A 70,557-nucleotide genomic window follows, 5' to 3' on the forward strand; every position below is an offset into this window, starting at 1 on the left:
GTGATTCGATTGTTCCTTTTGGTTAAACCTAGGGTTACTATAAGAAAATTAAATATTAAATTTCGTTGAAAGGTTTTGTCTATGAAGTGGTGGATGCTCCTATACCCAAGAAGGCCTAGTGTCTCGTCATGTTTAACCTGGAAATCAATCTTTGAAATTAATATTTAATTGAATTTGTAACATGGGTGGATTTGGATCAATAATGTTAAGTATCGTTTGCGATCCAAGTCTAAACCTCTAAGAATAGATAAGTTAAATTTGGAATCAATAATGTTAAGTTCCGTTTGCGATTCCTAATTTAATTTTTAAAGAACACAATAGGTTGTTAGGAATGGTTCAAGACTTGTACAAATTTTTTGTACAAGGGAACCAGTACGATATTCCGAGTATCAACCAACACCCTTCCTTGGCTCGGCACTGACGTAGTCTGTGTTGCAGGTCCGCGCGGAGTCCACAGGAGGTCAGCGTGAGCGCCACATCCCAGCTTTCCGTCTCTTTGACTTTCGGACAGGATCAGTAAGAATTTGTTTATCTTCATTCAATATATATATAATTAATTAAATAAACAATCTTGAACAACTTGTTAAAGTAAACAAACAAGCTTGAACATATATGTATTCAACTTATTAATGTTAGTGAACAATGTTCGTGAATAATATTTGTGAACAACGTTTGTGAATAATGTTCACGAACTATATTCTTTAATAAAACTTATATCAACATGCTAAATAAATAATAAAATAAATAAATAAGTTTGAATTATTAAGCTCAATAATCAATCAAACAAGTAAAATTTTCAAACAATTAAATTAGTTTGAATTGAGATCTCGATAATATCTAAACGAACTAAGTTCGAACCAAGTTTAAGCCAAGTTTAAATTGAGAACCCGATAACATCTAAATGAATCAAGTTCAAGTCAAAATTTAAATAAATTCAAGCTTATAAAAAATAAATCAAGTCAAACATAAATAATCATTTTAAAAATTTAATTCATTTGAAGTTGAACTCAATTACCTTATCAAATAAATTTAAGTATTCTAAATCTTAACTCACTCAGGTTATCTACAGCCTTATACGTAACCTTCAAGTCACACAACGCGCGCTTTGCAGGTGCTACCAAGGCTTCCCTACAGCTTGGAACAACTTTCCCTCTACAATAATTTTGATATTTCTTCATTGAGAAGCGAGATCATAGAACTACTTGGATCGTGGCAATACACAATATTGATTTCATCATAATTAAAAATAAAAAATTAAAAATTAAAAATCACAATTTTTACTAACATACGCGATAATAGAGGAAATTTAGATGTTCAGCACTTTTTATTTGTTTTGTTTATTTCTTGATGCTTGTTAAATCCAAATTTAATTAAGTAATTTTTATTCAAAAAATATATATAACCTATTAATTCAAATGAATTATTAGATAAAATTTCAATTTCGAATTAAATAAATGATAGATATGTAAATTCAATTAATTTAATAAATTCATTTATTTGGTTTTAGGAATTTTTCCCAAAATATCAAAATTAGTGAGTGCAGGGACCGGACCGGACCGGACACTCTCGAACCATTCCGCCTTAACTCCACGTCCATCGGCTTGCTACCCATTTAATTCCGCTTCTCCCATGGCCAAACCCCTAGATCTTCCATCCGCACTTCCCTGCCGGTTCCTTCTGCTCGCTCCCATCGCATTCTCCTCAACGAGATCTCTCGATTGATCCCCGTTTCTTCGCTTCTCGACGAGTTTTTTTTTCTGCAGATCCGATCGGTTCCTGGGGCACCCGACCATGGTCGACACCTTCTCCTCGTCATGGAGGCCGCAGCTCCACCAGCGCCCCCGTTGGCTGATGTCGTTTCTCACTGCCTACCGGACGCAGCTTTTGGTCCTCTGGGTTGTGGGTTTCGTGATGGTGTTCGGGTTGCAGGTCAACTCCATCGATGGGGTGGGGTTGTTCAGTATGAAAGCAGCGGCGCGACCGATTCCCAGGCTCCGACCCGTGGCGTTCAATCTGACGGATTTCGGCGGGGTCGGGGACGGGAAGACTCTCAACACGGCGGCGTTCGAGCGTGCCGTGGAGGCCATTTCGAAGGCTGGGGCGCGAGGAGGCGGGCAGCTGAATGTTCCGGCTGGGCGCTGGCTCACCGCCCCCTTCAATCTTACCAATCATATGACTCTCTTCCTCGCTGAAGGCGCAGTGATTCTTGGGATTGAGGTAGAGTACTTTGCAAGGTTTTGCTTTTCCTATCTAGTTACATGAGTTTAAATACTCAAGCTCGTTTCTAAATTGACTTGCTTAAGGACAAATGTTGGTCAATATCAATGATTTGAAATACCAATTTTTTCCTATTAGAATTACTTTCAACTACTCAATTAATCTACAATATTTCTTGCTGTTTTATATCAAGCAGAAACATCATAACATCAAGGAATAGGACTTTTTTTTTTTTTTTTGCATGTGTGTGTGTAAGATTCTTGTTTCTAGTAATTCTCCAATCTTCTCTCCCCTGCCTTCTCTATTTCTCCGTATTTAAAAATACTGTTTATTTGAGATATGTTGAGTTATACTTGATTCATTTATTGAATGAAGCCGACCCACCTAATGGAATAAGGTTTGGTTGCTGTTGTTATATTTAATTCATTTATTGTTACCTCTTAATAAGGATGAAAATCATTGGCCGTTGATGCCTCCTTTACCTTCATATGGATACGGACGGGAACACAAGGGGCCTCGATATGGAAGTCTAATACATGGTCAAAACCTGAGAGATATTGTCATCACCGGTTAGTAATTTGTTTTTTTTTATATATGTTCCTCATCATCTTCACTTCTGTTTCATAGCTATAATGATAAAAAACGAATTTCTCACTTGGACATTACAACCTTAGCAAGTGTGATAATGGTATATTATAAATCAATTTATACAGTATAGATATATTTTTTTTATCTATAATGAATTGCCAAGACAATGCTATATATACCATCTGAGAGGCATGAGAAGATAAATAGTTTTGTATCCTCATAAGATGTTCAGTGTGCAAACTATAGAGATTGGTGTCATGCCCCATAGGGAAGTGTTCCGACAACCAAGGGAGTTTAATTTGACAATCACAAGACTCCTAGTTTTTTATTTGAGAGGTGCTTTCATATGCATAGCTATAAGTTTACTATGGTAAAAGCATCAAATCCAACACTGAACTAGGGGAAGGAGTTCCAGTACTCATCCTGTTTCATTACCTTTAGCAGTTTCTCTCATATATTGTTCCTTTTACTATATATGAAAATATACAATGTTTTTGCTTTCTCAATCCCACTCGATCTACTGCTGCTGCTGAAATTACCATTTATAATAAGATTGAAGGAAAACTACTGGTTTGGGTGGTTTAATATAATTTTAGTGTTTATAGAAAGCCAGCTTTTAACTTTAGTTAGTAAACTGTGGACATATTTCACAGCTCATGAACAGCTATCCATAAGAACTTTTGCTAGTTTTTGGCAGTTTCACTGTACTTTTATTAAATTAAAATAGTACATGGATGCATGATTTTTTTTTTATTACATCATTGTTGAACTACTTGTTATCTTTCAATTTTTTAAAAGTACTTTTGGTGTATCATGGCGCACTTCCTTTTCTTAAAAACATTTTGTATTTATGAAACAGGCTATAATGGCACAATTGATGGTCAAGGTCAAGCATGGTGGACTAAATACAAGAAGAAAATCCTCACCAACACAAGAGGGCCTCTTGTGCAACTTATGTGGTCCAAGGATGTTGTCATCTCCAACATAACTCTCCGTAATTCTCCATTTTGGACACTTCATCCTTATGATTGCAAGAATGTCACTATCTCTGGAATCACTATCTTAGCTCCTGTTTTTGGAGCTCCAAACACAGACGGTATTGACCCAGGTACGAATGTCTTATGGCACTCTTTTCCCGTATCATTAGTTATGTCATAGATTCAAGCAGAATTGAACAATAGGTTCTTTTTCTATTATTCAAGCATTATTGGTGTGACATGTGTTGAAGTAAATCGTAACTTAAAGTTAAAACAACCCCCTACACACCCTTATTGAACTCTATTTATTCTCAAGAAAATTTAAAAAACACTTGATTCCTTGTAAATAATTATTGTTTTTGCAGCTACAATATACTTTTTTCTTAGTAATGTCTCCCAAATGTTGATCACTCTGCATTTTCTCTACAGATTCATGCCAGGATGTCTTGATAGAAAATTCTTATATATGTGTGGGTGATGATGCAATAGCCATAAAAAGTGGCTGGGATCAGTATGGAATAGCATATGGACGGCCATCTACTAACATTATAATTCGTAATCTCATTGTTCGGTCTGTGGTTAGGTAAGAATTTTTTGTTCTATGGATTATGTATACAGTTACATATTTACAGATACTTGTATTGCAAATTAAGGATAGAAATAAGGCTGTCTGAAATGAATATCTATCAAGTTATGGCACATGATCATTCAACCCACTCGGTTAATTGATCTTCATCTTTCTGTCCTGTTGGTCATTCAATGAAACTAGTTTCAGTACACTAGTTTAGTCCATGCAGTAAGAAAGTTTAGATTGATTGTGTTCTTATGGTATTTTTATATGGGCAGCTTGCTTAACGATTCAACTACTTCAGTCTTTTGAGATTTCTGATATGTTTTTTGGTATACAATTGTTCACAGTGCTGGAATATCCATTGGCAGCGAGATGTCTGGTGGGGTCTCAAATGTCACAGTGGAAAATCTTTTCGTTTGGGAGACGAGGCGAGGGGTAAGAATAAAGACAGCCCCTGGAAGAGGTGGCTACGTTCGGAACATTGCCTACCGGAATGTAATCTTTGAAAATGTTCGTGTTGGAATCGTAATAAAGACTGATTACAATGAACATCCTGATGAAGGCTTCGATCCTAAAGCTCTGCCTATCATCACCAATATATCCTTCAGCAGTATCCATGGCCAGGGTGTGAGGGTTCCAGTTCGGATCCATGGCAGCGAAGACATTCCAATCAAGGATGTCAGTTTCCGAGACATGTCAGTGGGCTTAACCTACAAGAAGAAGCATATCTTCCAGTGTTCCTTTGTCGATGGCCATGTGATTGGATCCATTTTCCCTTCACCTTGTCAGAATCTTGACTTATACGATGAGCAAGGGAACCTAGTGAAGCGATCAGTGTCACAAAATATCACTGACATTGATTACGACATTTAAATCATTGTTATTTAGGCAGGGGTATTGATTACAACATTTAAATCATGGGTATTTAGGCAGGAACTTTTCCGTGTGGATAATTGGAGCTATCGAGTCCCTCGAATGACATGTATATATATATGGAAGGTGGTTGTTATTTTGTTATATTTGAAATTTACAGCTCTTTGCTTGATCATACAGTGAGTTCACTGCTGTTTCTCTTAGTTGTTGCCATCAATTTTGTAATTATCCCTTAGCTATTTCCAATTTGTTAACAACGCAAACAAACTCATGCACCCCAAACAATAATTTTTGGCATCAACGAATCAAATTAAATAGCATAAAAATGATGAATTTTCAGAGTGGTGAAGAATTCTTCATCAGAGTATATGGGAATTGTTACAAAGTATGCTTAATTTTCGCTTTCTACGCAGCAAAGAATCAAACTTATGACGAGTTCCGGTGATCGGCGACCCGCCAGTGCAACTCGGAGCTCGAGCTAAGCTTTCGATCTCCGGCAGCGTTATTGCTTCGCGGCTGGAGTCTGGGGCAGCGGAGCGCTTCCCTCGGCGAGTCCTTGCTCGACGTCGAGGAACTCAGTCGAAGAGGGGCCGGCCCTCCTCCCCTGGCTCCAGAGCCGTCTTAGCGACTGGAACCTCACCGACAACAGCGACCTCGACTCCTCTGCGGCCGAAGCCGTCGTCGACGGCGAGACTTGCGACCCGGATCCGCCGACGGCTCTCCTTGGGATCTCGATCACCAGAGAGCCTTCCTGGCCTCGGCCGCCCCAAATCAACACGTTCGTCGGAAACGCCAGCGGTTCCCGGGCAGAAGCCTCCAGAGGCGGAGGAAGAGGACTCGGAGGCTCTGTTTTTGGGGAGGAGGGCTCGCCGACGACGACTCGCCGGCGACAGAGCGGGCAGGTGGCGCGGGAGTGGAACCACATGTCGATGCACTCGAGGTGGAAACCGTGGCCGCAGGCGGGGAGCACCCGGGCCGCCTCGCCGTCGGCGAGCTCAGTGAGGCAGACCGCGCACTCGAGCCCGCCGCGGTCCTTGAAGTCTGCCGAGCTGTACACGGTGGCGGGCAGGGCTGCGAGCGCGGCAGCGTCAAGGCCGCGTCTGCCGATGTCGGGAGCAGTGTTGGAAAAGACAAATCGGCCACTTCCGGAACGCAGGCGGCGGCGAGCGTAGAGGTAGAAGAAGAAGACGAAGACGACGACCATGAAGAGGAACGCAACGACGGCGACCATGGCCTCTGTGCCGATCCTTACGGCGGCGACGGAGGCGTCGTCAGTGCCGTCCATTGCCGGTTCTAACGACGACATGGAGAAGAATCGATGCCATGACTCGATCGGAAGCAGATATTAAAGGAACCATCGAAGGGTTGAATCGATCAAAGATTGAGACCGCAATGGCTGCAGTCCACGAACCGCGATTGACTGAAAAAAAAGAAGTAAACTTCCATATGAACTCCCTTTTCGCTTTGACCTCGAAGGCATCGTTTGACTCTGCCGACTCATCTCAAACGTGGCTCTGACTTTTCGTGACAGTTAGTTCCCGTTGTGAAAGATTGCGGGAGTTAGATTGCGTGAGGATCTTTCTAGGAAATCGAAATTGCGGCGTCCAGTGGATTAAGATCCATTAGTAAACAAGGTTGCTAATTTCCGTAAAATTTTAGTTAATAATTAAAAAAATTCTAAAGATCTAATAAATTATGTTGAGATCTAAATTAAACTGCCAAACGTTGGGACACTAAACATGGCATGGGACCAGATAAAAATTAGACATTTTCTAAAAATATCCGCTAAAAATAAATTCAAATAGCATTCATACGATGCTAAAAAAAAGTATTCAATAACTAAATATCGAGAAAGGGCGAAGATAAGGCCACCATCTACCTCTCATCCTTTCCTCCAGGAAGGGAGGTAGTTGGCCGAATCCTCGCCCTAAGAAATTCAATTTGTATCCTCTTTATTCATATATTTCATCGGTTCTTGTTGTATTGAATTCTTAGCTCTTGTTGATGATATTTTAACATTTTGGTTGATGGGTTACTCCATTGGTTATTTGAAAATTTCAATTTCCTTTTCGTGTAAAAGGAAGAGGGAAGCAATCGAGGAGGAGCTCAAAGAGTCTTTGTTGATCGACAACATGAAGTCATTCGTGGTCCCCAAAGGGTGCTTGCCGGTGTATGTCGGTGACAACATGCGACCTTTTGTGATCCCCATAAGTTACCTTGGCCTCCCGACTTTCCGAACTCTGATGGAGAGGGTAGCCGAGGAGTTTGGGTTCGATCAAAATGGTGCACTTAGGATTCCATGCGAAGAGGACTACTTTGTGGGTTTGCTTAAGATGCTAGAGAAATCAAAAAACAAGAAAAAACTTCTAAATATATTGTAACATCATTGAATTAGAAAACAATATGAAAAAGATTAGTAGTTTAATCATAGATAATTATAATTAATGTAAAGGAATGAAAGGTGATTAATGTTACCTGTATTATAATCATAATTATAATAATAATAATAATATCTTGGTCAACTTTCTCTACCCTCATTTTTTTTTTCCTATTTTGTTGAGTTTCTTAAGGTGAATAGTAAACACTGTCTTTTATCTTCTTCCATTTTTTTTTACTAATTTATAATAAAAATTTAACCCGCACAATTTATATAACAAAAAAGTAAATTTTTTTGTTCTTATTTCGGTTGCTGATTTCCTCTCCATCGGCGAGATCCGCATTGGGCCTTCTCCGATCTTTGCAAGATGGAATCCGCCGGAGAGAATCTCGGAGGGCTGAGCATCGCCGGTGGCTGGATCTCGTCATCCCCGAATCTCGACAAGAATCTCGGAATTCTCTCCGCCGAGGAGGTCGTCCGAAGTCCAACCTTTTATTTTCGTGTCTTGACCTAAACAACATCAGGAAAGATGGGATTTTTATTCTTGTCCCCTTTATTTTTCCCCATTAAGACGTCGTACTATAGTTAGATTTTAAGGTATGTTCTTGAGGAGCTATTTGAATTTCACGGCTTGTAGATAGTAATGTTCTTCTACGGACAAAAGACTCCACTTGTTGATTGTCTTAATGACTGTAGTGGTCGGTGAGGATTCTTTTTTGCTTCTCAAAGGAAATTTACATCAATGAGAAATGAGAATGGTCCTTATTAGTTGGTTAGTTTTTGCTATATTATTGGTGAGACCTGGGAAGGAGATGTATGGACGAGCACATGCTCCATTAAGCTTGTATCCCTTGCGCATTGTTGACTTGGCTTATCTCTGTACAAATGTTCACTTTACGTGGATGTTAAATTTTTAAGTCCAGTATTCTATACCGTAATTTATAGCACCTAATAAGTGAAGTAGATGAAAACTCGGCTGTGCATTGTTTACTAAAAATAATAGTTGGCATCGCCTATATAAAATGATTGATTGGAACTCTAGTCATGGTTCAATTTTTTTTTTCTGTTCTTAGTGCATGACTTGTAAAGTTTTATTTCTTGGTTTAAAGCGGGCCATTTTTTATCAGATTGCACTTGCAAAGATGCTATTAGATAAGGGGCAAAAGCATTTGTTTGATCATTGGCCAGAGCCAGGTGTGGATGATACAAGGAAAAAGAATTTTTTACATCAGGTTAGCATATTCTTCTTGTATTCTTTTGATCTTTCGGGCACAGATAAATCTGGTTTCTTTAGAATGTATCTTATCCAACAAATTTTTTATGTTTTTAACATTTGAAGAAACACTATCATTTTGTCTAGGATCATATGTTTTAGAGTTCTTTGTAGTGCTTAGAAACACATTCCTTGCATCATTAAAGAAATTCAGTTCCTTTTTCCCTTTTTCTTATTTTGTAAATGTCATGGTTCAAAAAATAAATATTGGCACTGAGACCAATTGAAATCATCCAACTATGTATGGGCCAATAACAATGAGAAATGAGGTTCTAACCTGAGTTATTGTTCAGATAACGCACAATATCAGGAATAGTTTGAGACGTGTTTTGGTTGGTTGAGTGATCCCATTTCTTTGCCATTATTTAGCTTCCTATGATACTTCAGATGCAGTGGTTCATGTAGATATAACGATGATCTGGTGGAACTCATTTGATGATCATTTGTGTAAATGTAATTCTAGATATACAAAACAACTCACTAAGATGCTATTTTGAAGAAAACAAAACACATAGAAAATCAAGAGGAAGAAAGTGATAATTGCTTTTACTATGAGGAAGTCAGATAGGTGTTCTGGTGTTTTAGTATTGGCTGAAATGTTGGTATAAGGGCTGATGGTGAAAGATTTTTTTAATTTGCCGATAAAGTTCATATTTTTTTATGTTGAATTTTATCTCAGTATATGCCTTTTTAGTATTGAAATCATTTTATTTATTCACATATTTGAAGCAGTTGTTCTACACTCCTGTTAAATATTGCATCTTCTCACTAATATCTGGTTTCTTTTTTGTATTATTTCCCAGTTGAAACACAGGAGCATAACAGATGAATAAACATGAATAGTTAATGTTGAAAATTAATTTTAAACTTTCAAGCTGTCTTTTTCAGGATAACATTTTTTGATATGCCTTTATCTTTTAGGTTGCTCGACTTAATTCAAGCTATCCTGGTGGTTTGGTATCATATATTCAAAATGCGAGAAAACTTTTGGCTGATTCAAAAGCTGGGAAAAATCCATATGATGGGTTCACTCCTTCCGTGAGTACTATATTATTTCCTTCTTGTTATGACAGATAGCTCAATTTTCAAAAGGATTTTCAACAGTTATGAAGTACTACGTTAAACTGTAAACTCAATTTTCTTTTTTGTATGCGTGCATTTGTGCTATATCAGTTATTTAATGTTCGAAGGTGATTAATAAATTTTATAATTATAAGGATTAAAGATCAGAGTGGAATTAAGGGGGTGTCAAAAGTAGATTTTACTTCAGGTACTACAAAAATTATATAATTGATTTTAATATTGCTATTAATGTGAGCTTAATGAAGGGACAAGATCCCTGTCGCCAACCGCAAATAATTGAGATAAACACAGCTTGATGAATGATGGTGAAGAGGACCGCTTGAGCTATTTTAAAGTTGACTATGCAGCTGATGATCTCCATTGATTGTTTTGCTACAAAATAATTAGCAGGGTCAAGGTTGTGGGATGAAGTTAAATATTTGAAATTTTCAGTCATAAGAAATTTTGCCTTGGTTGCTATGATGCAATAACGACACAATTATTTTGATCTAATTCCCATTACATCTGATGGAGCAATGCCCCATCTAACATCTTGTCATCAAATGTCAAACTATGAATTCTGTTGTGCTTGACGTGACATGCCAAAATTCATCTTAAGTATCTTCCTTAGAACAAACATGTTGTTACGTGGTATGCAAATTGTCATCCGATGTTCAGTGGTTGTTACCCAAATAGCAGATAGTGCAACAACAAAAAACTTAATAGAATTGCTTATATCAATCAATGATAGGTTCACTTTTCTGTCTCTCAACATAATTCTTGGGTAAATCTTTTGTTTTAAGTAAATAGTTCAAAGCACCAGATACTCTTAGCATCTTTATGTCAGTTAACTTTATAGAAATCCTACATTGGTCTTTATGTCAGTTAACTTTATAGAAATCCTACGTTGGTTTTAAATTTTTTTATCAACAAAGTCATAACTGATAATATCAGATTCAGACTGTTATGTTACAGTTTCACTTCCTGCAGTGGTTTTAATTTTTTTTTTATCAACTAGTCATAGGAGATATCATCAGATATCAGATTGTTATCTCACTGTTTCACTTGAAATGGAAATTCAAGATTTGAACCTAATGTTTAGTAGTTCTGCAGGTTCCATCAGGAGAAATTCTGACATTTGGTGATGAGAAATTTACCTTGTTGGAAGAGACTGGTGTGCGAGAATCTAGGAAAGCTGCCTTTGTACTTGTGGCTGGTGGGCTCGGGGAACGACTTGGCTACAAAGGAATTAAAGTTAGTAACATGCTTTTGTGAATATTATAGTTTTCTCTATATGGAAGACGATCGCACCATGGATATCAAATTATACACGTATAATACAAATTATTCACACAATTGAAACAATTACTAAAACCCCAGAAGTATGAGTTACTTTGCCATCCTTAACATTTATGTATCTCTTAGAAGCTTGCAGCTGCTGATATAAATTGTTTATGCCTACTATTCAAGTTAATGCTTGAAGTATTAGTTGCTAGTGCACATAGTTTAGCTGATTATGGCTACTTTTTGTTATTTTCACATAATTCTACCCAACTTTATGTTGCAGTTGGCCCTTCCTTCTGAAACTACAACAAACAGATGTTTCCTTCAATACTACATTGAGTCTATTCTGGCATTGCAAGAGGCTAGCTGTAGAACAGTACAAGGTTGTTATGCATATTGGCTTATTTGAGAAGGATTTCACTGCCAATACATACATCATAGATCATTGCAGTTGTTAAGTATAATTTGATAGAAGAAAATGCTTATAATTGTTTTCTGGAGTAATGGTCATAAATTGAATAACTTGACTTGCTAATCATAACTTACTTGATTTACTATGGATTAGTAGAATTTTGTTATGTTGCACGTTCTATACTTATCAGTCAATTTGTTATCCTATCCTCATACTGCTTGATCATTTTGTTGGAATTTTAGGTTTTTCCCTTATCTCCCCGAGGATTAAAGAAATAGAGTGATAATATTCTATGGCTCTTTTCTAACAAATTTGAAGGAACAACAAATCAGCGAACTTTAAAACTGTAAAAAATTTATAAAGGCTAATACTTGTGAGTTTGGAGAAACTTGAGTCAAATTGATATTTACTCTATGTTTTGCCTAAGTAAGGCTTATATTTAACCTTGATATCCTAGTAGTTAACTTGATTGAGAATTCAAGGTTCAGGTAGGAATTTTTTGTACTATGATGGGAACATTTTATTTTGATTAATTTTTAATTGTGTGCAGTATCATTTAGAACCGTTCGCAGTCTCCAATGACTTCAAATTACAAGGATGCTTTTTTGGTATTCTAATCTATAAGGAATGATTGGGATTAAAAGAAAAAAGAGATTTGTAACTCTCTAGCAATTTGAGTTTTATCACCCTGCACCTTGACTGCCCGAGAGGTTCCTGTTACCTTTTTTTCTTGCCTTACAGATCCATAAATAATGGGCACATCTTAAGACTTTCAAAGCATCAATAGAACAATGTAATAAATGCACCATTGATACAACAACGTCAACAACCAAGCTTTATCCTACTAGGTAGAGTTGGCTCTATGGATCCTTTTACGTCATTGAGCTCTATCTTCTACTATATTATCATCTATACATAAATAAATTTTATCTTATTTTATTGTTGCTAACCAAGTCTTTTTTTGATCTTCCTCTTCCTCGTTTGATATGTGTGTTTGTTATAGTTTCACATCACGTAACTGGAGCATTTATTGGTCGTTTAAGTGCACACCCGTACTATTTTAAACATGTATCTCAAAGTTTTTCCTAAATAGATGCAACTTCGATGACTTTCTCTCTAATCCTCTCATTTCTTATTCTATCCATCGTCATATGTCCACACATCCACGTTAACATCCTCATCTAACTCTCATCTTTCTACTCATGTGCTTGAGTTATAGCCTAACATTCAGCTTCATATAATATAGCAGATCTAACTGTGAATTTATAGAACTTTCCTTGACGCTTTTCTCCATTTCAACCGCCCTGATGGTATTCTATGTAAGATATCTCTCCAATACCTCCATCGTTTTGCAAAAATGATTCTAAATATTTAAAACTCTCAGTTCCGATCAACTCGTCATCTCCTATCTTAACAATTGTCTCATTATATCTAATATTGCTAAACTTAAATTCCATATATTCTATCTTTATTCTACTAAGCCTAAAATTTTTTCCTTTTAGTGTTTCCCGCTAAGATTCTAGTATAGCATTTACTCCTTCACGTGTTTCAGCTACCAAAACAATATCATTTGCAAACAATATGCACCACGGTATTGTGTCTTAAATGTATGTAGTGAATTCATCCATAATTAAGATAAAAAGATAGGAATTTAGAGTTGATCTTTGATGTAACCCTATCTTTATTGGAAATGCTTCAATTACTCTGCTTGAAGTCTTTATTCTGGTCGTTAGATCTTCGTACATATCCTTAATTAGTTCAATATATGTTACGCTAACACTTATCTTTTCTAGAATTCTCCATATAATTTCTCTTTTGACTCTATCATAAGTTTTTTCTAAGTCAATGAATACCATATGTAGATCTTGTTTTTACTCCCAATATTTTTTAATTAATTGTCTAAGAAGATATATAACTTCTATTGTCGACCTTGCAAGCATGAACTTAAATTAATTTTCAGTCATCGTGGTCTCCTTAATCTTTTTTCTATTACTTTTTTCCAAAGTTTCATGGTATGACTTATTAGTTTAATACCCATATAACTTGCACAATAGTACTTACCATCTATTGATCAGATATTTTTTTCATTTTCAATATCATGTTAAATAATTTTGTATGTCAGTCAATACCTTGTTTCCCTAGGCACTTCTATATCTCTATCAGAATACGATTTGGTCCAACAGTTTTTCCATTGTGCATCCCATTTAAAGCTTGTTTTACTTCTAAAGTTTGAATTCTACGATAAAAATTTAAATTTCTATACTCATTTGACCTACTTAAATTACCTAAGTTAAGTTGATCACCTAAACTTTTATTAAAAAGTTGATGGAAATACCTCTTCCACCGCTCTTTTATTTTTCCATCGTTTACTAGTACCCTGTTACATTCATCTTTAATATATTTTATTTGGATAAAATCTCTTGTCTTCCTTTCTCTCACTTTAACTATTCTATAAATGTCTCTTTCCCCTTCTTTTGTATCTAATTTTTGATATATTCGCTCAAAAGTTTTATTCTTTGCTTCATTCACTACTTTCTTAGTCTCTTTCTTGGCTATTGTATATTTTTTTAAATTTTCCTCGTTCTTACAAATATATAATTCCTTATAAACTGTTCGTTTTTTCTTCACTTTCTCTTGTACTTTCTCATTCCACCACTAAGATTCCTTACTTAGTGGTGTATGTCCCTTTGACTCATCGAGTACACTCTTAGCTACTATTTTCAACTTTGATATCATCTTATCCCATATCGTATTAGAGTCACCATATATTTCACCTAATACTTGTACTCTTACCTTCTCCTTAAATATATTTTGCTTCCTATGCTTCATTTCCACCACTTAATTCTAGGAGTCGTATATATTTTCTTTCTATTGATACTATGCTTAAGGCGTATATCCAACACTACTAATCTATGTTGGGTAGTTAAGCTTTTTTTAAGGATGACCTTGTAATTTTTACAAATTTTTTGTATCTTTCTTCCTAACCATAAGAAAGTCAATTTGCGATTTATTATTCTCACTTTTGAACATGGCTAAATGTTTTTCTCTTTTCTTACTAACCGCACCATTGATGAATAAAAAAAATAGATTTAAGTACAAAACTATTGTTGATCCATTTTTCATATCTACGTCATGAAGGAGAAGAAATGTGGTAGCTGTGACAGGCTGCTATTGATCATTCTGCTATTAACTTTCTAGGTCATGGTGAAGCTGAAATTCCTCTGGTGATAATGACATCTGATGACACTCATGCGCCAACATTATCACTTTTAGAAGCAAATTATTATTTTGGAATGAAAAGCTCTCAAGTGAAACTTCTTAAACAGGTTTCGTCAGTCGTCTAATATGCTCCCTTTTAATAATTTCACATGGCAAAGGATTTACCTTGTTTTTCAACAATCACTTTGCAGGAAAAAGTAGCATGCTTAAATGATAATGACGCAAGACTTGCATTGGACCCAAATGACAGCTACAAAATTCAGGTGACTTCCTCTTCTATCATTTATTTCTCACATGGATCTATAATATTGATATAATTAGCTAAACTCTTTCATTTTACTATTACCAAGAACTTACTTACTCGTGGCATAATATTTCAATGTGATTTTAATCAGACAAAACCACATGGTCATGGTGATGTGCACACACTTCTTTTCTCGAGTGGTCTACTTAACCTCTGGTGTGTTTTTATCAGTCGATTCTTTTTATTCTGTATTCTTTGGTCTTAGTAACTGAATCTACTAGAGTCTGTTTCTCTCTCAGGCATAGAGCAGATATTAGATGGGTTCTGTTTTTTCAAGATACCAATGGATTACTATTTAAGGTTGATATCTCAAATACTTTCTCTTTGTTTGTATTCTGTATTATGCTGAAATTTAATAAAAATGAATTGCTAACTTTCTTCATTTGTTTATTTAGGGTATTCCTGCTTCATTGGGTGTCAGCGCAACCCGAGGATATCAAGTCAATTCTCTTGCAGTCCCCAGAAAGGCAAAAGAAGCTATGGGAGGGATAGCCCAACTTACTCATACGGATGGTAATACACTTTTTGTACTCTGATGCTTATAGTGTTTGATCTTTGCGTAATTATTAAAATGAGTTTCTATTTAGATGTTTATACTTCTCTCTCTATATATATCTAATATGTAAAAATAGGTCCACCTTTTAGCACTTTGACAGTCGGCTATAAGTTGACTCCGTGATTTACCTCCCTTTACATAACCGGGATGGGTTGTGAGGGCCGCCCGGGATGAGCGTAATCACCTTCATGCTACAATATGTCAAAATAGGATTCTAGTTATCTTTTGCATAATCATATATTCATATCCATTTTCCTCAACAAAGTTGACATTTGTTTCCTTTTTCTTGATCTATAATGTTTCTTATTTTCATGGGTACCCTTTGAAAGTAATTACTTGATTGTCTACTCCTATTTTTCTTTTTTTTTTCAATAATATATATATATTGGTGTTGGTCAATTATTATATGCATAGAAAAAACTAATGCCAAAATTGATATGGCTGATTTATGTATCCTATTCTTACACACAAACTAGTTATATTTTAAATAATTATTCACTATCAAGAAACCTGTCTTATTTCCTTGATTGATATCTATATTAAATAGATGATATTTAGGTACAAAAATGGTAATTAATGTGGAGTATAATCAGTTGGGCCCCTTACTAAGAGCGACTGGGCATGCTGATGGAGATGTAAACTGTGAGACTGGATTTTCTCCTTTCCCTGGAAACATAAACCAGGTGAGCATCTTTTCTGATAATTGTTTAGATGTCAAAAAGGTTATATCAAATTGAACACGATTTCAATCAAGCTCAAAGATTATGTTTTCTGCTTGTTCATCAAAAAGCTTACTCTGAGTTCAAACTTGTTTGCCTTGCGCAGTTAGAGCCAAATGGGGGTGTTCATGATTAAGCTTAATTTTAATCATCGGTGCTAAGTTGCATTATTTACATATTCTAAGATAATGAAGAAAATTTTATTGAGATTTAGCCAACTTCAAGTTATAAATAAACATCTTTTAGAACCATCTAAAAATTGTTTCAAATTCCATACTCTCATATATCTGGATACTGAATGTTGTAATTAGATCAAATCTCTCTTTTTTTGTAGCTTATTTTGGAGCTTGAACCATACATACAGGAGCTTAGCAAAACGCGAGGTGCTATTGCTGAATTTGTTAATCCCAAGTATTGTCACTCTTCTGTACCCTTTTAGATCAACTTGCCTTTCTTTTTATGATGGAAAATAAGTGTAGCTTTCCGAAGTGAATGTCCATGTTAATAAATCTATCCCTTAATAACGTGAAATTCCAATTGGAGAGATTACCAGAAAATTCGCATTTTTTGAGAAATCACTCAGCTTAATTTTAACGTTCAGTTGATAATGAAAATTCTAGTAAGTAGAGTTGGAACCTCCCAACTTAAACCATGTCTTTACTCAAAATTCTCTTTTAAAATCTAGACATTTACTATGAATGAAAATAAGCTATGTGGTTGTTGAATCCTAAGTTTTTCACATTCTCAAAAGAAATAAAAATATGACAAACTATTAATAGTTTAATCAACAATCAAAATCATAAATATACTATCTCACAATTGAGGAATTATTGCGATTGCATTGGCTTTCAAGTTTGAGGAATAAAGAAGATAAAAATCGTTGAAATTTGCATATGCATTTTTTTTCCGTATGAAGTAAGGTAATTGGCATATGTTCCAAGCACATTGAATGCTGAAGTCAATAAAGTGATGAGCATTGAGTTGTTTGTTGTTTCTTTGAGAGGAAAAATGAGGCATTGATTACTTTGATTATGTTCTACTACAAGATAACTTCATTTCATGTGAAGAGAAAGCATGACGCACAATTATAACAACTGCCCTTTCGTAGATATTAAGCTTTAATACGATAAACTGCCTTCTTTCATCCTTATTTCAGATACAAAGATTCAAGCAAGACATCCTTTAAGTCCTCAACGCGTTTGGAATGTATGATGCAAGATTATCCAAAATCTCTTCCTGCATCAGCGAAGATTGGATTCACTGTGAGAGTTCAACTTTCAATCATGATTACTTTTTCGTTCTATGTTTGAGTTATGTTCAAGCTCAACTATTAGGACTTGTCTGGAAATCCCTAACTTTTACTTGTCATTATTTTATTTGCATTTAGCCTGCGATACTATTGAGGATCATTCAATCTCCATTATATTGAACTTAACTATCATTTTTCTAGGTCAGCAAAAGTATCTTCACATTATATCCTTGTTTTCTTATAGACGTGTTGATATATCATGCTATATAACCCATAACTACACTTCGAAGTCTGAGTTATTTGCCAAAGCACTATGATATTGTTACATGAGGTAACGAAGCATTTGAATGATTTGAACTGAAGAACGGCCTAAACATTATTAGAGCAACCAGCCTTGGTCTTGCTCAAAGGATCACATCTAGAACATTAGCCTTTTAGCTTGGATTGTGCCCAGTGATCTTTTGCGATATTCCTTTCTTAGCTTTATGATATACGTGTTATGCATGTTGCTGACTGTGGATCGTAATAACTTATAGGTTTATTTTTTAGTGTAGCTTTACTTATTCATACTAGATTTTTTTGTGTTGTTACTTAAACTCATAAAGTGACTGGACTTTTTTACGTGGTATTATTATTATTATTTTTTTTTGCATTTACACGCCAAACTTAACTGTTTATTTTCCTCTTACCTTTTTTAGGTAGTGGATAAATGGCTTGCTTATGCACCAGTAAAAAATAACCCCGAAGATGCTTCCAAGGTATTTATCTGCCTTCCCTATATCAATTTTTGATCTTGCATATGGATCAAACTTCATATAATGTATTAGTTTCCAATTGATTATCGTCATACACCAAAGTCATCTTTTGTGAACATATTCCTAAACGCTCGTTAGGTTTGTTAAAATCGGTTGAAGAAAAAAAACGTCCAAGTTATCTATTGATTATCATCTCCTTTCATCTTTGTTTGAATGATTCTTTATTTGGGAAGGTTCTATAGAGAGGATTATGGGTCTATCCTCTCTTGTTCCTTTTCGTTTCTACTGATGGAAATTGCGCTGATTCAAGTAATTGATTGAATACAGGTGCCGAAAGGAAACCCATACCATAGTGCGACAAGTGGAGAGATGGCTGTTTATAGAGCGAATTGTCTCATGCTAAAAAAGGTAATGTTCGAGAAGGACTATTTACAAGGCTATGCATATTTGGTTATAAAGGGTAAAATGAAATCTGATAACAACTTGATTCCTTTGTTCGAACAAATATATAAAAAGGTTACCGAGTTGGATCTTATAGTGTGTTTATTAGCCACAGTTCGACAGGGAATAATAACTGATTGAAACAAAGTGATTCCAGTGATCTTTTAATTTGTTGAGCAAATGCTCACTCTTCTAAGCAGATGTTAGAAATTTTTGCAGGCTGGAGTCCTTGTAGCTGATCCCATTATTGACATCTTCAATGGTCAGGAGGTGGAAGTGTGGCCCCGCGTCACATGGAGTCCGAAGTGGGCCTCAACATTCACAGATGTAATATGGAAAGTCGGCAAAGGATGCTCCATTTCCCAGAGATCTACCTTGGTCATCAATGGCCAGAACATAGTCCTTGATGGCCTCCGCTTGGACGGAACTCTTGTCATCACTGCTAACGATCAAGCTGATGTATTTTTTTCAGGCCCTTTATTGAACATAATTAGAAAAGAGATGCTTCTTCCATTGCTAGCTCGCTTTGAAGATTTTAACTACAATCTCACTGTATCTGATCCATGTTTATTTGCAATCTCTCTCAGGTCAAAGTGACAGGACATGTTCAAAACAAAGGATGGACTATTGAGCATGTTGATTACAAAGACAACTCAATTCCTCAGGAAATCCGGATAAGAGGCTTTAAGATTTACAAAATCGAGCAGTTGGAGTTGAACTACATGGAATCAGGGAAATTTCAATTCAAACCCTGAACAAGATTTTGAAGGAGCTGAACGAGGCAAGTTTATCAGTTAACCGAGAGATTTTTTTCTCTTGAAATTGTTAATTTTTTAGTTGCACCGGAATAGAAATGATTTCAATTGCAAAGTGTGGATGGACTAATTTAAGATGAAATTATCATTTGAGTAGAATGATGTTTCCATTCCAAGATTTGAACCAAGCAGTTCATTCTGAACTTTTCAATTTTAGAGACCAAGACTGCTAGATAGGATGGATCAACCAAAACCAGATCTATCGAAAGGCTACAAGTGAGTTGACAAAGCAAGACGAGTGGATATGTCGGTTGAACTAGGTTACGTGTAAGGGCTAGATAAGTTAAGCATGGTTGGATGAGGTGATTGAATCTTCATCTTAATTATTGTTAGGCCTCTCAATCACTAATTGCAATTATGATGCCTTTGGTTGCATATCTGTAAGATTAATTTCAAGTCACACAATAGGACATATATTTTGCAAAGACGATAATATTGGACACAATTCGATAACATGACCTAGTTGTTTTCATTCAATTTGGTTTGATATACATACAAATAGATATTTATATACACAGACAAACCTCGTATATATCCAAACATTCTCATAAACCAAAATTTTAATTTAATTTATTTTATTATCTGATGGAATTTGATTTTGGAAGCACTCTCATATTTATTGGAAATATCTAACTTTAGTTGCCTCATAGCTGGACCTATTTGTTCATGTTGGGTAGTTGGAGAGTCAATTTAATCACGAGATAGGAAGAAGAAACCAAAATGAACTAAATGCCAAAGGTAGATCCTGTTTATCAATGCTACAATTCTCTTCCAAATCTATTTTTAATTATCTTTCTTCACAATTTCATATTAGTTGAAAAGATTAAACGAAGTTAATGAATAGTTGTTAGTGTTCCTGCATGTTCCTCTTCTTATTATCCTTGCAATTATCTATTGCTTTCTTCAATATGATTTTGGAGTCTAAAATCCTACCATTAATTGTTCTATTATCAAGGTCTCAAAAAGGATTCTAGATTCTTTTAGTTCAGAAAGTAAATGTGGAACACAAGTAGAACAGGCCAATCTCCATTCCAATCATATCTTCTCTATCCTCCAACAAATCAATTTTTTCCTTCTTTTTTTTTTTTTAAAAAAATAAATAAATAGATGATTTGTCTGGTTGTATAGCAGCCCATGTTAGTAGCCAAACATGCAATGAATCAGCTAGATTTTGCAGTTAAAGAAGAAGAGGACCAGAATAATAGTCAGAGAAAGGAAGGCAGAAGAAGAAGACATTTGGCAGTGCCTCATTCACTTGGACCTTTCTGCAACAAGCCAACAAACAACAATGGAGTTCTGGACCAGACAGAGAGAGATGGCTGCTCACCATTAAACTAATCCCTGTAAAACCTTGGAGCATTGCACAATACTGGACAGTGATGTCTATCTGCTTTCTCCTCATGTTCATCTGCACATTATTCCTCCTCTTCTTTTTGGGGGAGTTTGACTTTGGTCAGAAAGTTCTTTGTTTCCATCATTTGTGATGAACTCAGAGTTGACATAAAGAGATAAGATAAGGCTATTAGTTCTTTTTTCATAATGTAATGATCACCTCTTTCAATCATGTTCTCTTTGTTCATCCTTTTGTTAGATTGATATCCATTGAACCACTTATACTTTCTTTTTTGTTTTTTCTAATGATCTTAAGTAGTTCTACTGATTGATATATAAATCATGAAAGGTAACTTACTTTCGATAGTTATAGTTTGATAGGTGAAGTCCCACTCTATTGGACTACTTGATTGTCAAAGAGCTGGCCTAGATGCATTCCCTCTTTGGATGAGTATCACACCGGTTCACTCAACCAATCTACTCTTATCATCTAGTCGTCGAGGCCCACTCAACCAGATCTTTAGAGATCACCTCAAACCACCTAATTCTATAACAGTGCAATAAGGGACAAAGACTTTTTATATCTGTTTTGAAGAGGGAGGGAGGGATGGTATCATTCTACTCGACTAAAGTCCCCACCTTTGTCGATCGGATAAATTCGGAGCACAACTTAAAACCGTGCCATATTTTGATTTCGATATAGGATTCCTCACCATTCCCTTTGGCCCAATCTCAATGAAGTGAAATGAAAGAGAAGACTCAGGTGTTCATCTTGACTTGGGGAAGATGAGCAGTGGATTGCAGGCTTCAAGGTGAGCAGGGATGAAAGGAATTAACTTTGTGTTTTTCATTCATGTATTTTATTTGAAAAGCTTTGTGCTGTTGATTCTTCTTGACAGCTTCATGAGATTTACATACTTCGATGGAATTGCAACAACATGATGGAACCCGAGAAGTATGCAAATCTACCTTTTCTTTTTTGTTTAAATCAACTGTCTTTTCTTTGCTTTTCTTCAACATTCTCTCTTTTTTTTTTCATATTTTCTTTAAAAAAATCCTTCTTTCGAGTTCATGATGCATTCAGCATTCGTTCTTGCTGTTTCAGAAATGCGGTAGCAGGTCGAGGATGGAGGAGGGATTCCGCAAACACTAATCATTTGAGGAACACGATGATGAAGCAGGAAGAGGTCTTCAGGTTTCAGGTGCGCGAGCTTCATCGCCTGTACAGAGTGCAGAGGACGCTAATGGTCGAGACCAGGAGCAGCAACAAGGCAGCACTGCACCAACTCGACATGAACTTGAATTCAGGAACGTCGAATTCCACGCTGAATTTCGCAGACTGGATCAGTTTGGCGGCCTCGGAAGCTTGCAATACTTCATCGGAAGACCAAAGTCTCTTCTCGTTCGGGAAACAGATGAAGGAGAAGATCGAGGCTCAGTGCCCGCAGCTATCCTGGCCTGAGGCAGAGAGTGATCTGCAATTGACATTGAGCATAGCGTGTGGAACGCATGAGAAGAGATAAGACAGACAGGTTTCCGAGCACGTACACAAATTGATCTGCTGAAACAGAAATGCCTTCGTTTTGTGTTTCTCGTTAATTCGGGTACTCAAATCTGACGGACCTAACCAGGTAGGTGGCCTTCCCTCTTAATTGACGCATCCAACAACCTACCTCTGTCGGCGAAAATCTACGATAAAGCAATTCGTCCAACTGCCTACCTCTATCGGCGAAAATCCATAACTATGGCACGACTCTAAGAATCTATCATCGTGCTCAGGAGCCACAGTATATATATCAATCCAATTAATTTTTGAGATGGGCGGCCCGGCTACTAGGCAAATTTGGAAGAACAAATTATTTCTTACCTAGCAGCCAACCTTTTAGATGTTTTCATCCTAACCTGTAATATATCGTGGCTAGAGTTTGAATCATGAGTACTTGAAAAATTGTTTCAGCATGCTGCGGTGCACCATGGCTTGGAGGCACATAAATGTCTTTTTAAAATGTTCTGGTTTGCGCCAAGTGTACTAGGTAAACCAGGAAACACAAGCAATTTCAGACTTGACAACCACGTGTACAAAAAATTCAACATCGCCGTCATGTGTCCAGCGAGAATCAGACTTTACTCTGTGGGTTCATCACCAAGCTCGTTTACCAATGGGGTTGTGTCCCTAGCGCACATAAGTGCCTTTTATTTTAAGCAAAAGATCCGTGGGACTATGCAGATCGATTTCATGGGGTAAAAAGGTGATTCATTTGTTCCTAGCGCTCCTGTCAATCCGTCCCTAGGTTAATACGGAGGAGATAAATCACGGGTAACTACTAGCCATTAGTGCAAATGGCCAAGATATGGGGGAGGTTATGCTCGGTCACGCTGAGTTTCGACCCCGAAACCTCATGTGGCAACATTCCATGTCTTAAACATCGCACCGCCCCGAGGGGACTATGCAGATCGATTTCACGATCATATATGAAGAGATAAATAAAAAAAAAACTACAATTGATTATTATGGGAGTGTTTTTTTTTTCAACTTTGCCGATATAAATGTCTTTTTTTTTTAAGTATGAACTTGTGGAGATCACAACTTTGATATTCTGCTCTGTTTATCTGATGGTGTGGATCATGGATAGATGAAACAAACCTAGAGGTATGAGAAGGGGAAGAAATCCATAACCTATTATGTTTGTTTATCTTAATTGAGGAAAGTGGATAAAATCAACAGCTTTTTACCGAACATAGTAGATAAGTTTTCAAAATACCCAAATCATGTATCATAATTTCAAAATTACTAAATCACGTACCAACTTCTAGGTTTACCCTCATTCTCAAATCAATTCGACTGGAAAAACAAATCAGTTGAATCGATTTTATTCTATTTGAAAAATCCATCAGTCGATTTCGACCAAAATTGGCTCATGGATCTAAAGACCTCGGAATGATATAAATCAATTTCTATATGTTTGTCTAGTTCTCTTAATTATAAAAATGCTATCAAACATCAGACTCAATATATTGAGAGCAGTGATTTTTTGAATATAAATTAGTTTCCGAATATATTCGTGTTCAAAAAATTGTTGCTCTCAATGTATTGAATCAAATTGATATTTAATAGTATTTTTACAATCAGGAGAACTAGACGAACACATAGAAACTAGTTTCATGTCATTTCAAGGTTTCTAGATCCATCAGCCGATTTCAACCGAGATCAATGGAAGGACCCAGAAACCTTGAAATGACATTAAACCAGTTTTTGTGTTTTCGTCTAGTCTCCTGGTTGTAAAAATACTATCAAAAATCAATTTGACGTAATATATTAAGAGCAATGATTTTTTTTTTTTGAAATTATGGCCAAACCAACCTAAATAAAATCAATGTAGGTTCATTCTGTCAAAATCGGTTGATAGACCTAGAGAGCTCGAAATGAAGTGAAACAAGATCCTATGAGTTCTTCTAGTTCTTATGATTATATTAATTCTCTCAAACATCAATTTGACCCAATATAGTGAGAGCATTGATTTTTTGAACATGAATTAATTTTTTAGATATATTCATATTTAAAAAATTATTGTTCTTAATATATTGGGTCAAATTGATATTTGATAACATTTTTACAATCAAGATAACTAGACGAACACATAAGAACTAGTTTCATGTCATTTCGAGGTCTCTAAGTCCATCAGCCGGTTTCGACCAAAACCGATTGATGGACATAAAGACCTCGAAATGACATGAAACCATTTCCTACGTGTTCGTCTAGTTCTTCTGATTGTAAAAATGCTATTAAACATCAATTTGACTGGATATATTGAGAGCAATAATTTTTTAAACATGAATTAATTTTTTGAACACATTTGTATTTTTTAAAAAAATTGCTCTCAATATATTGGATCAAATTAATGTTTGATAGTATTTTTACAATCAGGAGAACTAGACAAATACATAGGAACTGATTTTATATCATTTCAAGATCTCTAGCTCCATCAGCCGATTTTGACCGAAATTGGCTGATAAATTTTTTCAAACACGCAGAAAGAAATCAATTCAATTGGAAAACTTTTCTAGTTGAATTGATTTGATTTGAAGATGAGGGTAAAATAGAAAGTGAGTACGTGATTTAATAATTTTAAAATTATGATACATGATTTAGGTATTTTGAAAACTTATATACGCTTCGATAAAAAGCTGTAAAATCAATCCCTTAAACTATTTACTTAGATAAATGGAAAGAAAATAAAATTATTTATTGATCAAAATATCTTATCCTTCTCAACCTAGGCTATAGAAGACTTAAATATTCTTTGTATGGGTGGGTATGACATATAATTTTAAATTAATATTTATTTTATCTTAATAATTAAAAATTATTATTAATCAAAATAAAATCTACAATTTAAAATTATTAATATTATTTTTAAAAATAATATTTATTACAGTTCAACATTATTTTGAAACCTAAAAAATTATTATTGTCAACTAAAATATTAAAATATGATAGAATTATTGCCAACTAAAATATTAAACTACAAAAAGTATCGACAATAAATTTTACTTGAAAATAATTTACAATCACTATTAAGTAGTTGCCAACCAAACTATATATTAGATATTGTCAATCACAAATATTACTTAAAAATAATCTTTAAGTACAATAAAATTGTACTTAATATTAAACTACAGTTTGTACTTCCTGATACCAAAATAAGTAGCTCACTTTTTTATACATAATATTCTAGAGCTATACAAAATTGGGGTTGTCATATTAACATAATCTATCAAAATCAAAAAGAGAATATCATCTTTAGAAATACCAATCTCTTCTCCGATGAGCATCGCATGAAAAGCATCATCTTCTTCTTGTTCTCTTCTAGAAATAGATACACAACAAGTATAATTTTATCTAGAACACCAACACAAATTAGTGCTTTGTAGAGTTTCTAATTCGCATTTTGTTGGCGAAATGACTTATTTTCAATCACTAAAGTTGAACGATCAATTGCGGCAACAACTTCCTTGACATTAATGTCGATAACTGAATTTTTCTTACTGCCATATGAATCAATAGATGCAATCTTTCTCTTCCTTGATCAATCATCAAATGGTGGACTATCAGGGATCACACCGAAATTCTCATGTTCATCATCTAGTCCAAGATCTCTTTGTTCTTCCTCTAAAATAATTTCAACATTTCTTTCTGTAATAGTAGAAGCTCTTTGACCATTTGCCCTATCATGAGCAAACAACTTTAACAACTTCTTATAATCAGGTACAGGGGTATATCTCCACTTCTTGATTAATGGATTAGCCTAGACAAATTTAAACATAATTAGAAATACAGTAGTAACTATATTTATTATTGGTCTGAGTGAAGCAAATCAATCAAGCAGACAGGTGAATCAATGTAACAGAGGAGGCAAAAAAACAAGAGGTTGTGTTCCACTAGCAATAATTGGAAATCTTTTCTTTAAAACCCCAAAAGCTCTCTTGATTGCACCGCGAAGAGATGCATGTTGAAGATTGAATAGCACTTTTGTATTTGTAAGGCCACATCTCGAATATTATTTCAAGTGATAACAAATTCCTCGATAAGGGGTAATCAAGTCCCTCTTCAATATAAATCCAAAGTCAACTAAATAATATTTACCTACCACCAAATCAAAGATATAAGTTACTGATATTTACTTTCAAATATTGTCCACTAAAGAACATTAATTGTAAAATAGATAGCATGAGGAATTATCAATTTATCATGTTTAGATAGAGCATTTTTTATGATTCGAGAATTAGATGCAGTTCCTTCCCTTCTGGCTAGGACATATATGAACTTCAAATCAAAGGAGCATCCAACCAACACATTGGTAATTGGCCAATCCTTTCTTCCTCTATATCGAGGTGCATTTACATCAGATATCTTAACACGTATATGAATTCCATCTAATATACCAACACAATCTTGCAATTAAAAGACAATCGACATATGTGTCTATAAAGTATATTATAAAACTTCTAAAGTTCAAAATGATTAAAAAAACCCTTAAAATAAGGATAGAATCTGTTGCTACTCTCTATATGTGGAGGAATTTTAGATCATTGATTTATAAATGCAGCATGAAGGCCAATAATAGCTTTTAAGACTTCATGAAAGTGATTACTAGTAGTCCTTGTACTACGAAAGAAAAAACTCAGTTCTCGATTTTTGACATCATGACCAAGCAAATATAAAAATTTAGCAACTTTTTCTTCAACACTTGAATTCCTATTACCTTTTATCCTATTGTTGTGCTTTAATATTTCACACAAGCGTCTAAAACCATCCAAATTCACCCTAAGAATACTATGGTATGCGTCGCTAGAAGTGATAAGTTTGTGTAATAAAACACGTCAAACATTATCTTTTTGTTCATTACTCTCCGTCAAACCCTTGCTACAAGTTGCTGAGGAACAACAGAAATGTTGTCAGGGAAAGATCGAAGATGTTGCCACAGACGTGTGATGCACAGACACGTGATGCACAGACGCTGCCTCTTCGGATGGAGAAAATAAGTTGGGGAAAGAGAAATGAAAAGTCACATAAAGTTTATAATTTTGTGAGAAAGAGATGGTATATGCGTCATTTAGTTTTCCATCATTCGTTTTCCACCCGATTTGACGGTGATCAATTTTTGCTTCAAAATCAACCACTGATGGATTATGTTTCCTTTTTCCCCCAAAAGTTTAATGAAGGAAACGATGAAAAATTATCTACTATGGAAAACTTTCTCTAATTTTGATCTCCACTCTCTCATGTAAACATAGCATTAGCATGTAGAAGACATTGAACTCCTAATCTTCATTTTTTTCCCCTTAGTATAAATAAATTAAATGTTCGTTAAAAGTTTGATACTTGGTAAGAATATGTTAATTGAAAATTTTAAATAATTTATTAAATTAAATAAAAATGCATATGTATTTAAATAGTTAGTGTATACAAATTATAAATTATTTACAAATAATATCACATATAAAATTTGTGAGCTCATCTCAAGTAACTCAATGTTATCGACATCATAATAAAATAAGATAAATCATAAAAATATTTTTATTTTAATATAGTAACCCTTATATAAAGAAAATTAAACATTCAACTAGACATTTTGTACTAACTCATACTTCTCAATAAATAATTAAGTTTAAATTGAATAAATAAATTTATAATAGCATAAATTCATTGATAATTAAATAAATTTAAAATTTTAAATAATCAAATATATTTGAATTGAACTTGGAAACAAATTAAGCTTAATATAAATTTGAACCAAAGAAATCAAACCATTTTAAATTCATTTTACACTTGGCTTTACTTACCTAGATTATCTCATGGATAAGTTTGGCTAGATCTAATCTAAATAATGCTCATTATTTGAAATTATTCATAATGATTAATTAAACGATAAGCGACAATTTAAACATGATTAGTGAATAGTGATCCGTGGTGACGTCATCTTCGTGCCCGCCGCAAGTATAGCGTTGGGGAAGTGAGGCGATAAATAGCAGGATCGACTTCTTCTTCCCCTGCGGCATCAAGGGCAGCCGCAGTCTTCTTTCTTTCTCCTTCTCTCTCCCTCTCTGTCTCACGCATGACGAGTGGAGGTTCCCTCGTGATGGAATAATCCCGAGGTATAATCCTTTCACCGCCAGTTTGGTTCCTTTCGCTGGTGCTTTCGGACCAAGTTGCCCCGATTCCTCAACTCTGGGGTCTTTTTTTCTTGCCGTGTCGGTTGTTCGACGTGAGAGGGCAAGATCGAGGGAGGAAGCATCGGGCTCAGATCGGAAATTCTGCGTAATCGGAGGTATCGTTTCTCTTAATTAGGTGTTGTCGTTTGCTAGTTTTGTTTCAATCTTGGGTTATTTATTTATTTATTTATTGGATCCGTGTGCCAAAATCGTTTGTTTTTTAGTTTTACAAAAAAAGTAAGAATTTTCAGAAGTGGAAGAACTAGGACAGTGGTTGTCTTTATGCTAATGTTTTTATTTGGTGTTTTTTTGATGAATGTGTTGCTGTCTTTGCAAACGACTCCGATTCAGTGGGAAAGCCTTCATTTTGGAGGCGATAGAGGCGTATTCCTGGGAATCGTGCTATCTCTGGTACTGGTAGTCCGTCTCTAATGTGTAATCGAGGGGAACCCGGATCCTTCGATTGTTCTTGCTTTGTCTCTGGATATTCTCAGTCTCTGCGGCCTGAGATGGAAATTAGCGCAGCTATGGATGATTCTCCTCGCGTCAAGTTCCTTTGCAGCTTTGGTGGAAGCATCCTCCCGCGCCCACTCGACGGCAGACTCCGCTATGTGGGAGGAGAGACCCGAATCATGAATGTTCCTCGTGACATCTCGTACCACGACCTCTTGGTTCGGGTGCGGGAACTCTTTGATGGGGTGTCGTTAATCAAGTACCAACAGCCGGACGAGGACCTTGATGCCTTGGTGTCGGTTGTGAATGATGAGGATGTAATGAACATGATGGAGGAGTATGATAAGTTCATCACAATTGGTGATGGCCAGACATGGTTGAGGATCTTTCTTTTCTCACAATGTCCTGATCAAGATGTAGCCACCATGGGTGGTCCACACTATGATGCTGATGATAGGAAAGCTGAGCGGAGGTACATCGATGCCATCAACAACCTCATTGATGTCAAATCCACATCACCTCCTGATGTTTCTGAGCATTATTTTGGGCATCTGAGCATTGACGGGGGAATTCCCAATCAGGTTAATTTGTGTCACCTTACCATTCCGTCTCATGAGCAAAGATATAGTGAAATGGATACACCTCGTAGCCCTGCTTTGTTCTCTCCAGGATGTTTTGCTGCTAACGATTCACATGAATTCTCACCTCCACCATCACCTGCTAGATTTTACCATGAAGCTGGGGAGGTCCGTGATCAGATTTTGGAGGATTGCATTCAGCACACAGGAGGTCACCAGCTGCATCAGTATGATCTTCATTGTCCATCAACAGCAGAAAGTTATGTATGGATGCCTCCGGGAGCAGTTTTGCAAGAAAAATCTGGATTTCCGGCTAATTTGGGTCATTCTCATAATATGATCAAGGGGAACAGTCTTTGTGAGCATTGTCGCATGGCTCTCCAGAGGAACCATTGTCTCATGCCAGATGCACGTTTCCATGAGATTCGCTGGAAGCATGGGCTACCATACTCGGAACAGTCAAACATAAATGAATATATAGGGAATTTTCCAAATTTTTGCACTGGTTGTTTTGGTAGCAAAGATCCATGTATGCCAAATCGAGACCTTAAGATGGGGCATGGTATCTATGTCAAAGAACATAATGAGCAACATCCCATGCTTAATGACTCGCACAATTGCGAACGCGGATGGGCCGTCCACAACAACCATATTACTCTTAGAGTTGAGGATATGAGGATGCATCAAAATGGAACTGGTAGGATAAGCGAACAATATATTGATGGTAATATGATGAATGCTACACACGGGAACATTAATGACAAGCAATCATTCCCTTACAATTGCATCAGCCACAATGATTCACATTACATCCAATATGGAGCTAATATTAGAAACGAAGTTTTTGTACCTCAACATACAACTGGAGCTATTCCAGGAGCAAATGTGCCAGGATTTGAAGATGCTGCTATTCGGTATCAGAATCAGCCTTCTGCATATGGAGCAGATAGTCCTTACCAAGGTCTGAACAATTTGCACCCAGCCCAATCTTTATGGAGAAATAGGCAGGCCCCGTTTCACCCTGGAACATCACACGAACTTGCTGGTTCAATAATAATGAATGGTCCAGACCCAGCTCTTATAAGATATAAGCAGGAGGGAAGTCCAAGATTCCCCTATGTTTTGGTTGATAACGAGATTCCAAATGCTCTCTCTTCCCAGAATAACTGTCATAAGCTGGTTAGCTTTGAAGAATTTGCAGCTGCAGATCATGAACATCAATGTGATACTAGAACAAATCCAAACAGCAGTGATCAGGATGTCATTCTTCCCCTTGCATCAGTTTATACTGGTTTACATGTAAAAGTTCCTTCTAAAGAAATTCCACTTGTGCCAGCACCACTGTACCAAATTGACAAAGAATCTGCTATTTCTAGTGTCACCGCCCACAAACCTGCTTTCCAAATGCAAGCCACATCCAAAAACAATACGACTTTAGAAGGGCAGGAGAAGCAACATGTGATTTCAAATGAACCTGATGTATATATTACTCTTTCTCCAAAACATAAACTTTTTGAAGTTTCCATAAAAGAATTGCAGCTTTCTGAAGTGGAAGAAGACACAAACAAACATCTTGATGCTGACAGTAATGTTGCTCATGGAGACAGGGACATGCTGGGGGAGAACTTGAATTTTTTACCTGAGTTGATTGCTTCTGTGAAAAAAGCAGTTTTGGAAGGTGCTGAGGAGGTGGTGACCATGGCCCAATCAAATTCTGGATTGGATTCTACTTCTGGAAAGAAAGAATCATTATGTGAACACAAACCAAAAGTGAGTTTGGTTTTCATCATTTTGTGTGACTTCTTTATTCTCAGTGTTATTCTTATTGCTATTTGCTATTATTTGCAGGATGCCAATGCAGATGTTCAAGCTGACTTAACAGGAAATAGTGAACTGCCCATGACAGTTGAACATGGAAATTCGGCTAAAGGGTTGCAGGTCTCATTTAGTTAAAATGCTTATGTTCCTTCATCCTCACAACTTTTTCATGTCTGTGTCTGCTTAGTTTCATTACCTTTTTCCTTATGCAGAACCAGAATGCAAATCTAGATGTTCAGGCAGACTTGGAAGGAACCAGTGAAAATGAGAAACTTTGTAAAATTGAGCTCACAACTGCCGAAGCTGAAGCTTTATCAAAGGGGTTACAGGTCTCTTGTTATCACATTTCTTTTTTTTGTTTTTAATCTTCCTGGTTGTATCATTTACTGTAACCTTGATTATTCTTAAGACTATAAAAAATGATGACCTGGAAGAGATTCGACAACTGGGGTCAGGCACATTTGGATCAGTCTATTATGGAAAATGGAGAGGTTCTGATGTCGCCATTAAAAGAATAAAAGCTAGCTGCTTTGCAGGGAAGCCATCCGAGAGAGAACGTCTGGTAGTTTATACGTTTTATTTATCTTAATGTTTATTTTTTGTATTTACTAATCATACTATAATTCTAATGTTCTTTGTTATGTTGTCGATACTTTGCTAATTTTTGTAGTTGCCATTTTCTACTTGTGCATGTATAAGAGAGCATCTTTGAATTTTATCTTTGTCATACTTTCACCAATGCCAACCTATCCTTTAGATGTAGTGCCAATGCTAGTATATATGAATGTTTTAGATAGAAAGAATATTGCAATATACAAAGGTGTGATCCATTTCTTGCTTAGTGAGGGATTGTTTTCACACTGATTATGAATTTTGTCCTGGCTGGAGAAACAGCACTGCAAACTTTTGAAGCCTATTGTACATCAAAACTACTAGCATCTCATTATTGCCTATGGTATTACAGTCTGAAAAATGTCAACCCTGAAAATCATATAAGGATAAAGGGTATTTTCTACTTCTAGTTTACTACGCAATTCAATCAATATTGTGTGAATTCTGTCATACCTTCAAAAATGAAGCTAATCATTTCCTTCTTACAATTAAATCATGAATAAAGTTCTATGGCACCAACCTTTGTGTGTGCTTTTTTTTGAGAAAGGAATGTGTTGCAGACCATAATAGCATGTCTTTGATGGACAGTGTGGAAAATTTTTAATGCCATACACTGTTTTTTTTCCCCTGTCATTGTACCGTAATGTTGCAAACTTTTAAATTGGAAGTATATATTTTTCCCATACAATCTTCTTCCATAGATTTTTTTTTGTATACCCATGTACTAGTCAATCTTTTAAGGCTTTTACCAGTTCCCAGTGGGCGCATGACATCACTGACGACCTGGGGTTTACCCCACCATACGCCTATGGCCTGTGTACCTGCATTTACCTCCCTCCTGGTACTAGCGGGGCCGCGAAGGTAGCGGATCTACTTTTAAGGCTTTTACCAAAATTTCAGAAGCCTACTTTTTTTTTGTGGTTTGTTGCTTTTTGTTTTTTGTTATTATTGAGAATTCCTCTGTGCTTAATTTTTCATCTGTATATTCAATTAATGCCAATTGCTGATGTTTGCAGTTACAGATTTCTGGAAAAAGGCTCTAATAATGAGTTGCTTTATCCCAACATTCTTTCATTTTAATATCAATTGCTGATATTTGCAGATTGCAGATTTCTGGAAAGAGGCTCTAATAATGAGTTGCTTGCATCATCCCAACATTGTTTCATTTTATGGCGTAGTCCGTGATGGCCCTGATGGTTGCTTAGCAACTGTAACGGAGTTCATGGTCAATGGATCACTTAAACAGTTTCTGCAAAAGAAAGACCGGTATATGGAGCAATAATTTAGCAGAGTTAAATTGAGTACACTAGGTCATTGTTCACTACATGATGCTAGTTAAGTAGAAGTCTTAACGAGTTTATGATGTGTTGTTTTCTGCAAACAGGACTGTTGACCGCCGCAAACGACTAATAATAGCCATGGATGTTGCATTTGGAATGGAGTATTTGCATGAAAAGAACATAGTTCATTTTGATCTCAAGTGCGAAAATTTGTTAGTTAATATGAGAGATCCACATCGTCCCGTGTGTAAGGTACCTATTCAATTTGTTTGTATGTTTCAAGGTATTTGTTGGAATTCAAGCTCGGTTATGCATGATTGATCTTGAGGACATCCAATAACTTTGTCATCAATCGCATACCAGATTGGTGACCTCGGTTTATCAAAAGTAAAGCAGCACACATTGGTATCAGGTGGTCTTCGGGGTACTTTACCATGGATGGCACCAGAGCTTCTAAGTGGAAAAAGCAATATGGTGTCTGAAAAGGTTAGATTCTGTGTATGATCTGTCGCTACACAAATCTCCTTACACATTTACCTGTTCATCCTGTCTTTTGTTAATTTCTTTCTTTTGGGCTTGTGCCTCTGTAGATTGATGTTTATTCATATGGAATTGTGATGTGGGAGCTGCTTACTGGGGAAGATCCTTATGCGGATATGCGTTGTGCTTCGATCATAGGTATACTTCATAGTTAATTCAAACATTTGCTTATGAATTCTCATAAACCAACTTCAATATAGTGAACTTCTGTACATTGATTTATTGTTCTTTTTTCCACATAGGTGGCATTGTAAACAACAGCATACGCCCTAAAATTCCAACCTGGTGCGATCCTGAATGGAAATCCTTAATGGAAACTTGTTGGTCTTCTGATCCCACATTGAGGCCATCGTTTTCTGAGATATCTCAGACGTTGCGGAAAATGGCTGCAGCAATTAACTTGAAGTGATCCTTGATGGTGAAGGAATGTGTACAAACTTCTGCTTTTGTGCAATCGTATTCTCATATATATATTAGTGTGTTTACTGCAAAACAAAGCATCTCGGAGGATGATCAGAGGCATCCATGGGAATCGGTAATGCTACCATACATCGTCCCATGTAGTGCAAATATACCTTCAAATGATGTGTACAGAGATGTCGCTCCCGAATAAAGGAGACAGATTTAGAAGAAACAAGAAAAGTGAGCAAAATCTTGTGTCCTCTAGCTGGATCCATATCTAGTGTTCTCTAGAAGGCTGCTGTCTGGTTTTTAAAGTATGCAGCTTTCTTTCCAGATGATCTTATGATACCAAACAGGTGATCCCCTTTGTCAATTATCGAATCTGAGATGGTGTCTTTTGCATAGATATACTATTTCTTCCTTGTATGGATATTTTGTTAATTTTTTTCTTGTTAAACCTTGTAAAGCAATTTTCTTTGGGCCTTGTAAAATGGCTAACATGTCCATAAACCTCTCAATTGCTACTTATTTGCTTTTCATTCTGCCTTGAGTTCCACAAGATGTACGAGGTAATAACAATTTGCATCGCATCTTACAAAATAGTCACAGGCGTGCGCCGAAGAAGACTCGTGTATCGTCCCGGCCAAGTCTCTCGAGAAGTCAGGTAAGCAAAGTACTCGGAAGAATCTATTCTTGATGTGGTGAGATTGAACTTAGTATCAAACTTTGTATCTAATCATGCACTTCTAGTTTGTCTAAAGATTTCTTCATTCAAGATGTTTTAACAATTTCGATATGCTTACCTCTTTGGTAGAAGCATTCGATACGAAAACTGGGGAGAAAGATTGACAATGATAGTCGATAAATCCTGATCGAAACGATCCAATTTGATGACCCCTATTGTAATGTACTTCCAAAAAGATAAGATGAGAATAGCAAGAACTTCCAGCAGTGTTGAAAATTCAAGTCTCAGGTTTGACCATTTGAGAATCCACCAAAGAATTATATGCCACGTGTTCTGTTTTCATTTGTTGTCTTGGTTCAACTGGGATAGCGTGTCGACCAATAGCGATTTATCAGGATCCAAAATCCCCAAAATATAAGCTACATGGGATGTACATTGAGAGGCGGAGAAAGGAAGGAGAAGAGACGAAGTGAAGGCGATGGCGAGCGCGGCGAAGGAGGGGAGCGGCGGTGTCGCCCTGGCGGCGGCGAAGTTCTGCGACTCCTGTGGCGCCTCGCCGGCCGTGCTCCACTGCCGAGCCGACGCCGCGTTTCTCTGCGGCGCCTGCGACGGGCGCGTGCACGGCGCCAACGGCCTCGCCTCCCGCCACGAGCGCGCGTGGCTCTGCCAGGTGTGCGATCGAGCGCCCGCCGCCGTAGTGTGCAAGGCCGACGCCGCCGCCCTCTGCGTCGCCTGCGACGCCGACATCCACGCCGCCAACCCTCTCGCTCGCCGCCACCACCGCGTTCCCCTGCCGCCGTTCGTCGGCACCGCGCCCGCCGCCGCCGCCTCTGTCAGCTCCACGCTCCAGGAAGACACCGCCGCCGGCCACTCGCTCCTCCACCAGGAAGCGCTGCCGCCGCGGTTCTTCTTCTCCGACGCCGATGCCTACCTGGACCTCGACTACGCCGACGAGCCGAAGGCCTCTGTCGACGAGGAAGCGGGTCCGGCCGCGTGCCTCCTGTCGCCCACCGGCGTCGGTGGTTGGCGTTTGGATCTCAACGCGATCGTATCCAAACCCGAACCGGATCTTTCCTTTTGTCACAGCGTAAATTCAATTGCTCCGGATAAACTCCATAATTTTTTTGGTATTTTCAAAAAATACCCTCCATGTTTTAGAATTGTCAAATGATTCCACTATATTTTTAATTTTCCCATCATCGTCCTAGCCTAAACAGGGACGTTTTGACTAATCCAAAACTCTCAGAGGGAGCGTTTTAAAAGTTTCTATGAAATTAAATTGTAAATCCATCGCGATTAATTAACTAGTCGCTCATCGCGCAGGAGTCGTCGGAGACGGCGGTGGTGCCGGAGGTGTCGCAGGCGGCGACATCCGCGGGGCATCCAGATATTCCCTCGCACAATAACTGGGATCCGGCGGCGGCTCGGGCGGAGCGGGAAGCGAGGCTGATGCGGTACCGGGAGAAGAGGAAGAGCCGACGGTTCGAGAAGACGATACGGTACGCGTCGAGGAAGGCCTACGCGGAGGCCCGGCCGAGGGTGAAGGGGCGGTTCGTTAAGCTAACGGAGGCGGAGATCTACTCGGGGGCGGCGGAGGCGGTGGCCGCGCTCATGGCCGACGATGACTACGGCGTCGTGCCGTCGTATTGGAATTTGAAGCCATACGCGTAGATTAATTAATCAAACTATAAGGTCTGAAATAGATGTTTGCATATTATAAATTGTGAACGAAATGCCGTACGTTGAGGGAGGAAGCTACTCAGTTTATTACTTTAGTTCCATGAAAACATTTAATTATCTCATATAATTTCTGTTACTAGAGCTGTAAATGAACCAAGCGTTCATGAATAAGTTTGGTGTTCGGCTTGGTAAGAACTTACTTATGTTCGTTTAATATACATTAGATTAATTAAACAAACAAGCTAAACAGCTCGTTAAGCTAAACAAACAAGCTTGAACACATATGTGTTCAGCTCGTTAACGTTCGTGAATAACGTTCGTGAACAATGTTCGTGAACAATGTTCATGAACCATATTTATTAATAAAACTCTTTTCAATATGATAAATAAACAATAAAATAAAATAAAATAAATTTAAATTATCAATTTTAATAACCAATCAAACAATTAAAGTTTCAAACAATCAAACAAGCTTGAATTGAGAGCTTGATAACATCTAAACGAACCAAGCTAAAATCAAGCTCAAGCTAAGCTCGAACTAAGCTCAAGCCAAGTTTGAATTGAGAGCTTGATAACATCTAAATGAACCAAGCTCAAGCCAAGCTTCAAACAAGCTCAAGCCCATAAAAAATAAACCAAACCAAGCTTGAACACTCATTTCAAAAGCTTAGTTCATTTTAATCTCGGCTCGGCTTGGTTATCTTATCAAATAAACTTGAACACCCCAAAGTTCGACTCGGTTCGGCTTGTTTATAGCCCTATCTGTTACTGAAGAAAACCCTATAATTCTAGTGTTTAATGTGATATATAAAAAAATGTAGTAAATCTAAAGAAAAAGAAAAAAAAAATCTACGAAAGCATTGTTGAAATAGTGATATATGTTTAGTCCCACATTGAAAAGAATGAAGATGTTTGATAGATTTATTAAAGGATGTGCATCAAGTGTGTTGTATTTAATTGGTGACCTTGGTAACCAAGTGGAGCATATTTATATATATGTCAAAGATGGGCAGGTGGGCACACAGATATTAAATTCTTTGGTGAACAGATGTGACAGTTAACGTGTCCGCTCATGAACAGGTGTCTCCACAACCTTTCTCAAAGGTTGCATTGTTCACTATATATACATCATTTTAACATTTTCTCGAAAATCACTTTTCATTCTCTAATTTGTCTTGGGAGAATCTATAGAATTGTTGTCTATAGATTCTACGTTGTTTTGAGTATCCTGGAGAGAATTTGTCGCTAAAACCCGGCAGCAACATAGTGGGGGCAAAATTTCCTTAAGGAAAGTGATTCACGCTCAAAACAAGGTTCCATCTTCGTACTGCTTCCAACAATCTTAAGGAAATTTTGATCCATTTTACAATGGAAGTCACTGGTTCAAAGTCTGTTTTCGATGCATTCAAATTGGACCGGTTCGATGGGACAAACTTCACCCGCTAGAAGGACAAATTGTTCTTCCTCCTCACTGAATTGGGCGTCGCATATCTACTGCTGCATGATCTGGCTCCGATTCCTGCACCAACTGATAAGCATACTGATGAGATCAAAGCAACTCGAAAGAAGCGGGAAGAGGATGAAGTTCGATGCAGAGGATACATCCTGAATGCCTTAACTGATAGATTATATGATCTCTTTCGTTCAATCAAATCTCCACAAGAAATCTGGAATGCCTTAGAGAACAAATATACATCTGAAAAACAAGGTACGGACAGATTTCTAAGTATGACGTTTTTTGAATTTCGTATGATTGATAATAAGTCTATCATGGATCAAGTCGATGAACTACTTGTCCTAGTTTCTAGACTCAAAGATCTGAAAATAGAAGTGTCTGATCCATTGCAAGTGGCTGTTGTAATTGCAAAATTGCCAACCACTTGGAATGACTACAGAAAGAAATTGTTACACACTTCTGAGGATTTCACCATAGACCAACTCATAAAGCATATTCGAATTGAGGAAGAAACTCGAATTCGTGAAAATAAATTTGCTTATGAGTCTGGTTCTAAGGTTAATAATCTTGAGTCTAAGAAAACTAAATATTCTGGAAAGAAAAGAAAGTTTGCTGAAACTTCGCCTGAAACCTTTGCTAACAAAAAGAAAACCAAGACTTGTTACTTCTGTGGAAAGAAAGGTCACTACAAAAATGAATGCAGGTTTTTCAAGAGACTAAAGGTGGAAGGAAATGTTGGACAAAAAACTGTGAGTGTTTTTGAACGTCCATCAAGTCCTGATATCGTTGCTATGATTGTTGATCTTAAAATCGGCATGATAACTAAATGCAACATGGCAACAAGTGAAAAATCTACTGATTGGTAGTATGACTCCGGCGCTTCAGTTCATGTTTGCAATGAAAGAAATTTATTCAAAAATTATGAACTTGCGGCAAAGGAAGAAAAGTCTTGATGGGAAATCATGATACGACCATAGTGCTTGGAAAAGGAACCATTGAGATGCAGTTTACTTCAGGAAAGAAGATGATCTTGACGAATGTACTGCACGTTCCTGATGTAAGGAAGAATCTGATTTCTGCTAGTTTGTTATGCAAGAGGGGACTGAAGGTTGTCATAGAAGCAGAGAAACTTATAATTTCTAAGAATGGTATATTTGTAGGACAAGGATACTCTTGTGATGGAATGTTTAAATTAAGTATCAATAAAGATAATAATTCTGCCTATATGATTGTGTCTCAATTTAATTTATGGCATGCTCGCTTATCTCATGTTAATTTTAGTTCAATTAAAATTATGTCAAAGCATGGTTTAATTTCATGTCCAAATGAAAAATCTGAAAATTGTGAGATTTGCATTCAAGCGAAAATGACTAGAAAACCTTTTCCAAAAAATGAAAGGACAACCAAATTGCTTGAACTAATACATTCTGATATATGTGAATTGAATGGGCACTTAACTAGAGGTGGAAAAAGATATTTTATTACTTTTATAGATGATCATTCTAGATTCACACAAGTTTATTTAATGACAACAAAAGATCAAGCATTTGATATGTTTAAGAACTATAAGGTTTTGGTTGAAAATCAATTGGAAAAGAAAATTAAGATCCTACGAAGTGATCGAGGTGGTGAATATTTTCCAATCGAATGTTCGAATTTTTGTGAAGATAATGGCATAATCCACCAAACTAGTGCACCCTACACCCCACAACAGAATGGTTTGGCTGAAAGAAAAAATAGAACACTGGTAGATATGATCAATGCTATGCTGATGCATGCTAAACTACCAACAAATCTATGGGGAGAGGCATTACTAACAGCCTGTTATGTGCACAATCGAATTCCGTCTAAGAAAACTAAAACTTCTCCACATGAAGTATGGAAAGGAAGGAAGCCAAATCTAAGTTATTTGAAAGTGTGGGGGTGTATAGCTTATTATAGAGTTCCTGATCCTAAGAGGACCAAGTTAGGACCTAGAGCTCTTAAGAGTATTTTCGTGGGATATGCTGAAAATTCAAAAGCATACAGGTTGTTGGATGCAAATTCTAATACTATTATAGAATCTAGAGATGTTGAATTTTTAGAAACAAGTTTTCTAAAAGATTCAAAAGGTGTTCCACAATCAAATGAAGAAATCCCTGAAAATACAACACAAAGCACTATTATGAATTCTGGTTCAACTAAGAAATGAAAACCAGTAGAACCTCCTAATGAACCAAGGAGGAGTCAGAGAGCAAGAAAGGAAAAATATTTTGGTAGTGATTTTATAAATTCACAATCATTAATGTTTTTGGTCGAAGGAAGTAGAGATGAGGTGTTGGGTAAAATACCTATTGTTTTGCATTTAGAAGATGATCCAAAAACATATAGTGAAGCAATGACTTCAAGAGATTCCAGTTTCTGGAATGAAGCACTAAACGATGAAATGGATTCACTTCTAGCAAATGGAACATGAGTGTTAGTTGATCCACCTTCTAAATTAAAACCTATTGGTTGTAAATGGGTGTTTAGGAGAAAATACAACACTGATGGTTCTCTACTAACCTTCAAGGCAAGGCTTACGGGCAAAGGCTTTAGGCAAAAGGAAGGTGTTGATTACTTCGACACATATGCTCCTGTAGCAAGAATTACTTCAATAAGAGTTTTGTTTGCTTTAGCATCAATCTACAATTTACATATTCATCAAATGGACGTAAAAACAACATTTTTAAATAGTGAACTTGATGAAGAAATTTACATGGAACAACCAGAAGGTTTTGAACTTCCTGGTCATGAAAAGAAAGTCTGCAAATTGGTTAAATCCTTGTATGGATTGAAGCAAGCCCCTAAACAGTGGCATGAAAAATTCGACAAAGTGATTTTATCACATGACTTTAGACATAATGGAGCAGACAAATGTATCTATTCTAAGTTTACAAAAATTGCTGGAATAATTATATGTCTTTATGTTGATGATATGTTAATTATAGGAACAAATATGTAAGGAGTAAATGAAACTAAATCTTATTTATCTTCTCAGTTTAAGATGAAAGATTTAGGAGAAGTTGATACAATTTTAGGAATAAAAGTGACGAAACATAGTGGGGGTTTTGCCCTGAGTCAATCTTGTTGGTGACTCGAGTTGATTTGACTCGAGTTATGTTTTGATGTTTGACGAGTTATGTTTGACAATGTTTGACGTGAACAGAAAAGTTATATCTTGATGTTTTACAAGGATACAAGCTTGGGAGATTGTGGGTGCAACTCGTGGTCAAGGTTGACCTGGTTGACCCGAGGTGAGTTGACCAGACATCTGGTGAAAAGTCCAAGCAGGGAGCTTGGCACGGGAAAAGTCCAAGTATGGAGACTTGGCACGGAGAAGTCCAAGTATGGAAGCTTGGCACATGGGAAGTCGGAGAGGGCTCGGTAGCTCGTTCTCTGAACTGTGGTCAGAGAGGGTTCGGTAGCTCGTTCTTTGGACCGGATGTGGAAAGTCCTAGTGAGTGAAGCCAGGCAGACGGATAAGTCCTGGTGAGTGAAGCCAGGCAGTTGGAAAGTCCTGGTGAGTGAAGCCGGGCAGATTGGAAATCCTAGTGAGTGAAGCCAGGTGAAAACCCTAGTGAGTGAAGCTAGGTGAAAGTCCTGGTGAGTGAAGCCGGGCAAGGGAAAATCCAGATGGATCAAGGGTGATCGGACATCTGGTGTTGAGAAGGTCAAGTAGGTCAAGGGAGTGACCGGATACTTGACACGAAGAGAAAAGTCCAAGTGGGTCAAAGGGATTGATCGGACACTTGGTGGGGAGTCTTAGCAGGTCAAGGGAGTGACCGGATGCTAAGCATGATGTACCAACAGGTCAAGGTTGACCGGATGTTGGTTTGGAAGGTTTGAGACTTGGTTTGGGTAAAAACCAAGCTCTGGATCGATCAGTGGATCGATCCAGTGATACACTGGGTATCTGGATCGGCCTGGTGACCGATCAGTAACCAAACAGTAGCCTACTGAGTGTTATCTGATCGGTCTGCAGACCGATCAGGAAACAACGATCAGAAGGCAAGAAGTTCGGGAGAAAAGGAAGGGACATGCATGCTGATCGGTCCCTGGACCGATCAGAGGAAGCTCTGATCGGTCCCCAGGACCGATAAGAGGTGCCCTGGACCGATCAGGCTTCAGCCTGATCGGTCTAGAACTATTCGTTGGCTCACAACGGTCTTCTGTCTTCTGCTGTCTTCTGGCTTCTTCTTCGCAGGTGGATGCAGATATAAAAGGGCTGAGGGTTTCTACAGTGGATACTCTCACTTCCTCTTCTTTCTACTGACTGCTAAAGTATTTTCTGCTTGAGCTTTGTTGAGCTCTTCTTCGCTAAAGCTTCGGGTGAGCTTTCCTCGACTGATCAGCTGCTGCTGTGAGTTTCCTGAAGTTGCTGCTTCGGATTCCAGTCGACAAGAACAGTAGGCAAGCTTTGTTTTGTACATTCATATTGTCTTCTATTTTGTGCTGTATTTTTGTACACCTTTCTTGCTGTTGCAAGAAGTTTCTGTGGCAAGGTTTCTCCACCCAGAAGGAGTGTTCTTATTAGCCGATTTTCCGGGGACTCATCTACCGACGGATTGATAGGCTTCGTCCACCTTACGGACACGTCGAGGAGTAGGAGTTTCATCTCCGAACCTCGTTACATCGACGAGTTTGAGGTTTGCTATTCTCCGTTGTCGTTTTTATTGTTTATTTCCGCTGCGCTAACCTTGATTTGTAGAAAGAAACGAACGATTTGGGGCGGCTATTCACACCCCACTCTCTAGCCGCGACCATCGATCCTAACAAGTGGTATCAGAGCGAAGTCGCTCTTCGCCGGATTAACACCCGAGGGAGCACAAGCTAGAGATGGATCAACTCGGAGAGGACATCACGATTCCACCCTTCTACGATCGTGACGACTTCGCGTTTTGGAAGGTAAGAATGAAGTACTTTCTTATGACTAACCTAGTTTATTGGAGTTGTGTGCAGGTAGGGTTTACTCATCCGGTGGATAAAGACGGAGAAACCCTAGAGAAGAAAAAGTGGACGAAGGAGCAAATTCACTGATCCTGTCCGAACCAGGAGTCAACGGAAGCTGGGGGTGTGGCGCTTCTTGCTGGATCCTCGAGTGCTCCGGTGAACCTGCAACAAAACCGAGCCGGGGGGGGGGGTGTCCCGGCGACGGCCCTCCGACGCTCAAGTTAGGCGAGGAAATAGAGGAAGAAAGTGGCTGCAGAATGAAGACTTTCGTACCTCCGGTGAAGAAATGGAGACCTTATATAGACCTCTCGAAGGAGCCTGGGCGCGCCAATCAAAGCAATCAACTGCTTTCGACCATGCCCAGGTATGGGTCTGTCAGAAGGACCATGCCCAGGTATGGGTCTGTCAGAAAGACGTCCATAGGGCCATACCGCTACTATGTCAACCTCTCCATGATGTGACGGCGAGATCCTCCCTCGTGCAAACTTGTGTACGGTCTAATCATCAGACACGCCTCAGCTGACATCCCATATCCCGAGCCGAACGAATAGGCCGCTCGGCTAATCTTTGCATCCTCGCCCTTATCCTGAACGAGCGGACCACCCGCTCGGCCCTCGGTCCCAGCCGGGCGGACACCCGCTCGGCCATTCAGTCTTCCCGCCTTGGCGTCGGAAACCCAAGCCCATGGCTGGGTTATCTTTGGTTCCGCTCGGACCTACTCAGCTGCTCGGCGCGGCCATTAACCGCTTAGTCAGCCCTCCATCTGTCCTCAAGCTGAGACCCTTCAGGAAGTGGATCCCCCATTCTTACCGCCGGATCACTTGCCTTCCCTTCAAGTCTAGTCGAAGGAGGCAGTGAGTCCGACTGACTGGACTATGTGTCCGAGCGGGCGGTCGTCGCCTTACCGTCGCTTATAATATCCCTTGAGCCGTTCGACCCTTATGCCAAATTCAGCCGCTCGGCTCTTCGTTTTGGTTGTCTTGTCGCTCAACGTGGATGTTTGCTTGTCTAAATCTTCTCGAAAATCACGCAAATCCTCTTCATTAAGCCGAAGCATGCGCGGTATGGGCGCATTAATTGCGCCTGGTGACAGAGCGCCACGTGGCTCTTCTTGCGTGGCGGTGATGATCCGTACGATGGGACGCCGATTACTTTGAAATGGACGGTTAGATGATGACCTCGTCTCTCGTGACCTGCATCCGACGGCGGAGGCCGACCGGCCTCGGCTGTATAAAGCCTCCGTCTCCTTCCTTCGCCGCATGTTTGCTTGCGCGTTGTCCTTCTACCTCTTCTTCTGCTGCGGCCCCCGACGATCCAGTTCCTGTTTTTCGGCGGCTACCATCCCACCGGTGATCCTTTCCGCCCGTTTCCTTCTCAGTGAGTCTTCTCCCTTCGTTTACAAGGTCTTCCCAACTCGTTTTGCCTCTTTCGTTCCCATTCCTTCGGTTTCTTGCTATCTTTTTGCTTCTCCGAGATGGCAAGCTCCTCCGAACCCGCTGTTGGTGTTCATGGCCCTTGGTATCTGACCATGGAGAGTCGATTTGATGAAGAGGGCGCTCGGCGCCTTGTTCGGACGTACGGGATTCCTGATGACCATGAAATAGTTATAGCCGACCTGACCGACCGGCCCCATGACCCTCCGATCGGCACCGTTTGTTTTTTTCTAGACCAATTCCAGGGTGGCCTTAGATTTCCTACCCATCCCTTTATTTTAGAGGTTTGTAATTATTTCCGCATCCCGCTCGTCCAACTTGTGCCGAATTCCTTTAGGCTGCTGAGCGGGGTGGTCGTCCTCTTTAAGCTGCACAGTATCCCACTCGACCCCAAGATATTCCACTATTTCTTCTACCCCAAACAATCCGAGTTGGGCACTTTTATTTTTCAAAGTAGAATAGGCTTCAAATTTTTTGATAATATGTCGACCTCCAACAAGCACTGGAAGGAGTTCTTCTTCTATATACGACTTCCCGAGCGGCCAGCATTTAGAACCAAATGGCAGACCGCTGTGCCGACCCAGCCAGAGCTCGGCAAATTCAGAAGCAGTCCAGCCTACCTTCATGCGGCAAACTGGTTGTCCGGTCAACGGTACAAAATCGACCAGTTGCTTCTCAAGGGGGTGTTGTATATTTTTGGATTATCTCCCGTTCGGGCCAACCTCCCCTACCGCATGGGTAAGGACTCTTTACTTCTTTCACCTTTTTTGTCTAACTGATTTTAATTTCTTCTGCTGCAGCTGAAGTCATGTGGCGCTCCAAGGCTACCGATCATCTGAAATTGAAGGCCGTGGAAATTGAGGCGGCCACCAAAAAAGAACTCGCCGAGCGGGGTCTCATCCCCAGCCGCCCGGCAGATGCAGGAGAGGGGGGGGCGCAGTCCGCCCCTGAAACAGAAGTTGCCCAAGCCGCTTCAACGGAGGTCGAGGCGGATCCTGTTTCTTCTGCTCCAGCCGAGCTGGGAATCCCCCAGACCGGGGATTCACCACTGGGAGTTCGGCGGAAACGTCGAAGAGACTCCAGCCTTCCGCCGACCAAAGAGGGCGAACCACGGGCGCCGATCGAGATTGCCTCGCCCAATCGCACGGAGTCGCAGATTGGGACCCCCGTGGCCTCGCCCATCGCACAGCACTCTGGCTCTCCTCCGCGGACTCGTCGTCGCTTACGACGGTTGGGCGAGGCTTCAACCATAGGGGAGTCCTCGGGCTAGGCGACTGCGGCCGAGAAAGGGCCGGCCGGCCACCCGACCATCAAGACGACCCTCCGATTTCCTTCGGAGGAATATTTATTATCTGCCGATCGGCCATCAAGCCCCGTTCATGAAATAACCCTGACGGGTCCGCTCGCCAAGCTCTTCGAGGACGCCCAGATTCAGGTGGCCCTCATGACGCCCAAGCAGCTCGGCGATAACAACATGCAGCAGGCCACTAAGGTACGTTCATTTTTCTTCCTGTGTCATGCTACCGTTTGACTCCTGATTTTATTATTTCCTTTATAGCGTTGGGCTGAGCAAATCGCCACTAGCCATCGGCTAGCCGAGCTGGAGGATCTCCTGGAAAAACTCCAAGTGTCGGGAGGTCCATCGGCCGAGCGGGAGAAACAAGCCCTCGAGGCCGAACAGAAGAAGACCGCCGACCTGGCTACAGAGGTGGCTCGACTCGAAGACTTAGTGAAGAAGCGCGACGGGGACATGAAGCGTGCCAGCAGCCGGAAGAGGCGGGCGATTGCTGATCTGGATAAGATGAAAGTTGAAGTCCGAGCCCTAGATCAGCAATCTAAAAAGCTGGAGGCCCAACTGGCTGCCGAACGGGATGGGCGCTCTGCTGAACGCACCAAAGCGGAGGTGGACCAGAAAGTTCTTCAAGATTCACTGATTGCCTCCCGAACGGCGCTCAGACAATATAAGGAGGGAGAGTCGAGTCGCCTAGCAGCAGCGCGCCAAGAATACCTCCACTCGGAGCGGTTCGGCGCAAAATTCGACGGTAACGTCTCCTTAACTTTCGCCGAGGCGGTCAAGGTCACCATGGCGTACTTGAAGAAGGGTGGCCACCTTCCTGCGGGAATGCACATTCCCGCCTCCGACCTGGCGGCCATGATAGATGATATCCCGGACGCCTTTTTTAATTTTGAGGACCCGGAGTGATGCGAGTTCTTCTAAGTACTTTCTGTATTTCATCCGCTTTGCGAATGTAAAACTTTTGTACGTGCCGTTCGGCATAATTGTGTTCCTTTACTTGTATTTTTGTTTGCCCTTCATTGCCCCTTTTTATTCTGTTTGATGCTCATTCGTAGAATCAATTAGGTTCCACGTGTTTCTCACTAGACGACTGATCAGGTTAATCGATTGGCTCGTTTTCCTCAAAATCGTTTAGCGCTTGGCTATACTGTTTGCATTCAGCGAATGCGAAGTATTGACAAACTGACGGCCGATCGGCCTTAATCAATTTAGTACTTGCGAACGCTCGTTATTTGGCGTCCTTAGTTCCGTCCAAGAAGTTCACAGTCGCGGGTTCGACACTCGATCTTTAACGACGGAGCTCGTCGGCGCGGGTATTTATAGCCGATCGGCGCGGCTCCCGATCTTTAACGACGGGGCTCGTCGGCCTTCCGCTCGGACGTTTATAGACGCCGGCTCGTCTCTCGATCTTTAACGTCGGAGCTCGACGGCGCGGATATTTATAGCCGGCCAGCGCGGCTCTCGATCTTTAACGACGGGCTCGTCGGCCTTTTATCGCCGGTCGGCGCCGCTCTCGATCTTTAACGCCGGAGCTCGACGACGCGGATTTTATAGCCGGTCGGCGCTCTCGATCTTTAACGACGGGCTCGTCGACCTTCCGCTCGGACGCTTATAGACGCCGGCTCGCCTCTCGATCTTTAACGCCGAGCTCGACGGTGCGGATATTTATAGCGGTCGGCGCGGCTCTCGATCTTTAACGACGGGCTCGTCGACCTTCCGCCCGGACGTTTATAGACGCCGGCTCGCCTCTCGATCTTTAACGCCGGCTCGACGCGGATATTTATAGCCGGTCGCGGCTCTCGATCTTTAACGACGGGGCTCGTCGACCTTCCGCTCGGACGTTTATAGACGCCGGCTCGTCTCTCGATCTTTAACGTCGGAGCTCGACGGCGCGGATATTTATAGCCGGTCGGCGCGGCTCTCGATCTTTAACGACGGGGCTCGTCGACCTTCCGCTCGGACGTTTATAGACGCCGGCTCGTCTCTCGATCTTTAACGTCGGAGCTCGACGGCGCGGATATTTATAGCCGGTCGGCGCGGCTCTCGATCTTTAACAACGGGGCTCGTCGACCTTCCGCTCGGACGTTTATAGACGCCGGCTCGTCTCTCGATCTTTAACGTCGGAGCTCAACGACGCAGATATTTATAGCCGGTCGGCGCGGCTCTCGATCTTTAACGACGGGGCTCGTCGACCTTCCGCTCGGACGTTTATAGACGCCGGCTCATCTCTCGATCTTTAACGTCGGAGCTCGACGACCTTCAAGGCTAACTCCTTACCAGATCGAGCAACCTTGGCCTTCATACCTTATCCCGTGCTTGAACAATTTTTATGCCCATCCGAACGGCACGGGTCATTTGCTTACGAATTTAAATGCATACTCCTCCTGGCCGATCTGTTAGAGTGTATACTAAAAGCCTAGCTTTTGGTATAAACATTTATCTAGAAATAAGAATCACATTGGTCAAATATCTACATTTATGATAAATGTAGTTGTTCAATTAATTTATATTGTAGATAACATGGTGTGTGGTGTCACACACAGAGGATCATGTTATCAGTACCTTATAAATTATAAACAGTAGCTCACGACCATAATGGAAAGGAACAAACCATTGGAAGGTCGTAGTGTAATTAGGTATTAGTTTATCTTAACTATATAATTACACTAGTACACTTAGAGTGTATTGAGTAGGACCATTAGAGGTCGTTTCTTTTATACTGACTTTATAAAGAAACAAAGACCTCAGTTATTATGGAAGTGTGTGCTCTTAATCCTAATATAATAAACAAGCACATATGTTTGATATTTATTTCTTTAATTTATCAATGGGTGAGATTTAGTTCGATGAATCAATAAACCCGATAAGTTGGGAAATGGTATCACTTATAGTGTGTGTTGTTGATTATAGAAGGAAACTGTGTCCTAGAGATACTAGGTTGATAATGTCCCCAAGAGGAGCTCATAAGGATTGTCATGTTAAACCTTGCAGTGGACTTAGTCCGACATGACGATAAGGTTGAGTGGTACTACTCTTGGACCTAGATATTAATTAAATGAGTTGTCAGAACTCACTTAATTAGTGGACATTCGATATCTTAAACACGTGGAGACTAACATGCTCATAATAAGAAGGAGCCCAAAATGTAATTTGGGATTGGTGCGTAGTTCAATAATAATTCTTTAGTGGAATGAATTATTATTGATGAAATTGTGTGTGTTCGGGGCGAACACGGATGCTTAATTTCATCGGAGACCAAAACCAATTCCTTCTCTGTCCCTATCGTAGCCTCTAGTATATAGAGATTTATACCCACCGTGATACCCACCTTCTTACCCATCTAATGGGGCCGCCAAGCTAGCTTGGAACCCAAGCTAGGGCCGCCAAGACCAAGTGGATGAGTTATGTAGGTCGCCAAAGCTTGGGTCCCAAGCTTAGGTGGCCGCCACTAGAATATTAAAAGGATTTTTATTAAAATTATTTCTTATGTGGATATCATGATTTTAAAAGAGAGTTTAAAAATTAAAAATTTCCTTTTATAGTTTTCTACAAAAGATTAAGAGAAGAGATTAATCTCTTTCTTTATTTGTAGTTTAAAAGGATGGTTTTAATTTTTGGTAAAAACTTTCCTTATTTGTAAATCATCTACATGTTTAAAAGAGAGTTTAAAATTTGAAATCTTTCCTTATTTGTTGATTAAAGGAGGATTTTAAATTTTAAGAAAACTTTCCTTTTTAACCATGTTCATGATTTAAAAGAAAAGTTTAAAAATTAATAATTCTCTTTTATTAGTTTCTACAAAAGATTGAGAAAAGATTTGATATCTTTCCTTATTTGTAGATTAAAAGAGATTTTAATTTTTAGAGATAACTTTCTTTTTATCCACATGTTTAAAAGAAAAATTTTAATTTATTAAATTTCCTTTTTATAAACCAATCATGAAGGGATTAAATTATTGGAGAAATTTTATAAATTTCTGGAGACAAATTAGGAAGTTTTAATTAATTAAAACTCTCCTTGTTTATAGCTTGATGGTGGCCGGCCATGTAAATTGAGAAAAGGAAAATTATTTTTAATTAAATAAAATTTTCCTTTTCATGGCAAAAGAATTAAGGAAGTTTTTAATTAAATTTCCTTATTTGCCAAGACCAAGGATTATAAAAGAGGGGGTAGAGAAGGCTTCATGGTTAACAACCTCTATTATTTCTCTCCCTCTTTTCCTTGGTGGTCGGCCAACCTCTCTTCCTCTCTTCCTCTTGGTGGTGGCCGAACCTTCTATTTGCTTGGAGCTCTTGTGGTGGCGGATACTACTTGGAGAAGAAGAAGAAGAGAGAAAGCTTGTATTCCTTGGAGCTTGGTTGGTGGAAAAGATCTTCATCTTTTGAAAGCTTATGGCCGAAACTTGAAGAAAGGAGAAGAAGGTGCTTTGGTGGATTCTCATCTCGGAAGATCGTTGCCCACACAACGTCCGAGGTTAGAAGAGGAATACGGTAGAAGATCAAGAGGTCTTTCTAAAAGGTATAACTAGTATTTTTTCTTTCCGCATCATACTAGTTATTTTTGGAAATAATACCAAATACAAGAGGCTTACGATTCTAGTATTTCAAATATGTTTTCAAGTTGTGTTCTTTTGTTTTATTTTTTCTTGTGATTTGATTGTTCTTTTCGGTTAACCTAAAGTTATTTTAGGAAATTAAATATTAGATTTCTATAAAATGTTTTGTCTAGTCGGTGGTGGTTGCTCCCATATCCAAGAAGGCCATGTGCCTCGCCACGTCAGTACTGGGAACCAATTATGGAAATTAATATTTAATGGAATTAATAACTTAAGGTGATTTGGGTCGAACGTGTTAAGTTCCGCAGGAGATCCAAGTCAAAACCTAAAAGAACAAATAGATTAAGTTTTGGATCAAACGTGTTAAGTTCCGCAGGCGATCCAAAATTTAATTTAAAAGAACACATGGTAGCTAGGAAAAGGTTCAGACCTTTGTACAAAATTTTTGTACAGTGGAACCTCTAGGCTTTCCGAGTAGCAACCAACACGATCGGCTCGGGGGCCTTCGCTATTCGAGCGCTTGGCTCGAATAATCCATATGCCCCTGCCGAACGGTACGCCGTTCAGCGGAGAATGCTCAATGTGTTTTCATCTTTTTGCTCCCTGCATCACAAGTATATAGGCGACCAAAAAGTATATAAATTTATATTTAGCGCACCTTTCACCTAGCTTGGAGAACGTACTCCTGGCTGAACGGCTCAGGGTCTGCTTCGTCGAGCATTTTGACTCGGATAATTTACCTCCGTCCGAACGGTACGGGGCCTTCGATTCTTGTTGATGATGCCTTATATTTGTTCTCTTGATTCTTCATTTCTGCATTTCAAGTATTCAGTCGAAAAAAGTACACAGGATGATTTACATTGATACACCTTTCACCCCGCCTGGTAAGGCTGGAGGTGGTTCGCGCTCCATGGTCTATCTAACTGCCGACCGTCCTCATCCTCCAAATAATACGCGCCCGAGCGGAGCTTTTCGATGATTTTGAAGGGACCTGCCCACGGAGCTTCAAGCTTGCCGACGTCGCCGACCGGCTTGACTTTCTTCCAGACAAGATCGCCGACCTGGAATGATCTGGGAATGACGCGCCGGTTGTAATTTTGCTTCATCCGTTGACGGTACGCCATCAGCCGAACGGATGCCTTGGCCCGCTCTTCATCAACCAAATCCAGCTCCATGTTCCTCCGCTCGGCGTTGCCTTCATCGTAACATTGGACCCGGACGGACTCGACGCCGACTTCAACCGGAATGACCGCTTCGCCGCCGTACACCAGATGAAAAGGTGTGACGCCCGTTCCTTCCTTAGGAGTCGTTCGGATGGCCCATAAAACGCCCGGCACTTCATCCGGCCAACTTCCTCCCAGGTGGTCGAGCCGAGCGCGCAGAATACGGAGAATTTCCCGATTGGCTACTTCGGCTTGACCGTTGCTTTGGGGGTAAGCCACGGACGTGAAGTGTTGCTCGATGCCGTAGCTTTTGCACCAATCTTCTAGCACCTTCCCTGTGAATTGCCGCCCATTGTCGGAAACCAATCGGCGAGGGATACCGAACCTACAGATGATGTGTTGCCAGATGAATTTTTTGACCATCTGCTCGGTGATCCTGGCTAGTGGATCGGCCTCCACCCACTTGGAAAATAATCGACCGCCACCAGAAGAATTTCCTCTGCCCGGTCGCCATCGGAAATGGACCCACAATATCCATTCCCCATTGATCGAACGGACATAAAACGGTTGATACTTTCATCTCCTCTGCCGGTCGGTGGGAGAAGTTGTGATACTTCTGGCATGAAAGGCATGTAGATACTGTCCGAGCGGCGTCTATTTGTAAGGTCGGCCAAAAATATCCAGCTAACAGGATCTTCTTAGCTAGTGACCGTCCGCCCGGATGTCCTCCGCACGATCCTTGATGTACCTCTTGGAGGATGTAAGCCGAGTCTTCCGAGCTCACACACTTCAACAGCGGGCGAGAGAAAGCCTTCTTGTAGAGCTGATCGCCGATGAGTGTGAACCGACCGGCCCTCCTCCTGAGCAGCTGGGTTTCTTCCCGATCGGCCGGTGTGACACCCGAACGCAAAAACTCTGTGATGGGAGTCCTCTAGTCGTCCGGAAACATGAGGCCTTCCATCCGGTCAACGTGTGCCACCAAAGATACTTGTTCAATTCGCCTCGGTACAATGACCGGCGTTATAGAACTTGCTAGTTTGGCCAACTCATCGGCGGCTTGGTTCTCCGTTCGGGGAATCTTCCGAATAAGGACCTTTCGGAAAGTAGCTTTGAGTTTTTCAAAGGCCTCAGCGTAGAGTCTAAGCCGAACGCTGTTGATTTCAAAGGTGCCAGAAAGTTGCTGAGCGACCAACTGTGAATCCGAATAAAGTGTCACCCGACCGGCTCCTACGTGCCGTGCTGCCTGCAATCCGGCTATGAGGGCCTCATACTCCGCTTCATTGTTGGTTGCTTTGTAATCCAGCCGGACGGATAGGTGCATCTTTTCTTCTTGAGGTGAGAACAGCAATATTCCAATCCCACTTCCGAGCCGAGTGGAAGACACATCCACATATATTCTCCACATAGCTTCCGGCTCTGGCCTTTGCACTTCGGTCACAAAATCAGCTGATCCGGCGGTAAGAATGGGGGGCCCACCTTCTGAAGGGTCCCAACCTAAGGACGGATGGAAGGCTGGCCAAGAGGGTAATGGTCCGAGCGGAGCTAGAGATAACCCATCCGTGGGCTTGGGTTTCCGACGCCAAGGCAAGAAGATCGAAGGGCCGAGCGGAAGTCCGCTCGGCTGGGACCGAAGGGCCGATCGAGTGATCCGTTCGGCCAGGATAGGGGCGAGGGTACAAAGGTGGCCGAACGGCCTATGCGCTCGGCTCGGGTTATGGGATATCAGCAGGAGCACGTCCGATGATTATGCCTTGCACAAAATCGCACGATGGAAGATCTTGCTGTCACATCATGGGAAGGTTGGCGCAGTAACAGTATGTTCTCATGGACGTCTTCCTGACAGATCCATGATTCAGGCATGGCCCTTCTGACAGACCCATACTTGAGCATGGTCAAAGGCATGTGGTTGCTTTGACTGGAGCACCCAGGTTTCCTCCAGAGGTCTATATAAGGCCTCCATTTCTCCACCAGAGGTAAGCGAAATCTTGATTCGGGAGCCACCTTTTTGTTATTCCTCGCCTGACTTGAGCGTCGGAGGACCGTCGCCGGGACACCCCTCCCGGCTCGGTTTTGTTGCAGGTTCACCGGAGCATTCGAGGACTCCGCAGGAAGCGCCACGTGCCCAGCGTCCCTTGACTCCTGATTCGGACAGGATCAAATTGGCGCGGAACGCTCCTGCATCCGATCGGAAGCAATGGATGAGGCTGGACGACAACACGCGGTGACGCTTTCAACCGAAGAACTCGAAGCTCTGGTCGAGATGAGGGCTGCCAAACTAGTGGAGCAAAGACAAAAAGCAACAGCCGAGCGGCCGGAACAACAAGCGACATCTGCGTCCGGTGGCCGAGCGGAAGCACCTCAAGCCACCGTCGCATTCCATCGAGCCTTATTTCGCACCCCTGAAACAGCACCAGAGATAGAGGCTCCTCTTCAGACGAAATGCCAAGGCGGGACGACAGAAAAGGGAAAGCCCCCCGGACGGACTCATCTCCCGAGCGGACCAACCGCCAATTTTCGGAGGTCATTCTGCGAGATCCTCTGCCCAAGCACTACGTGCCCCCTACGATCGGCGAGTATAATGGAACAACGGACCCGGATGATCATTTGGGTAAGTTTGACAACACAGCCACACTCCATCAATACACCGACGGAGTGAAGTGTCGCGTCTTCCTTACCACTCTATCGGGATCGGCTCAACGGTGGTTCCGAAGGTTGCCGGACGGATCTATCACAAGCTTCAAGGATTTCCGAACGGCCTTCCTCCACCACTTTGCTAGCAGTCGGCGGTATCAGAAAACAAGTGTTAGCTTGTTCGCCATCAAGCAAGGACCAAAAGAGTCGCTCCGAGCTTACATCCAGCGATTCAACCAAGTGGCAATGGATATCCCAACGGCCACATCGGAGACGATGATGAACGCCTTCACGCAAGGCCTTGTGGATGGGGACTTCTTCCGGTCACTCATCCGAAAGCCGCCCCGAGACTATGATCACATGCTGCACCGGGCCAACGAATACATAAACGTGGAAGAAGCTCAAGCAGCTCGGAAAAAGGAAGCTCCAACCGAACGTGCACCTGTTCATGCCGAGTGGAAGCCGCACGCCGCTCAGCAACCACCCAGAGGACCGAGGGCTGAAGCAATTCGATCCTCCCATACCAGATCGCACGTACAAGAAGTGGCTGCCGCTCGGCCCAAGCCAAAGAAGAGGTGGACCCCTATGTTCTGCTCCTTCCACCAGTCAGATACGCACAACACGAGGGATTGTCGAAGTCTTCCCTTCGTGACTAACCCCGTTCCCAGGAAAGTCGAACGACGGTCTCCTCCCGTCGATAGAAGACAAAGGACCTGTGGAGCTGACCGGACCCGCACCGAGAGGCGACATCACCAAACGCCCGATCGACACCGATCCCCAAGACAGGAGAATCGCCGGGCGTCCAGGGAGCGATCCCGACCGTCCACTCGAGAGGAGGAAAACCGGAGCAATACTGTCCGGGGCGAGATCAGCGTCATTGCTGGCGGGCCGACCGGAGGAGACTCCAACCGAGCGAGAAAGGCGGCCGTCCGGCAGCTGCAGATCCATGCGGTCGGCTATAGCCAAGAGCGGGCGAGTGGACCGGAAATTACTTTTGGGCCCGGAGACTTAGAAGGGGTAGAAGTGCCCCACGACGACGCACTACTCATTAAAGCGGTAATAGCAAATTATACCATTCACCGCATATTTGTTGACACAGGGAGCTCAGTCAACATCATCTTCAAGAAGGCATTCGATCAACTACAAATCGATCGAGCCGAGCTGCTGCCCATGACGACCCCGCTCTACGGGTTTACGGGCAACGAAGTTCAGCCGGTCGGACCTCGCTGGGAGAAGAGCCGCTCCGGAGGACCAGAACAATAAATTTCGTGGTGGTAGACTCCCCATCATCCTACAATGTCATTTTGGGACGACCGGCGCTCGGCGAATTCCGAGCGGTTGTTTCAACCTTCCACCAAAAGATAAAGTTCCCCGTGGAAGACAAAGTAGGAGAAGTGCGTGGAGATCAGCTAGCAGCTCGGCGATGTTATATAGAGATGATCCGAGCAGAAGCTTCTTCCGCTCGGAAGGCCCCCCGAATCGAGGTACACGCCATAACCGAGAAACCTCCTGCTTTAATTTATGATGAAAAGGAGGAAGTTCAGATCCATCCGACCCGATCGGAGGCCACCACTTTCATCGCCTCAGATCTGGAGGAAAAACAGAAGGAGAGGCTGATCCAATGCCTTCAGCGAAATCATGATGTCTTTGTCTAGTCGACACATGAGTTGCCCGGAATTTTGCCGAGCCTGACGCAGCATGAGTTACATGTCCGACCGGACGCTCGGCCAGTGAAGCAGAAAAAAAGAGATTTTAGCGCCGAGCAGAATGCCATAATCCGGGCGGAAGTAGAAAAACTTCTGAAGGCAGGCCACATACGCGAGGTGCAGTTCCCGAGCTGGTTGGCCAACGTAGTCTTGGTCTCCAAGCCGGGTGGCAAGTGGAGGGTCTGTATCGACTTTCGAGACTTGAACAAAGCGTGCCCCAAGGATTTTTATCCTCTGCCCCGGATAGATCAGCTGGTGGACTCTACGGCAGTCGCGAATTAATTTGCATGCTTGACGCCTACCAAGGATATCATCAAGTGCCCCTTGGAAGATCAAGAAAAGTGAGCTTTAACATGGCTACACATACTGCTACAATGTGATGCCGCTCAGATTGAAGAATGGGGCCACCTATCAACGCTTGATGAACAAGGTATTCAAGGAGCAGATCGGGAGAAATGGAAGTTTACGTGGACGACATTCCGTCCGAGCGACCGATCTTTTCAAGGATATGGAAGAAACCTTCCGAACACCGCGCAAATATGGAGTCAAGCTAAATCCCGAAGTGCCTGCTCGGCTAAAGGAGGGCGTTTCTTGGGGTATATAGTGACCGAGCGGGGGATCGAAGCAAATCCCAACAAGGTGAAAGCACTGCAAGACATGCCGCCCCCAAGAAATACAAGAGAAGTGCAAAGGTTGACCGGTCGGATAATTACTTTATCCAGATTCATCTCCAGAACCGCCGACCGGAGCCTGCCGTTCTTGAAGATCCTGCGAAAGGCTACTAAATTCCAGTGGGATGAAGAGTGTGACCGAGCATTTGAAGAGTTGAAGACATATCTAAATTCCCTACCTGTACTGGCCAAGCCGATCGGGGGCGAGTCACTGTATATGTACCTGTCGTCAACTGAGCATGTTGTAGGCTCAGCACTTGTGAGGGCTAGCGGCGAAGAGCAGCCGGTGTATTTTCTGAGCCATATTTTGAAAGATGTTGAATCTCGCTACACCGGGCTCGAGAAGTTGGCCTTTGCTTTGGTTCTAGCCGCTCGGCGCCTTCGACCGTATTTCTTGGCCCACACAATCATTGTCCGGACGAACAGTCCACTCGGAAGAGTCCTGTTGAATCCAGAAGCGTCCGGACGGCTTATCAAGTGGACAACAGAATTAAGCGAGTTTGACATCCAGTACCAGCCTCGCCCGGCGATTAAGGCCCAATCCTTGGCTGATTTTGTGACCGAGGTACAGAGGCCAGAACTGGAAGCTCTATGGAGGATATATGTGGATGGGTCTTCCACTCGGCTCGGAAGTGGGATTGGGATATTGCTTATCTCACCGCAAGAAGAAAAGATGCGCTTATCCGTCCGGCTGGATTACAAGGCTACCAACAACGAAGCAGAGTATGAGGCTATTATAGCCGGATTACAGGCAGCACGGCATGTGGGAGCCGGTCGGGTGACACTCTATTCCGATTCACAGTTGGCCGCTCAACAACTTTCTGGTGCCTTTGAAATCAATAACGTTCGGCTTAAGCGCTACGCTGAAGCCTTTGAAAAACTCAAAGCCACTTTCCGAGAGGTCCTTATCCAAAAGATTCCCCGAACGGAGAACCAGGCAGCCGATGAGTTGGCCAAACTAGCAAGTTCTATAACGCCGATCGCCGTTCAACAACCAATCGAAAGAGTACTACTGGTGGCGCACGTCGATCGGATGGAAGGCCTCTCATTTCCAAGTGACTGGAAGACATCCATCATAGAGTTCCTCCAATCGGGAAAAATACCTGCCGACCGGGACGAAGCCCAGCTGCTCAGGAGAAGGGCCGGGCGGTTTACACTCATTGGAGATCAGCTGTACAAGAAAGCTTTCTCGCGCCCTTTGTTGAAATGTGTAAGCTCAGAGGACTCAGCGTACATCCTTCAGGAAGTACACCAAGGATCATGCGGCGGTCATCCGGGAGGACGCTCGTTGGCCAAGAAGATCCTTTTGGCCGGGTACTTTTGGCCAACATTACAAGCAGACGTCGCTCGGACAGTATCTACCTGCCTTTCATGTCAGAAGTATCACAACTTCTCCCACCGACCGGCAGAGGAGATGAAGGCATCAACCATCTCATGCCCGTTCGATCAGTGGGGAATGGATATTGTAGGTCCATTTCCGATGGCGACCGGGCAAAGGAAATTTTTACTAGTGGCGGTAGATTACTTCTCCAAGTGGGTGGAGGCCGAGCCGCTCGCAAAGATTACTGAACAAATGGTGAAAAATTCATCCGACAACACATCTTGGTCGGTTAGGCACGACTAGTGTCCGACAAGCGATAGAAGATGTTTGAAGTGAACAATGGCTATGAGCAACATTTCACATCCGTGGCCTATCCTCAGAGCAATGGCCAAGCTGAAGTCGCCAACCGGGAAATTCTTCGTATTCTGCGCGCTCGGCTCGACCATGTGGGAGGGAGTTGGCCAGATGAAGTGCCAAGCGTCTTGTGGGCCATCGGACGACGCCAAAAGAAGGGACAGGAGTCACCCCGTTCCATTTGGTATACGGAGGTGAGGCCGTCATTCCGGTTGAAGTCGGCGTCGAGTCCGCTCGGATCCAGTGCTATGATGAAGGCAATGCCGAGCGGAGAAATATGGAGCTAGATATGGTCGAAGAGGAGAGGGCAAAGGCGTCCGTCCGGCTGATGGCATATCGTCAGCGGATGAAACAGAACTACAACCAACGCGTCATTCCCAGATCATTCCAAGTCGGCGATCTTGTCTGGAAGAAGGTCAAGCCGGTTGGCGACGTCGGTAAGCTGGAAGCTCCATGGGCAGGTCCTTTCAAAATCATCGAAAAGCTCCGTTCGGGCGCATATTATCTGGAGGATGAAGACGGTCGGCAGCTAGATAGGCCGTGGAGCGCGAACCACCTCCAGCCTTATAGGGCGGGGTGAATGGGGTATCACTGTAAATCACCACGTGTACATTTTCCGACTGATTACTGAAAATACAGAAATGGAAAGTCAGAAGAGCAAAAATAAGGCTTGATCATTAAGAGCCGAAGGCCCCCGAGCCGTTCGGCCGGGAGATTTATATCCGAGCCACAGGCTCAAACACGAAGACCCCGAGCCGTTCGGCCGGGCTGCACACTATTATGGCAGGATGAGAAACCAAAACCTTGCGCTGTTCAGGATGATAGAGGGAGGTTATTGCCTAGGAGCGAAGGCCTGAGCCGCTCGACCAGGTACATTATAGCCGAGACTACCTCGAAGAGGGTTATATGCGAGCCAAGCGCTCGATGTGAAGGCCCGAGTCGTTCGGCTGGGTATATAGTCTCACTTGGAGACCGACGAGCACCGTCGTTAAAAATCGAGAGCCGCGCCGACCGGCTATAAAAACCGCGCCGACGAGCACCGTCGTTAAAAATCGAGAGCCGCGCCGACCGGCTATAAAACCGCACCGACGAGCACCGCCGTTAAAATCGAGAGCCGCGCCGACCTATAAAACCGCGCCGACGAGCACCGTCGTTAAAATCGAGAGCCGCTACCGGCTATAAAACCTGCCGACGAGCACCGCCGTTAAAAATCGACGAGCCGACCGGCTATAAAAACCGCCGAGCTCCGACGATAAATATCGAGACGAGCCGGCGTCTATAAATAGTCCCGAGCGAGCCGCCTAGCCCAGACGTTAAACCGCAGAGCCGAGCCGGCGTATAAAACCGCTCGAGCTCCGACGATAAATATCGAGACGAGCCGCTATAAATAGTCCGCAACGAGCCGCCTAGCCAGACGTTAAACCGCAAAGCCGCGCCGACCGGCTATAAAAACCGCCGAGCTCCGACGATAAATATCGAGAGACGAGCGGGCGTATATAAACCGCGAACGAGCCGTCTAGCCCAGACGTTAAACCGCAAAGCCGCGCCGACCGGCTATAAAAACCGCGTCAACGAGCACCGTCGTTAAAAATCAAGAGCCGCGCCGACCGGCTATGAATATAACAAGCGGAACGAATATCAGAGTAAGAAACTACGGAAACTATGAATATTAAAACAGTCAGGCCCGAAGGGAGGTTGGTCCTCCGACACTCGGCGTCTGCTGACTCCACGCAAGCGGGACACGAGCCGAGCCGATCGGACGCGTGAGGGAGAAAGCTTAAGAGCACGGCTGGCGAAAATTTTACAAGCATTGATGTTAAGCAAACCAGAGAATATCATGGACAAGGAGTGAGAGCGTTTCCATAGAAGAAAAATTATGCCGTACGGCACATACAAAAAGTTCACATCCGCCGAGCGGAGGAAGTACAAAAAAGTACTTAAATAACACATCACTCCGGATCCTCAAAATTAAAAAAGGTGTCCGGGATGTCGTCGAGCATGGCCGTCAGTTCGGGAGATGGGATGCTAAGGTCAGCAGGAAGATGCCCCCCTTCTTGAAGTACGCTGTGGTGACCTTGACTGCCTCGAGGAAGGTTGAGGAGACGTTGCCGCCAAACTTTTCGCCAAATCGTTCTGAGCGGATGTATTCTTGGCGCGCTGCAGCTAGGCGACTCGGCTCTCCCTCCTGGTATTTTTTGAGCAGTGCCCGGGAAGCAATTAAGGAATCTTGGAGGGCCTTCAAGTTTGCTTCAGCCTTTGTGCGTTCGGCCGAACGGACCTCCCGTTCGGCGTTCAGCTGGGCCTCCAGATCCTTGGATCGCTGACCTAGCGCATGGACATCCACTTTCATTCTGTCCAGGTCAGCGATCGCCTGCCTCTTACGGCTACCGGCGCGCTTCACCTCTTTATCGCGTTTCTTCACCAAGCCCCCTAGCCGAGCTACCTCAGCAGCCAGGTCGGCAGCCTTCTTCTGTTCGGCCTCGAGAGCCTGTTTCTCCCGCTCGGCCGTGGAACCTTCCGACACTTGGAGTTTTTCCAGAAGGCCCTCTAACTCGGCTAGCCGACGGCTAGTGGCAATTTGTTCAGCCCAGCGCTGTAAGGGAAATAATAATGTCAGGAATCAAACAATAGCATGACACGGGAATGAAGATGGGTTTACCTGAGTCGCCTGCTGCATATTGTTATCGCCGAGCTGCTTGGGCGTCATGAGGGCCGCCTGAATCTGGGCGTCCTCGAAGAGCTTGGCGAGCGGACCCGTCAAGGTTATTTCGTGGACAGGGCTCGACGGCCGATCGGCCGATAGCAAATATTCCTCCGATGGGAATCGGAGGGTGGTCTTGATGGTCGGATGGCCGGACGCCGCTTCTGCAGCTGCAGTAGCCTGGCCCGAAGACTCCCCTATAGTGGAAGTTTCGCCGAACCGTCGCAGGCGACGACGAGTCCGGGGAGGAGAACCGTGCCGGTGGCGACGCCATAGGGGTCCCGATCTGTGATGGCGTGCGGTCGGGCGAAGTCACGCCGATCGGCGCCTGTGGTCCCTCCTCCTGGGTCGGCGGAAAGTTCGGGTCTCTTCGACGTTTCCGCCGCACCTCCAATGGGGGATCCTCGACATGCGGAACGCCCAGCTCGGCGGGAGCTGAGGAAACAGGATCGATTTCCGCCTCAACCGCCGCAGAATCGGACGAGGCAGCTTCTGTTTCAGGGGCGGACTGTGCCCCTCCCTCTCCTGTACCTGCCGGGCGGCTAGGGATTAAACCCCGCGCGGCGAGCTCCTTCTTGGTGGCCGATTCAATTTCTACAGACTTCAATTTCAAGTGAGTGGTAGCCTTGGATCGCCACATGACGTCAGCTGCAGTGAAAGAAATTAAAATCAGTTAGACAAAAAAGACTAAGAGAGTAAAGAGTCCTTACTCATGCGGAAGGGAAGATTCGCCCGAACGGGAGATAATCCGAAAATATATAGCACCCCCTGCAAGAGCAATTTGTCGATCTTGTATCGCTGACCGGACAACCAGTTCGCCGCATGAAGATAGGCTGGGTTACTTCTGAACTTAAGGCTGGCCGATCGGGAAGTCGAAGATAGAAGAAAAACTCCTTCCAGTGCTTGTTGGAGGTCGGCATGTTATCAAAAAATTTAAAGCCTATTCTGCTTTGGAAGATAAAAGTGCCCGGTTCGGATTGCTTGGGGTAGAAGAAGAAATGGAATATCTTAGGGTCGAGGGGGATACTGTGCAACTTAAAGAGGACGACCATCCCGCTCAGCAACCTAAAGGAATTCGGCACAAGCTGGCCGAGCGGGATGCGGAAATAGTTACAAACTTCCAAAATGAAGGGATGAGTAGGAAATCTGAGGCCGCCCTGGAATTGGTCTAAAAAGAAACAAATAGAGCCGGTCGGCGGGTCATGTGGCCGGTCGGTCGGGTCGGCTATGATTATTTCGTGGTCATCAGGAAGCTCATATGTCCGAACCAGGCGCCGAGCACCCTCCTCATCAAATCGGCTCTCCATGGTCAGGTACCAAGGGCCCTGAACACCAACCGCGGGTTCGGAGGAGCTTGCCATCTCGGAGAGGCGAAAGAATAGCAAGAAAGCGAAGGAAGGGAAACGAAAGGGGCGAAATGAGCAGGGAAGACTTAGTAAGTGAAGGAAGAAGACTCACTGAGGAGGAAACGGGCGGAAAAGATCACCGGGGAAGAGGTAGCAGCCGGAAAGTGGGACTGGATCGCCGAAGGCTGCAGAGGCAGAGGAGGCAGAAGGAGGAAGCACGAGCGAGCGTGCGGCCGAGAAAGGGACGGAGGCTTTATACAGCCGAGGCCGGTTAGCCTCCACCGTCCGATCCAGGTTACAAGAAACAAGGATGCCATCAGGCCGTCCATTTCAAACGAACGCATCCCATCGTAAGTAACGTCGCCGCCACACAAAGATCGACACGTGGCGCTCTGTCACCGAGTGCAATTAATGCGCCCACGTCGCGCATGCTCCCACTTAATGGAGAGGATTTGCACAATTTTCGAGGAAATCTAGACAAGTGAACATCAACAGGGAACGACAAGACAACCAAAATAAAGAGCCGAGCGGCTGAATCTGGTAGAAGGGCCGAACGGCCCCATGGATATTATAAGCTACAGAAAGACGGCGACCGCCCGCTCGGACACATATGGTCCAGTCAGTCGGACTCATTTCCTCCTTCGACTAGACTTGAAGGGAAGGCAAGTGATCCGGCGGTAAGAAGGGTCCCAACCTAAGGACGGATGGAAGGCTGGCCAAGAGGGTAATGGTCCGAGCGGAGCTAGAGATAACCCATCCGTGGGCTTGGGTTTCCGACGCCAAGGCAAGAAGATCGAAGGGCCGAGCGGAAGTCCGCTCGGCTGGGACCGAAGGGCCGATCGAGTGATCCGTTCGGCCAGGATAGGGGCGAGGGTACAAAGGTGGCCGAACGGCCTATGCGCTCGGCTCGGGTTATGGGATATCAGCAGGAGCACGTCCGATGATTATGCCTTGCACAAAATCGCACGATGGAAGATCTTGCTGTCACATCATGGGAAGGTTGGCGTAGTAACAGTATGTTCTCATGGACGTCTTCCTGACAGATCCATGATTCAGGCATGGCCCTTCTGACAGACCCATACTTGAGCATGGTCAAAGGCATGTGGTTGCTTTGACTGGAGCACCCAGGTTTCCTCCAGAGGTCTATATAAGGCCTCCATTTCTCCACCAGAGGTAAGCGAAATCTTGATTCGGGAGCCACCTTTTTGTTATTCCTCGCCTGACTTGAGCGTCGGAGGACCGTCGCCGGGACACCCCTCCCGGCTCGGTTTTGTTGCAGGTTCACCGGAGCATTCGAGGACTCCGCAGGAAGCGCCACGTGCCCAGCGTCCCTTGACTCCTGATTCGGACAGGATCATCAGCCAAGGATTGCGCTTTGATCGCCAAGCGGGGCTAGTATTGGATGTCAAATTCACTTAGTTCTGTCGTCCACTTGATGAGCCGTCCGGACGCTTCTGGATTCAACAGTACTCTTCCTAGTGGACTGTTCGTCCGGACAATGATGGTGTGAGCCAAGAGATATGGTCGAAGGCGCCGAGCGGCTAGAACCAAAGCAAATGCCAACTTCTCGAGCCCGGTGTAACGAGATTCAACATCTTTTAAAATGTGGCTCAGAAAATACACTTGCCCTCACAAGTGCTGAGCCTACAGCATGCTCAGTTGACGACAAATAAATATAAAGTGACTCACCCCCGATCGGCTTGGCAAGTACAGGCAGAGAGTTAAGATATGTTTTCAATTCTCCGAATGCTCGGTCACATTCTTCATCCCACTGGAACTTAGTAGCCTTGCGCAGAATCTTGAAGAATGGTAGGCTCCGATCGGCGGTTTTGGAGATGAATCTGGACAAAGCTTATCCGACCGTCAACCGCCGACTTCCCTTTGTATTTCGGGAGGCGATGTCTTGTAGAGCTTTCACCTTGCCGGGATTTGCCTCGATTCGGTCACTATGTACCCCAAGAAACGCCTCCTTTTGAACAGGCACTTGGGATTTAGCTTGACTCCATATTTGCGTAGCGCTCGAAGGTTTCTTCCATGTCCTTGAAGAGATCGCCGGACGGATTTGATAAGAATGTCGCCCACATAGACTTCCAGATTTCGCCCGATCTACTCCTTGAACACCTTGTTCATCAAGCGTTGATAGGTGGCCCCATTCTTCAATCCGAATGGCATCACATTATAGCAATATGTGCCGGCGGCCGTTTCTTGATCTTCTCCAGCGAGCGGCACTTGATGATAGCCTTGGTAGGCCGAGCATACATATTAACTCGCGTAGAATCCACCACGTGATCTATCCGGGGGATAAAATCTTTGGGGCATGCTTTGTTTAAGTCCCTAAAGTCGATGCAGACTCTCTTGTCGCCCGGCTTGAGACTAATACTACGTTAGCCACCACTCGGGAACTGCACCTTGCGTATGTGGCCGGCCTCCGAGTTTTCGCCGATGATGGCATTCGCCGCCGAAATCTCTTTTTCTCTGCTTTATCGGCCGAGAGTCCGATCGGACATGCAACTCATGCCGCGCTATGCTCGGCGAGATTCCGGCAACCAACACAGACGAAGACATCATGATTTCGTTGGAGGCATTGGATCAGCTCCCTGCTCCTCCTCCGGATCGAGGCGATAAAAGTCGTGGCCTCCGATCGGGTTGGATGGATCTGAACCTCCTCCTTTCATCATAAATTAAAGTAGGAGGTTTCTCGGTTATGGCGATTCGAGGCGCCTTCCGAGCGGAACAGCTTCGCTCGGATCATCTCTATATAGCACCGCCGAGCTGATCCCGTACTTCTCCCACTTTGTCCTCCACGGGAACTTGATCTTCCGATGGAAGGTTGAGACGATCGCTGATCGAACGCTTCCCAAAATGACGTTGTAGGACGAAGGAGAGTCGACCACCACGAAGTTTATTGTCCTAGTCCTCCTGGGCTCTTCTCCCATGAGGTAGCTAGTCGGATTTGTCCGACCGCACTGAACCCGTAGAGCGGCGTTGTCATGGGCAGCAGCTCGATCAATTAGCTGATCGAACGCCTTCTTGAATATAATGTTGACCGAGCCACCCGTGTCAACAAATATGCGGTGAATAGTGTAATTTGCTATTACCGCTTTAACGGAGCGCCGTCGTGGGGCACTTCAACTCCTTCTAAGTCCCTGTGCCCGAAGTGATTTCCGTCCACTTGCCCGCCTTGGTCGCAACCGATGCGTGGATCCGAGTCCGGACACCCGCCTTTCCGCCTTTGAGTCTCCGGCCGCCCACCAAGAATAACGCTGATCTCGAGAAGTATTGCTCATATTTTCCTCTTCCCGAGTGGACGGCCGGGACCGTTCTCTGGACGGCGACTCTCCTGCCTTGGAGAGCGGTGCCGATCCCGCTGATGTCGTCTCTCGGTGCGGGTCCGGTCGGCTTCATGGGTCCTTTGTCTCCTGTCGATGGAAGGAGACCGTCGTTCGGCATTCCTGGGAACGGGATTAGCCACGAAGGGAAGACTTCGACAATCCCTCGTGTTGTGCATATCCGTCCGGTGGAAGGAGCAGAACATAGGGGTTCATTTCTTCTTGGGCTTGCTCCGAGCGACAGCTACTTCTTGCACTTGGGACCTCATACGAGGGGAGCGGATTGCTTCAGCCCTTGGTCCTTTCGGCGGTTGATGAGCGGCGAAGGGTCTCCGCTCGGCAGGAGGAGCCCGTTCAGTTGGTATTTCTTTTTTCCTGGCCGCTTGCGCTTCCTCCACGTTGATGTGTTCATTGGCTCAGTATAGCATATGATCATAATCTCGGGGCGGTTTCTGAATGAGTGATCGGAAAAAATCCCCATCCACTAGACCTTGTGTGAAGGAATTCATCATGGTCACCGAGGTGGCTGTTGGAATGTCCATGGCCACAGTGTTGAATCGCTGAATGTAGGCTCGGAGAGATTCGCGGGCTTCCTGTTTGATGGCGAACAAGCTGACACTTGTCTTCTGATAACGCCGACTGCTGGCGAAGTGGTGGAGGAATGCCGTTCAGAAGTCCTTGAAGCTTGTGATGTATCCGTCCGGTAGCCTCCGAAACCACCGTTGAGCCGATCCAGAAAGAGTGGTAAGAAAGACTCGGCACTTTACGCCATCTGTATATTGATGGAGCGTAGCTGTGTTATCAAACTTACCCAGATGATCATCCGGGTCCGTTGTTCCGTTGTACTCGCCGATCGTCGGAGGCACGTAGTGCTTGGGTAGAGGGTCTTGTAGAATAGCCTCCGAGAATTGGCGATTGATCCGCTCGGGAGATGAGTCCGCCCGGGGAGCTTTCCCTTTTCTGTCATCTCGCCTTGGCATTTCGTCTGAAGAAGATCCTCTATCTCTTCGAGCTGGTACGGCTTGAGGGGTGCGAAATAAGGCCCGATGGAATGCAACGGTGGCTTGAGGTGCTTCTGCTCGGCCACCCGACGCAGATGTTGCTTGTTGCTCCGGCCGCTCGGGGGCTGCTTTCTGTTTTTGCTCCACAAGTTTGGCAGCCCTTATCTCGACCAGAGCTTCGAGTTCTTCTGTTGAAAGCGCCACCGTGTGTTGTCGTCCAGCCTCGTCCATTGTTCTTGTTCGGATGCAGGAGCGTTCCCACAGACGGCGCCAAATTGATCCTGTCCAAAACAGAGTCAGATACGTGGCGCTTCTTGCTGATCCTCGAGTGCTCCGTGAACTCGCAACAAAACCGAGCTGGTGTCGGACGGCCCTCCGCCAAGTTAGGCGAGGAAATAGAGGAAGAAAGTGGCTGCAGAATGACTCTCCGGTTGAAGAAATGGAGACCTTATATAGACCTCTCAAGGAGCCCGGGCGCGCCAATCAAAGCAATCAACTGCTTTCGACCATGCCTGGTATGGGTCTGGGCATGGGTCTGTCAGAAGACGCCCATAGGGCCATACCGCTACTATGTCAACCTCTCCATGATGTGACGGCGAGATCCTCCTCGTACACTGTACCTAATCATCAGACACGCCTCAGCTGACATCCCATATCCCGAGCCGAACGAATAGGCCGCTCGGCTAATCTTTGCATCCTCGCCCTTATCCTGAACGAGCGGACCACCCGCTCGGCCCTCGGTCCCAGCCGGGCGGACACCTGCTCGGCCATTCAGTCTTCCCGCCTTGGCGTCGGAAACCTAAGCCCATGGCTGGGTTATCTTTGGTTCCGCTCGGACCTACTCAGCTGCTCGCCGCGGCCATTAACCGCTTAGTCAGCCCTCCATCTGTCCTCAAGCTGAGACCCTTCAGGAAGTGGATCCCCCATTCTTACCGCCGGATCATCCACCAATCCACAATCAACGATGAGGTAATGAAAATTCTTGAATTTTCATTACCTAATGACATTTTGTGTAAGGTAGGTGGATATAACAATGCCAAGGAGTTGTGGAACAACTTGGCCAAGTTCTATGAGGGAAGCTCCACTTCAAGTCATGAAGAGGAGTCAAGTGAGCTAAGTAGCTCATTTCATGGAGGCATGGAATTAGAAGTTGAGGGCTACTCAACATCTAAAGAAGAAGAGGAGGAGAGTTCCTCTTCAAGTTCGGAGCAAGGAGAAGAAGCTTCTACCTCCGGAAGGGATGAAAGAGAGAGCTTACATCCCACCTCAACCCTAGGTAACTCAAGCAATTTAAGTTCTAGTAAATTGCATATATTATGCTTTGAGTGTAGGAAATTTGGACATTACAAGAGTAAATGTCCAAAGAGGGTTAGGAAGACTCCACCGGCGCCAAAGATCAAGGAAGCCGGAGTCCCGATACGCAAGAGCAAGGAGCACGTGGTGTGCTTCCAATGCAAGCGAAGGGGACATTATCGGAGCCAATGTCCGAGGGGGAGGCAACCTCACAAGGACAAGAAGACGAGCACATCGATAGGGGGAGCTAAGGCAAATCCTAAGGTAATCTCTAAGGCTCATTTTTGCAATTCAAATAGAACACATGCTAGTAGTTTTGTTGCAATTGTTAACAATAATAAGCATGATAACCTTAGAAATCAATACATGTGCTTAGGAGCAAAACATGTTAACCTAGGTAAGGAAAATACTAGAAATGTCAACCCTAGGATTAACTCATCTAAAGTTAAGGAGAACCAAGGTAGGAATCCCAAAACAACTAGACATATGCCTAGGAATACCTCAAAGAAAAATGACAAATCAAGTCTTGAGGTATTAAGGAAGGAAAATCAAGTCTTGAGGTCAAGACTTGACATTCTAGAAAAGACCCTTAAGAATTTGGAGAAGTCAACTCTAGGGTCTAAGGGTCAAAAACCAAAGACAAAGGACAAGAGAGGTTTGGGTCACAAACCTAAGTCCCAAATAGTCAAGCTCACTTATCACAATGTTCCATTCGATTATGGAACAAAATCTAGGGCTAGGAAGACCATCACCAAGGTCACAAGGGGAGTCACCCCTAGAGTTGATCTTGATGAGTCCCAAATGACCAAGGCTTCAAAGCCTAGGAGGGTCATTAGAAGGGTTGCTAGGGAAGTCATCCCTAGTGAATATTTAGTAAACCCAATGAGCTCAAATAGGTATTGGGTTCCTAGGAGCGTGATTTCATCACGCTAGATGAGTTAGGGTGTGCCAACATTACTTGAATAGGTAGTTAACCTAATCATGGCAAAAGGTGGCACTTTAGGAATTTTCAAGGTGTAATCAAGCCTTGAAAATGAAATAGAAAGTTATTCCTAAGGTGATTAGGATATGCCAACCACATTTGAGGAGTTCTCTTAGGTCAATTTAATTGGCACATAGTGATCTAAACATCCTTGGTATGTGATTTTAGGTCTATTACACTTAGGAATATAGAATTTATGGCAAAATGATCGAAATTATCAAAAATGACAACTAAGGCTAGAATTAGGTATTTTCTATACCTTGACATGTTATTTGCCATATATTGTTTGTCATATGCCATGTCATGACATCATATTTAATCTATGATCATTTGAAATGTCATGATAATGCTTAGGTTATTTATATGTCATGCTTTATTTAAGTTTCATACTTTATGCCATGACATCATGACATTGGCACATGTTTCATTTATGATATCATTATATGTCATGTCATCATTTCTTGCATTTATAATCAATGAAATTGATTTAAGGACTAAAACACAATTTGATATGGAGATCAAATTGTTGTTTAGAAAATGCATGAGAACCTAGTTAAGATGACCTAAATCCATATCTCACATCAAAATTGACTTGGATGTGTTTGATACACCTTAGATGTGTGTGAGATATTAGGATGATGAGTTAGGATCAAGGTGCATATTTCTTGTACCTAGATGAGCCTAATTCAAAATTGGGGATCATAGGGAAAGCTTATGTACAAGTTATGTACATTTAGCCCAAAGATTGTGGTCCTAAATTAAATGGTTTAAAATCATTTCAAAATTGATTTGAAAAACCTTGATTAAGCTTTTCTAGTGATAGCATTCATCATTGAGCCAAGTGATACAAAGATGAGTTAACTTTGAGCTATTTCAAAGACTTTTGAACTTTGTATCAAGATTTGAAAATGGAACTTATTTTCATAGAAAACTATTTTTCCATGATAGTATGTGGTATGAGGAATGTATCCTCAAAATTTCATAATTTTTCGAATTTTCTGTGATTTTCTAGAGGTTTCTGAATTTCGTGGAGAGAAATCAGAACTTATCAGACCTTTATCAGGTTTGTGGACCGATCAGAAGGGTTTCTGATCGGTCCAGGGGAGCCTGGATCGGTCACCGATCCAGGGAAGCCTGATCGGTCCGGTGACCGATCAGGGCGTGCCAATTTCGACTGTTTGTCTGAAATTGCAGCTATGAAAGTGGTGTTTTAGAGTTCTAAAGGTTTGAAACTCTCCAAGACATTGTTGGTGCAATGGTCAAGGGAGAGTTGATCTTTAGGGGGAGTTTTACCTATTAGTCAAGGGGGAGTTAACTTTTAGGGGGAGTTTTTACTCCTAAAGACTTGAGTGATATGAGATTATCACTAAGTTAATTGTTGGCCTTAGTATCAAGGGGGAAATTAAGAGTTTCAATGAAAGGTATGAGACTTTCATTAGGAAGAAACTCTTGACCTTGATTCACTCTTTTTGATGTGTGTCAAAAAGGGGGAGAGTGTAGGTTTGAGGAGAATAGAGAATGTTCAGGGAAGAATATTGGAAAACCTAAGTTAGGTTATCGGG

At 42.2% G+C, this 70,557-nt stretch overlaps 6 protein-coding genes across 7 annotated transcripts; 5 read left to right on the forward strand and 1 right to left on the reverse strand.

Annotated features, from left to right (window-relative positions):
- The first annotated feature begins 1,607 nt into the window (after positions 1-1,607).
- On the forward strand, positions 1,608-5,401 carry LOC121975757 (probable polygalacturonase). The gene is made up of 5 exons (XM_042527592.1): positions 1,608-2,217; positions 2,666-2,786; positions 3,665-3,913; positions 4,212-4,365; positions 4,701-5,401. Exons 1-5 carry the CDS (start codon positions 1,792-1,794, stop codon positions 5,224-5,226), a joined length of 1,476 nt encoding a protein of 491 aa, XP_042383526.1. The 5' UTR covers positions 1,608-1,791; the 3' UTR covers positions 5,227-5,401.
- Positions 5,402-5,728: 327 nt separating this feature from the next.
- LOC121978461 (E3 ubiquitin-protein ligase EL5-like) lies at positions 5,729-6,511 on the reverse strand. The gene has a single exon (XM_042530804.1). It carries the CDS (start codon positions 6,509-6,511, stop codon positions 5,729-5,731), a length of 783 nt encoding a protein of 260 aa, XP_042386738.1.
- Positions 6,512-7,866: 1,355 nt separating this feature from the next.
- LOC121975759 (UDP-sugar pyrophosphorylase-like) lies at positions 7,867-21,225 on the forward strand. The gene is made up of 18 exons (XM_042527596.1): positions 7,867-8,075; positions 8,731-8,835; positions 9,798-9,914; positions 11,052-11,192; positions 11,506-11,605; positions 14,833-14,960; positions 15,045-15,116; positions 15,249-15,313; positions 15,397-15,457; positions 15,553-15,670; positions 16,272-16,396; positions 16,767-16,843; positions 17,589-17,694; positions 18,380-18,439; positions 18,764-18,844; positions 19,097-19,336; positions 19,465-19,658; positions 20,870-21,225. The coding sequence occupies exons 1-17, from the start codon at positions 7,971-7,973 to the stop codon at positions 19,630-19,632; spliced, it is 1,869 nt and encodes a 622-aa protein (XP_042383530.1). The 5' UTR covers positions 7,867-7,970; the 3' UTR covers positions 19,633-19,658; positions 20,870-21,225.
- Positions 21,226-21,446: 221 nt separating this feature from the next.
- LOC121975761 lies at positions 21,447-22,983 on the forward strand. Its single transcript, XM_042527598.1, has 3 exons — positions 21,447-21,836; positions 21,924-21,979; positions 22,130-22,983. Exons 2-3 carry the CDS (start codon positions 21,963-21,965, stop codon positions 22,545-22,547), a joined length of 435 nt encoding a protein of 144 aa, XP_042383532.1. The 5' UTR covers positions 21,447-21,836; positions 21,924-21,962; the 3' UTR covers positions 22,548-22,983.
- A 5,565-nt stretch (positions 22,984-28,548) lies between these two features.
- On the forward strand, positions 28,549-34,962 carry LOC121975758. 2 transcript variants are annotated; one of them, XM_042527593.1, is made up of 10 exons: positions 28,551-28,853; positions 29,089-31,538; positions 31,617-31,706; positions 31,799-31,915; positions 31,996-32,148; positions 33,301-33,464; positions 33,583-33,730; positions 33,842-33,964; positions 34,069-34,156; positions 34,261-34,962. In XM_042527593.1, the coding sequence occupies exons 2-10, from the start codon at positions 29,169-29,171 to the stop codon at positions 34,425-34,427; spliced, it is 3,420 nt and encodes a 1,139-aa protein (XP_042383527.1). In that variant the 5' UTR covers positions 28,551-28,853; positions 29,089-29,168; the 3' UTR covers positions 34,428-34,962. The 2 variants fall into 2 exon arrangements, with proteins under 2 accessions (XP_042383529.1, XP_042383527.1); XM_042527595.1 differs by lacking the exons at positions 33,842-33,964; positions 34,069-34,156; positions 34,261-34,962 and having other exon boundaries at positions 28,549-28,853; positions 33,301-33,508; positions 33,583-33,642.
- A 564-nt stretch (positions 34,963-35,526) lies between these two features.
- LOC121975760 (zinc finger protein CONSTANS-LIKE 3-like) lies at positions 35,527-36,934 on the forward strand. Its single transcript, XM_042527597.1, has 2 exons — positions 35,527-36,192; positions 36,429-36,934. Exons 1-2 carry the CDS (start codon positions 35,584-35,586, stop codon positions 36,774-36,776), a joined length of 957 nt encoding a protein of 318 aa, XP_042383531.1. The 5' UTR covers positions 35,527-35,583; the 3' UTR covers positions 36,777-36,934.
- The last annotated feature ends 33,623 nt before the right edge of the window (positions 36,935-70,557 follow it).

Source organism: Zingiber officinale, chromosome 4B (assembly GCF_018446385.1).
Source record: "Zingiber officinale cultivar Zhangliang chromosome 4B, Zo_v1.1, whole genome shotgun sequence".
Classification (NCBI taxonomy): Eukaryota; Viridiplantae; Streptophyta; class Magnoliopsida; order Zingiberales; family Zingiberaceae; genus Zingiber; species Zingiber officinale.

Coding starts and splice junctions, on each gene's coding strand:
- LOC121975760 (XM_042527597.1), top strand. CDS start 35,584: ATGGCGAGCGCGGCGAAGGAGGGGAGCGGCGGTGTCGCCCTGGCGGCG. Junction 36,193..36,428: donor ATCTTTCCTTTTGTCACAGC/GTAAATTCAATT, acceptor CTCATCGCGCAG/GAGTCGTCGGAGACGGCGGT.
- LOC121978461 (XM_042530804.1), bottom strand. CDS start 6,511: ATGGACGGCACTGACGACGCCTCCGTCGCCGCCGTAAGGATCGGCACA.
- LOC121975759 (XM_042527596.1), top strand. CDS start 7,971: ATGGAATCCGCCGGAGAGAATCTCGGAGGGCTGAGCATCGCCGGTGGC. Junction 15,314..15,396: donor AGTGGTCTACTTAACCTCTG/GTGTGTTTTTAT, acceptor TTTCTCTCTCAG/GCATAGAGCAGATATTAGAT. Junction 15,458..15,552: donor CCAATGGATTACTATTTAAG/GTTGATATCTCA, acceptor TTGTTTATTTAG/GGTATTCCTGCTTCATTGGG.
- LOC121975757 (XM_042527592.1), top strand. CDS start 1,792: ATGGTCGACACCTTCTCCTCGTCATGGAGGCCGCAGCTCCACCAGCGC. Junction 2,787..3,664: donor GAGAGATATTGTCATCACCG/GTTAGTAATTTG, acceptor TTTATGAAACAG/GCTATAATGGCACAATTGAT. Junction 3,914..4,211: donor CACAGACGGTATTGACCCAG/GTACGAATGTCT, acceptor TTTTCTCTACAG/ATTCATGCCAGGATGTCTTG.
- LOC121975758 (XM_042527593.1), top strand. CDS start 29,169: ATGTGTAATCGAGGGGAACCCGGATCCTTCGATTGTTCTTGCTTTGTC. Junction 31,707..31,798: donor ATTCGGCTAAAGGGTTGCAG/GTCTCATTTAGT, acceptor TTCCTTATGCAG/AACCAGAATGCAAATCTAGA. Junction 34,157..34,260: donor GCGTTGTGCTTCGATCATAG/GTATACTTCATA, acceptor TTTTCCACATAG/GTGGCATTGTAAACAACAGC.